Genomic DNA, 72,089 nt, shown 5'->3' on the forward strand with positions numbered 1-72,089 from the left:
TTCTGAAAAGAAACAGCTTCTGACAGGGAGATGAGCAGCTGGCTGGCAGCTTACGGCAACTCTGTTATTTTGCATCCGTGCAGCGTTTTCACATAAAGGGCTGAAATACACTCTGGGAATAGTCATGCGTCGCAAACAAACCCCACAAAGCTGGTTAGCGCTGAAGATGTTATACCTGCGCGTTGACTTCTTTCTAGGTGCTTCCCTTCCTTTAATGTTAACGACAGTGCTTTTCACGCTGCCCATTTGTGGGAGGAAGAAGGGGTGCTGCCCACCAGGTTTCTAGCACTGGAGCGTTGAGAAAAATCTGTAACGGTACCTGAAGTGGGTCCAGGATTCCTCACAACAGATCCACTTGGACTTTTTTTTTTTTTTCTCTTTTACCCAAATAGCTTAGAGTTCCATCTTTGGGGCAAATGAAGCAGAGAAACTGGCAATCAAAGGACTCAGAATTTATTTATTTATTTATTTTATTTTCCTAATCAATATATTCTTTTTTTAATACATGAAATTTATTGTCAAATTGGTTTCCATACAACACCCAGTGCTCATCCCAAAAGGTGCCCTCCTCAATACCCATCACCCACCCTCCCCTCCCTCCCACCCCCCATCAACCCTCAGTTCTCAGTTTTTAAGAGTCTCTTATGCTTTGGCTCTCTTCCACTCTAACCTCTTTTTTTTTTTTTCCTTCCCCTCCCCCATGGGTTTCTGTTAAGTTTCTCAGGATCCACATAAGAGTGAAACCATATGGTATCTGTCTTTCTCTGTATGGCTTATTTCACTTAGCATCACACTCTCCAGTTCTGTCCACGTTGCTACAAAGGGCCATATTTCATTCTTTCTCATTGCCACGTAGTACTCCATTGTGTATATAAACCACAATTTCTTTACAAGGACTCAGAATTTACACCATTAACGGTAATTACTGTTAATGGGGAAAAGGCGGAACAAAAAGAAACTCCTGTTCTAAGTTTTATTCCAGGTCCCGAGATTCTTGTTACTCTGAATTCTTTAAGTTTGCATGGGCTTTGAACCTTTAAAATGAAGATATGGTTTCCTAACATATCAAATTTCCAGACCGCCTCAGAAATTTTCTAGCCATCTGCCTGTTCTACTAACGAGATCCCTGACCATTGCCTTTCTTTCTGCACACTGCTCCATGCATTACTTGTGCTAAGTGACCATCATGGTGAGGTAGTCAGCTCATTTTAAGTTCCTTTAACCCATGGTTAAAATATACAGCTCACCTTTACTACCCACAATACCTCACAAGAAAGGGCATCCCAAAGAATCTGATAGCATGAGATGGAAGGTTATGCCACAAGAACAAAAGAAAGAGAGAAGTGGGAGACACCCAGACACTGCCGATGCAGTGTGATAAGAGTATTTTGAAACTGCTATTTTCATGAGGTTAAATCTTACAATTGTGTGTGTGTATGTGTGTGTGTGTGTGTGTGTGTGTGTGTAGGTAATGAGCAACAAATTCTGGAAGTTACTTTTACCTGTCTATAGAGATAGAATAAGGTTTGTGAAAAGATCCAAAGTAATGATGAAGAGATATGATGTCAACAATACTTCATGTTTTTTTTTTATTAAGTGTAAGTTTTATAACAGTTTTTCACAATGCCTCAAGTCCATACATCAAAAAAAAAAAAAAAACTATATAAGATAGCTGTGCCAAAATATCTTTTGTGTCAAAATGGTCGACTTAAAGAAACTTGTAACCTGATGTAGTGTGGTGACTTGTCCCCCACTCCATCCACTACCCCCCCCCCCCCCGGCTGGGACATTTGGCAGTGTCTGGGGACATTTTATTTGCTCTTGGCAGTAGGTAGAGACCAGGGATGCTGATGAAAGTCCTCCGTGCACAGGAAAACCCCTCCCCACCCGCTGCCACAACAAGGAATATCAGTAAGTAGGAAACCATGAGGTAGAGGGATAAAAGTGAACAAACTAAGACATGGGTTGGTGTTTTTCAGAGCATGTAAGTATAGAAACAGAAAAGAGAGCAACACAGATTTCTATCCAAAAGGCTTCTTCTGTATGCAATTACTCTTTCATGGACAATAAACAATTCATCTTGCCCCAGCAAGTCTCTTACTGAATTCTTGACTCTGATCCTGACCCAGTGAGCCCATTCATGGGAATTTATATTATGGAAATAATCTAAAAGAAAGACATGGTCATAGGCATGTTCTTTGCAGTGTTATTTATAACCTAAAATCTAACCCTACTGTAAGATAAATTGATTCCAAGGTCATAATGTAGCATGCAAGAGAAAATGTAGATTCTGCAATCAGAACGGAAATTCAGGAGAGAGGTCGAAGCAGGTAATATAAATTCGGAGTATTAATGTTGCCCTAAGATTCAACATACCTATATCTCTAAGTGAAATTTAATCTGCTCCAACTTCTTGTCTGGTTGGCAGAAAACTCAATCTCCGTTATTATTGGGGGTTCCCAGCCCCTGCCTTTAATGTGGTTGTAAAAGAAACCTGAGCTTTCTTGGGGCTGGACAATTGGGAAGGACCTGGGTTCTTAATTTGAGGGAGTGTACCTTCTTTTGCTTTTTCGATTATGGGATACTGCTCTTGAGCCCTGGTACTCACAACACGAAACTCTCCAGGATGCCCTCTCAGCCTTCATTCTCTCTGCCCTTGGTGGGCCTGGGAGGGGGTGACACCTGGAATCAGATACGACCTAGAAACCCCAACCTGCTTTGTGGTACGCTAGCTTCCTTCCAGTCAGGCCCTGCCCCGTCTGATTTTCTCTCTGCAAATAGCCCTTCTTTGTGAGCTGCAAACACCAAAGCTTTTTTATTCCCCATTTCTCTCAAGGCCAAAGACAGTATTCAGAGGCATAGTAAAGCACCTGGATTTGGGAGGAAAAAAAAAGAGCAACACAACTATCAGGGTTTTTTTCCTTAATAACTTGATCTTTATATTACATATATTATATTATTTTATACTATTTATTATTTATAGCATATATATTATATATATTATATTTATGGTATATATGATATACTATGTTATAATATAGCATGACAGTAAAAGATATGAAGGCATAGTTAGAAACCATAAGCAAGAAAACCAAGAGAGCCCACAAGAAGTTGAAGATACCTTGCTTCTAATGAATGTTAACGAAAGAGAAGCCAATGAAAAGATAAAAACATTATAATCAGATGAGATAATTTTCCAGGAAGCAGGGGATATTGGTTGTAATCAAATCTCCCAGAAATTTGAGAAAGATAGTGTTACAAAATTTGATCACAGTGAGGTCATCAAAACCGTGAAATCTCGAACAGTGCAATTTCAGGAACATCACCAAAGCTAGGTGAGTGTACAGAGGAAAAAGGGTTAAAGGGTATAAAGATGAGGGCAGTCCGGGGGCACCTGGGTGGCTCAGTTGGTTAAGCATCCAACTTGGGCTCAGGTCATGATCTCACAGTTTGTGAGTTCGAGCCCCGCGTCAGGCTCTGTGCTGACAGCTCAGAGCCTGGAGCCTGCTTCGGATTCTGTGTCTCCCTCTCTCTCTGCCCCTCCCCCATTCGTACTTTGACACTCTTTCTCTCAAAATAAGTAAACATATATTAAAAATAATAATAATAATAAGGACGAGGGCAGTCCGGTCAGTTTGTTTTAGAATCTAGCAACGGAAAGAAGTTAAGAAACAGGACCTGTGTAGGAGAAAATGTGTTGCATAATGAGCTCTATACGTGCAGAAATTTCCAAGCAAAAGTAGGTACTGGACAAGGCGAGCTTGAGGGCAATGAAGGCACAGATGGGAAAACTGAGGGAAAAAGGCGGAACAAAAAGAAATGAGATCAAGAGCACAGAGTGCAGTGGGGGATAAGCTTGAAAGGAGAAGGTAAAAGTGTTGAGACTAAAGAGAGGAGGCTTATGAAGAAATTTTTTTATTAAAAATTTTTTTCATGGTTGTTTATTTATTTTGAGAGCAAGAGACAGAACATGAGCAGGGGAGGGGCAGAGAGAGAGAGGGAGAGAGAGAACCCCAGGCAGGCCCTGCACTGTCAGCACAGAGCCCAATGCAAGGCTTGAACTCACAAAGTGTGAGATCATGACCGGAGCGGAAATCAAGAGTCAGACGCTCAAGCCGACTGAGCAACCCAGGTGCCCTGGCTGATGAAAATATTTTCAAACCATTGGAAAATGAGAAGAATTCCCTCCAATAGCCCCGCTGCTTAGAAAAGCACAAGGAGAGTCGTTGTCTGAGAGGGCTCACAGCCTGGGGACAGGATTCAGACACTGATGATTTGTAGAGGCATTTTCCCCAAATTAAAAGTTTAATATAGTTCATTAAGATAAAAGAACAGTGAAACAAGCTTAGCTTTGTGTTAATTTTTTGTTTATATGCAAATTCATAACTACCACCTAACCTCCTTGTAAATGCCAGGACACGCTAATATAAAATCATTCTTTTTAAAAAATGAATTATGATCACATCCAAAAGTGCAACCCATGTATCAACTTGGACTGACACAATTGTTTTTATTTCTAATAAGGGCCTTCATTTACTTAAAATGTCGCTCCCTAGGTATTCTAGTTCTCTTTTAAACATGTAAGACCATTGCTGTAAAAAAAGGAAATTACCTGAATCAAAAGCCATCCAAAGTCTTAGTTGGAAACTTGATAGGGCTACATAGAATCTTAATCTTGAAAATGCTGTAAAATTTGACTCCATCATAATAACCACAAGAGGCAGATCAATATGACTGAGTTAAGGTCTGTTCTATAAATCACTACTTGGTGAATGAATTAGGAAAAAGATAAGCTGTAACCAAAATGGTGAAGAGTGAGATGGAAACACTCCTGTCTGAAATTATCTTTCAATAAAGTCCAGCGTGGGGCTGCAGAAATGAAGAATGATATGTTGTGTACGACGGGCAATGGTATATTGTGTGCTGGCCAGATGAACTTAGGTATGGGATCTTGGGTTTCGAAGGCAAAATTCTCACTCTTTACGTAAAAGAACAACAAGAACAGAAAACACAAATAACGATCAAAAGCTGAAGTTGTCGATGTGAAGTTAGCTACGTGGCCTTATACACTGAAGATGTCAGGTCTGCGCATGTGTTACTGATTTTTTATCACTAGTCATTCAGTGCAACTAAACGGACCTTTGTTTAGCTGCCACCACTTACAAAGTGGTGCCTTAGAACAGGGGAATTCAAAGATGGGAGACACTGGCCGCTCAACTACAGACACGTAGAGGGGTGCAGGTGCAAGAACAGAAATGTTTCTGGAAATCGTGCATAGCCAGAAGCCGTGGTTCAGAATTACAAAAGTTCAAATAAAATTGTATTGAAACTTGGGAGAGGAAATATTTATACTCCCACTAGCTTTATAAACAAATGTTAGTAAAATTTATTATTTTATTATTTTTATTTTATTACTGTGTATTTATTTTTGAGAGAGAGAGAGCAGAGTGTGAGCACACGTGAGCGGTGTACGGGCAGATAGTGACAGACGGAGGATCTGAACCAGGCTCCACTGTCAGCACAGAGCCCGCGGCAGGGCTCGAACCCACGGACCGTGAGATCATGACCTGAGCTGAACTAAGATGCTCAACCAACTGGGCCACCTAGGCGCCCCAGAATATGTTATTTTTTAAATGCTTTTATCTTTGTATTATTATAATTAGCATAGCACCCACCTGATACAAAGTAGGTATTAAATAATATTTGATTAAATAAAAGTTGAGGGATGTGTGTTAAAATCTTGTAGAAAAAAAGGTAGGATGTGTTGATTTAATGAAACTATTTGTGTACTACTTTCTACTGAAGATACAGCACTTGGAGAATGGTAACATGGTCATAGCCGTTGTCCTCATGAAGCTTTTAGTCTGATGGAATGTGAACGTTGGAGGCTTTCACTACATTTTACTCACTGTAATTCAATGAAAGTTGAAAATGTAAAGATCAATGTTCCACCACGACTTTGAATATTAAGTTGAAGCAAGGAAAGAAAAATATATTCTCAAAATAAGAGGTTAGGTGTAGCAGAAACAGATTTGGGAGTCCATGTGAAGTCTTACAATACCATCATTAAAGGGTCAAGCGTCATGCTGTAGGGCAGATGAAAAGATATCAAAAAGAGAGAATAAAACCCCATTTATGCTTTGTTCAATGAGTTGAAATTTAAGAGTTTTCCATGGATACTAGCCAATTTTCATTTCCTTTTAATCTTTTTTTTTTAATGACTTATAAAAAGTCATTAATGACTTATAAAAAGCGGAAGCAGAGTCATAGGATGCTAAGTAGGTAAGTTGGAAACAGAGAGCAGAAAAGTGAAAGTGTGGAAATGCGGTAACAAGAGAAAACTTAAGATAGTCTTGAGTTAGATCATAAAAAACCCTAGATGCCATGCTAAGGAGTTTACATTGACCTGGGGCACAATGAGAAACAAAGCTTTTTGAATAGGAGAATGTATTGACAAAAATAGAGTATTAAGATTAGTCTGCAAGTCTTTAAAAAATTTTTTTAATGTTTATTTAGCTTTTTTTTTTGAGAGAGAGAGACAGAGACAGACACACACACACACAGAGAAAGAGAGAGAGAGAGGGAGACATGGAGGAGGGGCAGAGAGAGGGGGAGACATAGAATCTGAAGCAGGCTCCAGGCTCTGAGCTGTCAGCACAGAGCCCAAAACTCACAAACTGCGAGATCATGACCTGAGCTGAAGTCCGGTGCTCAACCGACTGAGCCACCCAAGTGCCCCTGCAATTCTTAACAGGATAGATCAGAAGGAACTTTGAGAGAAGAAAGTCAGAATCATTTATTACCATTCCAAAACCACAGGAATGCAAGCTGCACAGGTATATGACTATCTGATTTGTTCACAGTTAAGGGTTCTATGTCATATGCACTAAGTACTTGTTGAAATAATAAATCATCATGTTTCTCTTATTGGGAATGCCTGTTCTTAACAACTTCAAGTTCAAAACAAGATGTCTTTTTTTTTCAATTTTATTTATTTATTTTGAGAGAGAGAGAGAGAGAGAGAGAGAGAGAGGGAGCATGAGTGGGGGAGGGGCAGAAAGAGAAGGAGAGAGAGAGGATCCCAAGCCCCAACATGGGGCTTGATCTCACCAACTGTGAGATCATGACCTGAGCTGAACTCCAGAGTCCAACGCCTAACTGACTTGAGCCACCCACACCACCCGCCCCCCCAAAAACAAGACTTCTTGATTGAAAGTTTTACAATCTAAGTATTAACAATATTTTCCATTTAGAATGTCTTGGGAAATTTTAAGTCTTTTTATAATCTCTGATGTCAGTGAGAAGGAAAAAAAAGCTAATTTACAAAAAAAAATTAAAAAGCTAATTTATACAATTCATCGTTTAGCCCATGGGTGGGGCTAATGAACATTAGGTTATAGGCAACAAGTGTGTTGATAAGGGAAAGAATAGAAGGTTCCAAAGATGAATTGTGGTTCAGCACTATTATTAGGCTCAAAATAGAGTCTTTCAAGATAATTCAGTATTTTGAGTTGCTATTACAATAGTAGGAAAAATTGGGTGCTTTCTTTTTTTGGTTGAGAAAGTAATCCTTTTTTAAACTTGGTTAAGGAATAATTGATAAATATAATTGTATATATTTAAAGTGTACAATGGGATGATTTTATGTGCATATACATTGTGGAATGACTACCAAATTTAAGATAATTAGCACTCCGTTACCTCACACAGTTTACATGTGTGTGTTTGTGTGTGTGTGTGTGTGTGTGTGTGTGGTGAGAAGGCTTAAGATCTACTCTCAGCAACTTTCAAGTATACAGTATCATATTATTAACTATAGTCACCATGCTATACATTACATTTCCAGAACTTCTTCTTATAACTAAAATTTTGTACCCTTTGATTTACATCACCTCATTTCCCCTTCCCCCTAGCCCTTGGCCTCCACCATTCTATTCTGTTTCTATTAAATTGACCTTTTTTTTTTAGATTCCATATAAGTGATATCATACAGTATACTTCTTTCTCTGACTTATTTCACTTAGTATAATGTGCTCCAGTTTCATTCATGTTATTGCACATGGCAAGATTTCCTTCTTTTACACGGCTGAATAATATTCCATTGTAGCTACATATATATTATTATGTGCACATATATATGTATATTATGTGTACACATACATATCCATATATTATATGCATATATATCATTGTATATTACACTTAATTATATGCATATATATTGCATATAACATGTATGGATATATATCATATTTTCTTTATCCATTCATCTGTCAAAAGATGTTTAGGTTATTTCTACTTTCATTATTGTAGAATAGTGCGACAATGAATGTGTGTGTAGAGATCTCTTTGGGATACTGATTTCAATTTCTCTGGATGTATACCCAGGAGTGGGATTGCATACTGTAGTTCAATTTTTAATTTTCTGAGAAACTGATAAACTATTTTCCATCATGGCTGTACCAATTTACATGCTCACCGATGGTGTACAAAAATTCCTTTTTCTCCGTATCCTTGCCAACACTTGCTATTTCTTTGTCTTGATGCTGGTCATTTTAACGGGTGTTATCTCACAATGAGGTGATATCTCATTGTGGTTTTAACATTTCCTTGGTGATTAGTGATGTTGAGCACCTTTTCATATACCTATCTGCCATTTGTATGTCTTTTCCAGAAAAATGTCTATTTCGGTCCTTTGCCCGTTTTTAATTGGATTATTTCTTTTTATGTTATTGAGTTGTATTAGTTCCTTAAATATTTTGGATATTAACCCTTTCTCAGATATATAATTTGCAAATATTTTCCAAACGTTGCCTTTTCAATTTATTGTTTTCTTTGCTGTGCTGAGGCTCTGTAGTCTGTTGTAGTCCCACTTGTTTCTTGTAGGTTTGTTTGCTTGTGTTTTTGCTGTCTAACCCAAGAAATTATTGCCAAGACCAATGCCAAGGAGACTTTTTTTCTGTTTTCTTCTAGGAGTTATAAATGGATTCAGGTATTATATTTGAGTCTTTGATCCATCTCAAGTTAATTTTTGTAAGTGATGTTAGGTAGGGGTCCTGTTTCATTCTTTTGCATGTTACTATCCAGTTTTCCCAGCAGCATTTATAAAGAGGTTATTCTCTCTCTATTGTGTGTTCTTGGCTCCCTTATCAAAAATTAGTTCACTGTATACCTGTGGGTTTATGCATGGATTTATATTCTGTTCCACTGGTCTGTGCACTTATTTTTATGTCTGGCCATACTGCTTCAACTGGTTTCTAACTTTGTAATTAAAGCTCTGTAATGTAGCTTGAGGGCAGAAAATGTGATGTCTGCAACTCTGTTCTTTCTTAGGATTGCTTTGGATACTCATAGTCTTTGGTGGTTCCATACAAATTTTAAGATAGTTTCTTCTATTTCTATGAAAAAGAAACCATTGGAATTTTGATAGATTGCCCTGAATCTCTATATTGCTTTGTCCAGTAGGGGCATTTCACAATTACCTCTTTCAGTTCAAGAATGCAGAATATCTTTCCATTTATATGTATCTTCTTCAAAGTCTTTCATCAGTGTCTTATAGTTTTTAGTGTATATGTCTTTCATCTCCTTGGTTAAATGTATTCCTAAGTAATATATATATACACACACACACACACACACACACACACACACATACATATATTGATACAATTGTAAATGGGATTGTTTGCTTTCTCGATTTATCTTCCAGGGGGTTTGTTGTTAGTTTATAACAATGCAACTGATTTCTGTGTGCTGATTTTGTTTACTATTAAGCTCAACAATCGAGTCTTTCATGATAATTCAGCATACTGAGTTGCTATTAAAGTAGCAGAGAAAATGTGTATTTTCTAAAATTTTTGATAAAGAGAGTCATCTTTTAAAGGTATGTCTGTTTCACATGTTTGAACTTGGTTCCCTCAGGAGACTGATAGCTTCTAGAAGGATCCATGTTGCCTTTCATGACTCTATACAAAATATATAGTCCAACTAAATGTTTCTTATTAATGTATAAAGTACCAATGCACTCCATGTGAAAAAATTCAAAATTGTTTGCCATCTGGTTGCTTTTTATAGGTGGAAAGACTATATTTGTTTCGTTAGTGTGCGTATTTGCACAAATAAGATCCAATTTCAGAAAAGCACAATAAAAGCAGCTAACATTTATTGAATGCTTACCAAGTGCCCGTCTCTGGTCTAAGTCACCTACATTGATGAATATATCTCCTCTTCACATCAGTTTGTGAAGTAAGTACTGTCATATCCCTGTTTCATAGACGAAGGAACCAATACAAGGAGCAATGAAGCAAATTGTCCACAAGGGCACAGTAATAAAAACGGTGAGAAGGGATTTGAACACAGTCTGATTTCAGAGCCATACTCTAAACCAGGAGTTGGCAACTTTTTTTCTGTAAAGGGCCAGAGAGTAAATATTTTAGGCTTTACAGGCCATACGGTCTCTGTCGCAACTACTCAACTCTGCCGTTTAGTGCAAAGCAGCCATAGATAATATGTAAATGGATAAGCATGGCTGTGTTCCAATAAAACTTTATTTATGGACATTGAAATTTGAATTTCATAAATTTTCATGTGTCACAAATAGTATTTTTCTTTTGATTTCTTTCCAACCACATAAAAATGTAAAAATCTTTCTTAGTTGTGGGCCATACAAAAATGGGGAGGGGGTGACTGATTTTGTCCCACAGGCTATAGTTTGCTGACCCCTACTGTAAACCACAGTGGTATTTAGCCACCAGGAAAGAAATGCAGAACCACCTAAGAATCTGCCTAGACTCCGTTATTCATGAAGGGGATTGGGACCTTTGAGTTCTTCTGTTGAATTGAGAATATGAGGAACTGCTAAAGGAAGGACTTAGGATAAACATAAAGATAATTTGTTGGATGAAATAGCAACTAACACCCCCCTGCCCCCCCCCCCCAGATTTCTGAGGATTACTGTAGGATCTTTTTATGCCTATTATCTGTTTGCTGCAGGAAAGACTGTTTCTTGGAAAGATGGACCCTTCTGGGGATTTAGTAAAACAAAGATTGGAGACAAGTGACTCTCTAAACCGTGGGTTGACAAACTGGGTGGACCAAATCTGGCCTGCTGCCTGCTTTTGTACTATCTGTAGATATATCCCAGCGAGCTAACACTTGAGTCATGGAGACCAAGGGTCAGGTGGGAGGCCTAGGGGATTCCTTCCCCATTCCCTTTCCATACCCAACAACTGTCTCCCAGTCATGGCTTGCTACCACTCAGGGTCTGCGCCAGTTGTCACCTACACACTAAGGACCCTGCCATTTGCAACCGGTGTGTACAAAATGGTAGAATCTTAGTCCTGGGAGTGGCCTCTTCTCTGGACAACTGCCCAAATTGAGATGGCTGCACCGGATCTGGATTTCACTGGAACAGACAGTGAAAATGACCATGGCAGTCACTTACAGCATTACCTGCTAGACTCCTCTCCCTTGGTTTTGTCCATCACCATCCTGAGAAAGTCTTCTTTAGATAGCAACAGGCCACAGAGCATCCCAAGTACCTGCAACACACATCCCAGGCAAACTGGGCAGAACAGGTCAAGGGTTTATTCTCTTATAATATAAGTACCTGCATTATACTCTTGATTTTGCCTACTGGCCCAGAAAACCTACTGTACTTAATATCTAGCCCCCCTCAAATTGCTGACCCCTGACCTAGATCATAGGAGGGATGACAGAAACAAAGAGGAAAAGGGAGAGTAAGGGGAAGTTGTTTTGAATTAAAAGACATAAGATTTGGCAACAATTTAGTCCATTCAGTATTTCAGTTCATAGAAGGAAAACAACTGAAGCTTAAGTAAAATATGTGACTAGAAAGCAATGGGACTGACAATTTTTCTCAACAATCATGTGTGACAACATGTGATTGTCTTTCAAAATGGCACCCTCAGGAAGCTCTTCATGAAATTTAACAATGTTGCCATTGCAGTAAAACATTTTGGCACTCTTCTTTTAGAGTTGCTCTCTGAATTTACAAATTGCAAAAGATTATCTCAGAGAGGGAATGTCATGTCAAATTTTAGAATTGAATGGGATTGGAGATCAGCCTCATTGTTTTATAGTCACACATCTCTTTTAACCAAAAAGTAAGTTCCCCATTAATCATACTTCCTGTTTGTAATACTTGCTTATGTTTGACTCTTTTCTGTATTAACTCATTATTCTAGGATGAGAGGCATGTTTCTCTTAAGGACAGTGAACATAATAAACCACATGTTATAAAGTCATTTTTTAAAGAAGAAATACAAAATGTTCTGAGTAAAAAAAATATTTCTAGCAATGGTCAATAATTTGTTTAGCTGAATAAATTTTGGCAAAGTTTCTTTTAAAAATCATGTTTTCCTATGACCAAGAAAAATGTCTTAAATTCCTTAATATTAGAAAGTTTCAGAGCTTAATACCTTTTAATTGCAAACTAATTAAGTCTAATTCATCTTCTCCCTGAGTATTCTGCATTGCCAAATAAAATACATATTTTAAGAAAAACAGATAAGTATTTGTCTGCCTTATAAGTCGGATTGAATTTTAATAAAGATGCACAAAGGGGAAATGTCATTATGATCACCCAAATTATTTTGTAATAATTTTTCTTAGTAAAGGATAAAGACATTACTTTTTTTCCCCCACCACCAGGATGGTAGCTAGATTTTATTTTTTTATTATTTTTTTTTTATTTCACAGAGATGTGCCACAGAGAGCAACCAAATATAACAACTCTCTTTCACAACCATGTGGAAGCAACTTGCTTCCTGCCATTTCTCCCTCTTGTGATATTCCGAAGTGAAAATGAAATACAGATACTATCAAACTGTGGCTATGACAGATGAAAAAAAAAGGATACTTCTGTTTTACTGAAGTGCATTTGTTTTCCTCCTCCATTCTACAGGAAGCATCACAAACCCACAGAGTCCCTGAGAGATGGATTTTACTGAGAGGCAGAATGCTAACTTTGCTCAAAGATGTGTAAATGCCACGTGCCCAGATGGTCCTTTTGCCTATTCATAGGAAGAGGCTCAGAAACACACATGCATCTTTCTGTGGTCAGTCATAACAGATTTGTTCTAAATAAGCCACACTGTTTTGCAAGATGGCAGGGAACTGTCAGGCTGTATTTTAAGCACAAATGTTTCTGCCAGACAGACACAGCATATACCATGTGCTTCAGGAACACACACACATGCGGCATTGATCTGAGGACAGAATAAGGACCTTGTGTTGTCATTTCACAGCTCAGATCAGTAAGCCCAAGTTGTATTTCCTGAATTGACCTTCAATTAACTCAAGGATGTCATGGCAATCATCAAATATATAAATAGAGAAAGATAAGTGGATAGACCCCTAGATAGACGGACAGATAGTACTTCCTACCCTTTACATAATAATGTCCTTTTACCAAGTCTAATTCTCCATATTGCCCCTGAAGGGGTCATTGCTGTTTTTTTGGCAGGGGGCGTGGAATCTAATAGTCTGTTCCCTAATTTATGTACATTACATTTCCTTTTTTCTATTAAGAATTGCTTCTCATTGACGTTTTAATAAAAGCAGAACTTAATAAGCAACTATTTACACTGGATATTTTGTGTGTTATCAGGTAGATTATGGTTCTTAGAAATGTACAATCTAAAGTAGATATTCTAAGAGAGAAAACTTTAGTAACAGGAATTTATTGGAAGAAACAGAAGTAATCATTTGTGATAAAGACTTCCAAGGATTAACAGTAATTTCAAGTAACAGGGAACAGGAGTACTTATCTAACTGAATTAGTGACCGCATTGGGAGAGAGTCTTGGGATGTCTAATTCCAGGTATTGTAGGACTGACTGGTGACTCCCATTGGATTTGTCCTACTGGGCATCCTGAAGCAGATGAGCAAGCTGGAGTCACAAGAAGACATGACTAGATGTCAGGAATGAGTACAAGTGGGCATTGCACTGAGGAGGAGGGAAAAGCTTGTTGCTCAGAGCAGTTAATAATTACTTAACTAACTAATTAATTCACTAGTTAATTATATTCAACCTCATTCCAAACAGAATTAGCGGGAGCTGACAAAGTTACATATCCTGAACTTGATAGTGAACAAGAGAAGATGAATTAGGGTACGACAGAGTAGAATGAAGTCAGAAGTATAGATTGTACTCAACGCTGCTCTAAAAAATTTGCCAGCTCTGTCTTGCAAATTTTTACTTCATGCTTTCTAGCAGCCAAACAAGGGAAATGCGGTCAATTGCAAGTTCCAGAGTTTCTAACAGGTAAAAAGATACTGCTTTCTTAGGTTAATCCCAGCTATTTCTGATACGAAGTCTTGAGAAATTTCTGTAATAAGCGATATGTGACAACATGCTTGTGGTAAAAATAGTAAGTTTTGTTAGATTTTCTCAAAAATAGACATTCTCAAATTTAGTGCAGATATAACCTTAGAGTACAGTTCAGCAAAAGCAATTCTATTCCAAACTTTAGAGGCCCGTTATCTAGAGAGAAACTTTAGTGTTTAGAGGAATGGATGAACATACACATTTTAGACCATTCTCATAAATTTTATTTCAATGGCCAAGTTTTAATTATTTTCTAACAAAAGCCTAAAGTGTGGATATTTTATTTGGAGACTAAAGGCAGATTTATATGTGTTAAACATCAGGCAAAATCAGGGGAAGGGTTCAACACCTTTCATGGACTTAGGTGATACCAAATAGAACATTCCACACACACACTTGAATAAAATATCATTTACTGTCTTGGCCAGGATTGTCACTAGCGAACAACATCACAAGGACAAATGGCCATTTGGAACTTCAGTTTCAAAAATACTTTGAACGTGTTTTGACTGTTTCAAAGCAAGTGTTCAGTATGACCAATGAAACCATTTCTATTATGTCCCTGCAATCAACAATGTAGGATGAAAAATCAGGAATCAAAATTTGGAGATGTTGGGTATACAGGGCAGAAATTAAAATATGACATCTTAATAAATTATTTTAAAACCAATCAGGAAATTCAACAGTATATTTGCAGCCTGTAATGCTAATATCAAGCCAGGCCTAAGGCATTTCCTGGGGGATTAATGACCAGAGGGAATTAATGGCCCTTGGCTTCACCTCAGGCCATCCACTTTCCCAGCCAGTCATTAATCCTAAGAAATGTCCTGAGCCTCAATCATTACAGCTTAATTGAGATGTCATGAAAAGGGTTAAAGAAGTTTTGACTACTTTACTACGTGAACACCAGCAGTGAAATGCATTTAGAATCCCTGTTTAAAAGACACGTAATTGCCTCAGATTCTTTATATTATCATAACTCTTCAAAATTGATTGGTTTTAGGTTTATGGAAAAATATGCAAATTTACAGGGGATATGACACACATTTCTCATCGTGGGAATAAAAGTAGTTCACACAGAATTCATTTGATTGAGTTTGATTACTGAACAAAATCTAATTATTTTAGATACACGATCAGACTTTTCTGGAGATGCATATTGCAGAAAAGGAGTATTTGGCATGTGTGATTGTTTGTCAGTTCAAACGTGTCATATTAAACAATGGTTACTCATGGGAACCATCATTTCTAGGAAGCATTGCTATCAGGAACTACATTCAAAGAAGCACAGCTATCAGGCACCACTTATTCAAAGTAAACAAAGTGAAAAAAGGGACTCCGTTCCTTACTGGGTATAAGCATATAATTAGCCTAAGTGGAGTAGGGGGAAAGACCAGCAACTTCTGTCTCAGCATTTTCAAGCTCTTATTTCCTAAGCAAGGTCTCAAATCAACTTACAAGGATGTTTCACTTGCCTAAGATCTGATGACAAAACAAGGAAAGGTAGAGAATGGACAAATAGTGAGAGTGGCCAGTCAGAATAAAACAATGAATAGAAACAATCCCAATGGGGAGGAAGGTGAGTGGCTCCATCCATTGAGAGCCCAACTCTTGATTTCAGCTCAGGTCATGATCCCAGGGTCATGGTCTCAAGCCCCATCATGTCGTGTTCTGTGCTGAGCTTGGAGCCTGCTTAAGATTTTCTCTCTGTCTCTCTCTGTCTCTCTCTCTCTCCCTCTGCCCCTCTCCCCTGCTCTCTCTCTCTCTCTCTTTCTCTAAAAGAAAACAAAAAAAGAAAGAATCCCAATAGGGAACCACTTTTTAAGCCAAATCGGCTTCCCTATATAGGAAGGGGGAAACAATCACTAGAACCAGATCTTCAATATACATTTGATTGTACTCCTTATAGCTGTGATCCTGGCTGCCTGACAACCAGAGGGGGGACGCCTTTCTAACTCTGATCATTAGTGACCAAAAGTTACCCAGCGAGCAGTGTCAAAGCTCAGTAATTTGCACACTTTTTACATCTTCTATTTTTGATTCTCTTGTCAGGACCACAGCATGAAGGTTTTGCAAGGAAGAGATGCATTCGTTCTGCTACATCCTTGAACGCTAATTGTCTGAAAGTGGTGATGGTGATGCGTGTATGTTTCTGTGTGTGAGGGAGCGATCAAAGAACGACGAGTGAACAACGCTTTTCTAATCACTCTCCACAAGTCACCTACTGTAGTGGCTGTAAGTCAGTTATCTGCCTGCTCAGTCTCGGAATATCTGTCCTTCAGGAACACCACTTTGGAAATTCTCAGAATATCCAACTATGTAGTTGGATATGAGAAGGTTTTTTATTTATTTATTGTTATTATTTTTTTAATTTTTATTGCCTTAAACTGCTAACTTGGGCCTAAACCTGAGGACAAAGAGATAGTCTATGTCCCTTGTTCTGAAGAAAGCTGGCGATAGTGGAGGACAGCCCCACTCCCTCAAGAGTTTATTATTTAGTGGCTATTGGCTAATTTTGATCTCTCTATCCAACTGTTAATACTCAAATTCCATACCAGGCTGTTAGAAAATAAAAGGCCAGGGTAGAAGAAGAATCAGGGAGTCATCAAGGAATCATCAGGAATGCTGTGATCCCCACAACTCCAAGCCTGGGGAAGACCACCCTAGGAATCACCACCCTAGAGACTGGAGGTCCCTGCTAGGATGACATCTCATTCCTTTGTCGGACATCTGCTTGGTCAGTGGACTTGTCCATCTACTCTGAGCCTACCTGAGCAAAAGCGAAGAGGACTGGGGAGAAGTGGCATTGCAGACAGAAAAGTGACTGAGGTGTGGCAGAGTAGGAGTTTCTTTCTGGGTAAAAGGGATCCTCTGAAGGAGACAGGCTTCAGCTGTCTTGGTAGCCCTCAGGCCACGAGGCGGTTTCCCCAAGATGGTGGGGTGATCTGCTGACGGCAGATGGCACACACATCCACACACTTGCCTGGAACCAGCTGGCCACGTGAGAAATGAGAGCTTTGTCTCAGGCATAAGATGAGAATTCTAAATTGGACTTTGAATACATCCAAGGGAAAGAAAACAAAGGGATCTGTCCAGAATACCAAACTAGTGTGAAGGGAAAACCAACAATATTTCCTACTCGTATCTCTGAGGTTAATAGATTGGTTACTCAGATAATAGATCCAGGCACGCTTCATGATGGCCTCTCCTTGTGTCCTGGACACCTGTCACTCTGTGAGTAACTCACCAAGTCATCCTTCTTGTATTAACAGAATGGTGAGATTGCGAAATCAGAACACCAGACAATTTATTAAAAGATTTGTCTGGAATCCTTTATCTAAAAGATTCAATTGGCGATCTGTATTTAATCCTTAGCACATTTACTAATATACAGAAAATCCAGGAGTAGAATTAATTTTAGCTATAAGAAATGAAATTATCTAAGACATTAATTATTAGTTAATATTATTAGCTATTAATTATTAAAGTCATTAATCTTGACATTTTAGTTACTCAAGTTAAAGCACTAGAGTCAATTTATTTTATTTATTTATTTTTTTAATGTTTATTTATTTTTGAGAGAGAGAGAGAGAGAGAGTGAGCAGGGGAGGGGCAGAGAGAGAGGGAGGCACAGAATCAGATGCAGGCTCCAGGTTCTGAGCTGTTAGCACAGAGCCCGACCCCGAGGACCGTGAGGTCATGACCTGAGCCAAAGTCGGAGGCTTAACTGACTAAGCTACCCAGGTGCCCCTAGAGTCATTTTAAAATATTTTTTCTTCTGTCATTCTTCGTGTCCAATATATCAATAAATCCTGTTACTGTATAGTCCAACCACTTTTTTCTTGACTTTCTCCACTGTTATCATTCTGTTCTAAACCACTGGTATTTCTCTCTTGGATTACTGCAAGAGACATTTAAAGGGTCTCCCTGCTTTTACTTTCGCCCTTCTGCAGCGTATTTCCATCCAGCAGCCAGAGTGGTCAAGAAAACCCAAGTTGGATCGTGACACTTCTCTTGTTAGAATTCTCCAGTGTCTTAGCAGCATGACCTTAAGTAAGTTGTAAAACTTTGATCAAAATGTATTTTCTTGTAAAATTGGGAATTATAACACCTATCTTGCAGGGCTGTTGAATAAATTATGTATGATGATGCTTATAAAACATATATATATATATATATATATATATATATATATATACATATGCCTTAAAAAAAGACTTCTCTAGTATCTTTATATCAGATTCAAAGTAATGCCCCAAATCTTTACAATGGTGTTCAAGAACCTACGGGATTTGTGTACTTGGCCTTCCCATCTCCCTGACATGACTCCTAGGACTCCCTCCTTACTGTGCCCTCCCACTCAAATTCTATGTATTCTGAAAATAATAAGATTTAATATTTATTTGACACCTACCGTGTGCTAGACATGTTCTCAGTACTTTCCTGATGCCATTCAGCTAGTAGATGGCAGAGGTGAGATTTTGGCTCAGGCCAGCTGAGCCCAGAGCTCCAACATGTTAAATCTCAACGTTTCACAGCAGTTAAAACAGGATTCTAGAGTTAAGTAGAACAAGGTTCAGATCCTGGTTGCCCCTCTTAGAAAATTCGTTAACTTCCTTGTAGTTCAATTTCCTTATCGGAGAAATGAGGATAATGACTCCCTTACTAGGTTATTGCAAGGGTTAAATAAGAATACAAAAATAGGGGTGCCTCGGTGGCGCAGTCGGTTAAGCGTCCGACTTCAGCCAGGTCACGATCTCGCGGTCCGTGAGTTCGAGCCCCGCGTCAGGCTCTGGGCTGATGGCTCGGAGCCTGTTTCCGATTCTGTGTCTCCCTCTCTCTCTGCCCCTCCCCCGTTCATGCTCTGTCTCTATCTGTCCCCCCCCCCCCAAAAAAAAGTTGAAAAAAAAGAATACAAAAATATATTCTAGTGCAAACTCAGAAGGAGTATGTGCTCAAAGAATTGTAAATTATTATCATACTTATTTAAATGTATATTTCCAAAGAAAATTAATTTTCCCGTCCTCCAGGCTCATACAGTTCTTCAAATTCAGACATTTGAGAACCCACAGTAAAGTAGCTTATGCTCATATTAAAGATTTGTAGACATTTAATGCATCTACCACGTAGTCGAACTGAAGGTCAAGAAAGAGGAGTAATTATTTTATTTTGAATTCTTCTAAGGATGTTCAAGACTACAAACGCGTCATTTTGGATACTTTTCCCTAAAATAATAGTTTATATTAAAGCTGACAACTATAAGCTAAACTTTCATCTTGATGAGATTCAGGGTGAGAGGTAATAATCTGGAATGGCAAAATTTATAACGGAAGCTGCACCCTAAACTCAAATAGAGTATTCTAAACTCAAAGCTGTGGGATTTTGAGAGAGGAAAAAGTGGTTAAGGGGCTACACAGGAGGCCAGCAGGGGTCTCCGCATCTGAATGTCGCTATTACAGCTGCTAAACATGGGGTCCTGTTAGAGTCATTGGGAACTAGTTTACCTTCATAAAGCATGATCTTTTGGGGCGCCTGGGTGGCTCAGTCAGTTGAATGCCTGACTTCGGCTCAGGTCACGATCTCCCGGTCCTTGAGTTCAAGCCCCCCGGGCGTCCGGCTGTGTGCTGACAGCTCAGAGCCTAGAGGCTGCTTGGGATTCTGTGTCTCCCCCTCTCTCTACCCCTCCCCTGCTTGCGCTCTGTTTCTCTCTTTCTCTCAAAAATAAATAAAAAATTAAAAAAAATGAATCCAAAAAAAAAAAAAAAAAGCATGATCTTTAAATGATCCAACTAGTTGTTTTTTTGTTTTTTGGGTTTTTTTTTGGTAGAGCCTCTTTAATATTCAGTATTACTGAATTTGAAGTATTACTTCAATACTAGCCTTTTCCCTCAGTTCGTATTTGTTGTACTAGCTTGCCAAAAGACCCAATTTCAGATTTGTAGGTGGTCCTTTGCCCACCTTGAAATCTCGATAGACCCTGAACACATTGTGAGTGCTCAGTAAATACTTGCGGATTAATTGGTTGGCTCACTGATTAGTGGTATAATATTCTTTGTAAATGTTAGTGTTTCTGTCTCTGATGCCTGACAATCCCCCCCCCCCCGCCCCCACACACATCTGTACCACTGTTTTAAGCACTCACATATATTAGCATACAATAGCTTATTGCATTTACATGAAAACCTTCAGAAGTCGACAGTAATATTATTTCAGTTCTGTCCCTCATTATTTAAAAGATTATTTCATTTTTCAAATGAAGACAGGAAGACAGAGGAAAAGTAGGTGGCGTGTCTACGTCCCACAGCCAATACGTGTCTAAGTTGCGATTTGAATCCTGAGCGTCTGGCGCCAAGGACCACATCCTAACCACTATATCGTGATGGCAAAGCAGCACGGATATAAGTGTGTTGTTGCCATGGCCAAACATCAGGACTGATATTTACCTTGACAAGTGTGTGGTTGAAGCATCTATTAATATCACTAATGCCCACTGTCATAAATGTATAGTTCACGGTTGGTGATGCCTTTTAATTCTTTGCTTTGGGTTGACACCGCCCCTCTGTCTTTGCCCCACGTGACCCCCTCCGCTGGACCATTTTCTATTCCTTCCCATCCCCAGCAATTCCCCAAAGTCTCCTTAGCATTAAAGCTACCTGTTCATTTTATCACATGACTTGCTGAAATCTGACTATTATAACTTTTCGTTTCCTTCACTGTTCTTTTTGAGAGCATCCTTACATAGGATTATGTCTTTATACGGTTATCAAATTATATTTACTAAACAGCAGTATTACTTATAGCTATTATTGAAATCTTTAAGGATTTGAAGGGATTATCCAACTCTCCGAAGGGCCTGAAATCCCATTTGCTTAAAATGTAGCAATGGGATATAATATTTCTTCCGTACCATTCTTTGAGAGCTCTGTAACCCATGCCAGTGATCCTTAAAATATCCCTGCTTAGTATGACTAGCAATATTCACTTTTGCTTCTGTACAACAGAGATAATGAGGCAAAGAAAGTAAAATTTCCTTTCTTATACAGGTTGCCCTCACTATTCAAATGTAGAGTGTTCTTAGAAGACCTTTCCTTAAGCCTAACGGGTGTAACAGGCAGAAGCGATTACTGTTGATTTCTATGGAAAATTTTTTGAGCATACCCAGACCCAAAAAATAACCTCTCTTAGGTTTTTCTGATACCTTAGGACACACCTTGCTAACAGATGCACAGAACCAATGGAGATAAAGCACAGATGCTCCCACAGTTCAAAGCTACAGCAGCTTGAAGCTGAGATTCTGAGTTTAGTAGTCCCTGGGAAGGAGATGGTCAGGGCCACTGTCACTGCTCAGGGTGTGTGCAGTGCCTCTATATTGGCTCACTACAACACAAATGCTGAATGCTATTTTTGCTTTTCACCTTAGGGTTTTTTTTTTCATATTTTTAAATTTATTTTTCAGAGAGAGAGAGTGACAGAGTGTGAGCAAGGGAGGGGCAGAGAGAGAGACACACACACAGAATCTGAAGCAGGCTCCAGACCCTGAGCTGTCAGCACAGAGCCAGACGCCAGGGCGGCTTGAACTCACGGACCGTGAAACCATGACCTGAGCCGAAGTCAGAAGTCCAAACGACTGAGCCACCCACGCGCCCCTCACCTTTAGTTTTTTAAAGCAAAAATCCTCTTTGGATTTGTTTTTGGTTAGCAAAAACAGGTATTAATGTAGTTCTTTCATAAAAGCAAAGTAGCGTAATGTAGACCTCCAAACAGCCGAGGATACCCGTAGCTACTTGTGTTAAGTTCAAACTACTCATTTTATTACGAAGCAGTCAGAAACTATATCATCACCAGAGCTAGAAAATATTGATTAATATTTTAGAAAGTTACATAAAGAATAGTATCCCCTTGTAAGATACCTGCTTCATAACTATCTTTGGGCAGAAGAATTGAAGATGCCTAGACACAATTGTCATGTAAACAGGACCATCATGAGTACTGTGACTTACCAGTTCCACCCCTTTTTCCCTCAGACAGAAGCTTTTTGATTACACCCTCCATTTCTTTAGAATAATAATGCCTGATTGTCTGGTTTTAGGCTTGTTGATGGAAGCTTTTTAACCTTATACTGGTACACAATTAAATGTCATTTAAATGTCTTTACTAATGCATACCCCTCTGATCTCTTTAAGGGTGTCTATTACATTTACTCTTAACAAGGGCTAAAAAGGGTTAGATCAATAGAACTTCCCTAGGAAACTACTCCATTTAACACAGCATCTCTCAAATGACAAAATAGCTGGGTGAAAAGTGAAAAACCCCTACTCTCAGTCAACTATTTTATTTAGGTGATTTCAAATAACTCGTTGCATTAGTTGATTAACTATTTTCTTCCTCAAATTAAGTAGAAGTATAAATAGAGTGAGGTATTAATTAGTTCCGTTCAAGTTAGGTTTAGAATTGTGGAATTAGGGGGGCACCTGGGTGGTTCAGTCAGTTAAGCAACTGACCTCGGCTCAGGTCATGATCTCACGGTTCGTGGGTTCGAGCCCTGCAATCGGGCTCTGTGCTGACAGCTTAGAGCCTGGAGCCTGCTTCAGATTCTGTGTCTGCCCCTCCTCTGCTCGTTCTCTGTCTCTCTCTGTCTCTCAAAAATAAATAAATGTTAAAAAAAACTTACAAAATTGTTGGATTAGGAACATACATGTATTCTTTTTTTTTTTTTTTTTTTTTAATTCAAGTTAGCCAACATACAGTGTAGTCTTGGCTTCAGGAATAGAACCCCAGGGATTCGTCTCTTACTCATCCCAAAAAGTGCCCTTCGTAATGCCCATCACCCATTTAGCCCACCCCTCAACCCATCTCCCCTCCAGCAACCCTCAGTTTGTTTACTGTATTTAAGAGTCTCTTATGGTTTGACTCCCTCTGTTTTTATCTTATTTTTCCTCCTATGTTCACTCTTGAGTGTCTCAAATTCCACATATGAGTGAAATCATATGATATTTATCTTTCTCTGACTGACTTATTTCACTTAGCATATAATACCCTCTAGTTCCATCTATGTACTTGCAAATGGCAATATTTCATTCTTTTTCATCACCACATAGTATTCCCTTGTGTGTGTGTGTGTGTGTGTGTGTGTGTGTGTGTGTATCTCACATCTTCTTTATCCACTCATCAGTTGACGGACATTTAGGCTCTTTCCATAAGTATTCTAATTTGAACAAGTCATCTAGTCATTTATTTGGTCTCAAGTGCACAAAGATGAATAGTGGGGCTCTGTTTGCTTAGTTGGAAGAGTTTGTTTTAGTTTTTGATTTGTAGTTTTACTCCTCTCCGTTCTTCAGAATTGGCCAGATTGCTCTTGGCATTTACCTTCTTAATTCCTTATTTTCTTCCATTCTTACGATTTGGAATATTTTCATTTGCTTATATTTTTCAGTATATTCCTGGAAAGCTTTAATAGAGAATCAGGTTTTGTTGTGGTGGTTGTTGTTAATGTTAATGGCATTACTGTGCAAACTTGACTTTTTTCCCCTTTTTTTCTATTTTACTGAGTTGCAGATCGGTAGAAGAAGCAGATGTTTGGTGTTAGTGATTTTTTTAAAAAGCAGTTCTCACTTGAAGGACTGTTTTATTTTAAAATATAAAATGGAATAGGATATTTAACCCTTTCTCTAACATTTCTCAATTGTATAGTCTTTTTGCTTCTGGAAATTTACATATCCAAATGCATTGCTTTAGATAATATTGTTCCTTCTTATTGAACCACGAGCAAATTGGGTGGATCAGAATGCTTAATTCCTATAGATAAGCATATTGGTATCTTTCTCTGTTCCTATTTGTCAAAGAAAGTCCTCCTAAACCATTCTTTAATTCTGCAATCCTACAAGTTCATCGAATATGTTTAAGTGCATAAGCACTTTGTAGTTTATTTTGGTTTATTAGTACTTAATGAAAGTAATTAAAAGAAAATTAGATAAATAACATAATTCAAATAAAATATGTGACTAATTTTTTTTCTCTACATTCTTGCCAGCAAGTTGTTTCCCAACTTACTCATTTAAGCCATTCTGACAGGTGTGAGATGATATCTCATTGTAATTTTGATTTGTATTTCCCTGATAATGAGTGATTCTGAGCATCTTCTCATGTGCCTGTTAGCCATCTGGATGTCTTTTTTGCAAAGTGCCTATTATGTCTTTTGCCCATTTCTTCACTGGATTATTTGTTTTTGGGCGTTGAGTTCGGGAAGTTCTTTATAACTTTTGGTTACTAACCCTTTATCTGATATGTCATTTGCAAATATCTTCTCCCATTCTGTCAGTCGCCTTTTAGCTTTGTTGATTGTTTCCTTCACCGGCAGAAGCTTTTTATCTTGATGAGGTTCCAATAGTTCATTTTTGCGTATTCCCCTTGCCTTCGGAGACATGTCAAGCAAGAAGTTGCTGTGGCCGAAGTCAAAGAGGTTGTTGCCTGTTTTTCTTGTAGGATTTTGATGGTTTCCTGTTTCACATTTAGGTCTTTTATTCATTTTGAATTTAGTTTTGTGTGTGGTGTAAGATAGCGGTCCGATTTCATTCTTCTGCATGTCGCACTGTTGGAGGGAATGCAGACTGGTGCAGCGACTCTTGAAAACAGTACAGAGGTTCCTCAAAAAATTAAAAATAGAACTATCCTATGACCCAGCAATTGCACTACTAGGTATTTATTCAAAAGATACAAACAAATATGCTGATTTGAAGGGGCACATGCACCCCAATGTTTATAGCAGTGCTATCAACAATAGTCAAATTATTGAAAGAGCCCAAATGTACATTGACTGAGGAATGGATAGAGAAGAATATATATTATATATAATATATAGAGAGAGAAGGAATATACATTATATATATATATATATATATATAAAATGGAATTATATATATAATTCCATGGAATATAATGGAATTATAATTCCATTATATATATATATATATATAATTCCAAAATTATATATATATAAATTCCATTATATATATAATGGAATTTATATATATATAATGGAATATTACTCAGTGAAATATATATTACTCAGCGTAATATATAATGTATATATATTACTCAGTGTAATATAGTAATATATATTATATATATATAATATATATAATGGAATATTACTGAGTGATCAAAAAGAATGAAATCTTGACATTTCCAACAATGTGGATAGAGCTAGGGCTTGTTATGCTAAGTAAGTCACAGAAAGACAATTATCATATGATTTCACTCATATGTGGAATTTAAGAAACAAAACAGATGAACACAGGGGAAGGGAAGGAAAAAATAAGATAAAAACAAAAAGGGAGGCAAACCATAAAAGACTCTTAAATATAGTAAACAAACAGAGTTGCTGGAGGGGAGGCAGGTTGGGGGATGGGTTAAATGGATCATGGGCATTAAGGAGGACACTTGTTGGGCTGAGCACAGGGTGTCATATGTAAGAGATGAATCCCCGGGGTTCTACTCCTGAAGCCAAGACTACAGTGTATGTTAACTAACTTGAATTAAAAAAATATGTATGTCTGATTCTTAACTATTAGTTTTTGCCAAAATTTAAAGTTGTTTTCAAATTGAGGCAGTGGTCTCAACCAAATTATTTGCCAGATCATTTAACAATGAAATAACTGGAAGGAGAAAATATATTTACATATATTTACACATATACATATTTTTAAAGGCACATATTAAATCTTGTGTTTCTTCAGTAGCAAGGTGGTACACAATGGCATATTCATGAGTCCTCATAATGACAAAATCATGGAATTTATATCCTTCCTCCATCCAAGGACCAAAACTTGCCGGCCTGAAACGTACTAGTTTAACTTAAACACCATATACCACATATATACCTTAATTCAGACTCTAAGTACACAAATCTCCCAAGGCATGGCAGAATATAACAACCAGTAGAAAAGAGTCACAGAGGTAAATAAACTTGAGTTCTAGATAGCATTTTTAGAGCAAGACAAAAATTTAAACCATGGTTTTCTTTAGATGTTAAAATTAAATCACTGAGAATAAGACATTCCTATGGCAAAGGATTCGTGTTGGAGGTGATCACTAATTTTTTTCAACATGAACACTGTATAAATATGCTGCTTATACAGCTGATTGGAATATTTAAAACTATCAAGATGCCATCTCTTTATGTAACAAGGGGAGGACTATCCCAATCTCCAAAACTTTAAGGGAAATTTGAGAGTTTGTATGTCCTTTCCCCTTATACATTGTTTTATTTAAAATAAAGCAAACATCAGAATGACAATTCAAGCCAGCCAAAATATTAACCCTTTGTCCTAAATTAGTTATATCAAAACTAACAAAATACCTTCCACTTAAAAACAAATAAGATTTCATATCTGCCCACAGCACTTCTGATCCAGAAGCCATGGAAATTAACCTCTGCAGAAAATTGCTTTTTTCTCCTCAACATATTTTTTTTTTCATATAAAGGTGAGGCACGTGAAACAAATGTGAAATCACAGGTGGCCTAGAACATGGACATTCTGTGCTACGATGGTTCATTAAAGAATAATTCCGCATCAACATTTCAACATCTACCAATGGGATTACCAAAATTTCATGGGCGACATTATGATCTTTCTTTTTTTGTTATTTAAGTTTCAGGAAAATCTATGGAAAAGATGCAATTTCAACTGTTGATATTAACAAATATTTATAAATCTTTCAAAATTCTTGATGCTAGAATTTTATAAAGAAAACAATTTGTGAGTCCAATCCTATCTATTTGTTGTGTTTATTTGAGTCTGAGCATGGTGCTGTTCTAAGGGCTTTACAGAGGTTAGGGGTGCCTGGATGTCTTGTTTGAGTGTCGGACTTCAGTTCAGGTCATGATCTCATGGTTTGTGAGTTGGAGCCCTGCATTGGGCTTTCTGCTGTCAGCACAGAGCTCGCTTCAGATCCTCTGTTCCTAGAGAGATCCTCTGTGCCCTCCTCTGCTTGCGCTCGCTCGCTCTCCTTCTTTCTCTCTCTCTCTCAAAAATAATAAACATTTTGAAAAAAAAAGAAGTTAGACTGAAAATATAAGAACCCCTTCTAGAGGAACCTCTTGTTTCTCAGGAGCTTAGAGAGTTTTCCTGTCCAAAAAAAAGAAAAAAAAATGGCTCAACCAAGTGGAGCACTTTTACTGTCTTCTCTTATATGCAGTTTTTTTTCTGACAATAAAACTAGTAACTACTGTTATCATTGTGGAAGATGTTTTCTTTCATTTCATTCTTTTTCACTTCTTTGTTTTCTTCCTTCTTCTCCTTCCCAGACTCCCATTTCACTCTTTTTCTTTTCCTTCACCTCTCTACATATAATGTTCTCTTATTCTCAGTTAACTTCCTGAAACATTTCCAAGATTGTGGTTTCATGTTTCGTTTTGATTTTTTCTTTTTTTTTCTTTTTTTGTGTATTTTTAAATGTTGCCTAATTGTCCATCAAGTAACTAGTTTACCTTGTTCCAGGTACCGGAACCATCTTTTCAGTAGCAGTGGGACTTTGTGATCTTGGGGTAGCATATCAGTGACAGAGATGACTCTGGATTAAGAATCTTCAGGGATTTTTGTGATCACATGATGATTGCTGAACCATGGGAACTAGGCTGTGGACAGCCCCTAGCTCATTGTCAACTAAAGTGGATACCATGGCTATCTCTCAGAGATGAATACAGTGACTTTGGGGGCATAGCATGTATTTGTTTTGAAAGAGGTTGAGAGTATCTTTGAATGTATAAAGAATTTTGTTGATTCAAAGAATAACATCTGTTAATACATCTGTTAACAGATAATAATATCTGTTACTATATTGAAGCCAAATTTTGCATAGGAGGGTGTGTACGGATGTTGGGCAGCCCAGTCTGGACCACAGTGATCATTACATTACCATCTTTTAGCTTTAAACCCATACTACTGTGCTGTGTGTTTTGACACTGAGGTTGAGCTCATTTATACTTCGCCCGTTGGTCCCTATGAAGTTTTGCCAAAGGCACTTGAGAAAAATCCCCAGAGCTGGATGGGTTAAAAGGCACTCGCTCCTTCCTGTTTGCATCCAGATCCAGTCAGGTGATAGCTCTTTATCCTGACAGTGACAATTGATTCCACAAGTAGCAGTTGATTGCAGTTTGCAATTTTTCCGTGCTATTTAAAATCAGCCTCATTACATTCCTCCCAGCAAACTCGGAATCAGTCAGACTGTGCTTCATCATCAGAAGTCTGAGTCCTGGCTCCGTAGACTCTCCTCCAAGCCTCTGAGCTTTAAGGATCCCTTTTTGTTCCCCAGCCTAGGTTAAGCCACACAAAGTGTCACAGTTTTGCCTTTTTAATTTTCTAATTTAGCAATTCTGTTTAATTTTCTTCTGTTAAGATAGCTGATCCAGTTTCTGTCTCCTCAAAAACCCCTGACCTATTCAGTGGTAGTTGAAGATAAAGAAATGCCTGGCTTCAGGATATCTGCAGTAAAGAAGAGAAATTCTAAGGGACAGAGAGGACTCAGAGAGTAAGAATTGAGCCAATAGAGCAACAGTTGAGAAAGAGAATCAAGGAGTCGTCAATGGAACCATGGCAGAACATTCAGCTAGGTTAAGAATAAAATTATTTTCTGGACATCCACATCCCGATGACTCTGTTTATAACAAAGTCGGGTGGAACTCTTCAGTGTAGAGATGAACTTTAGTCATTTGTGTTTGGTGGTCCTTATTTTCTGAAAAGTCCTGGATAGGGAACACCAGACGGTCAGTGATAATGAAGGCAGAGGCAGAAAGAAAAGCAACATTCGCATGAGGTCAGCCCATCCGGTGAGTACCTGATAGTTGAAACTATGTCCAAGTTTGTTCATTATGTTATTTTGTTCTAAATTCATTGTAGAGTTGACTTATGTTTCAGTGTGTGGCCGTATGAAGGGAATTTTTAAAAAATGGGCCAAGATTCCCATTCCATACAAGTGGTTAGTATTCTCTCATGAGAAGGATGAATATCTGTTTGACTCTGTGCATCCCAGAATACCCAAGAGAGCAAAAAGAGCTAGGATTTTAATTAATAATCTCAACTCAAGTTTCGACTTTGAAGTTGGTGGTTCAGACTCCTATTACACAGTGAAGCATACTTTGGCAGAACTAAAAAACACTGAGCCTCTTGTACAACAACATTCCCAGCTGTAAACTGTGGGTAACTGTGTCACCTTTTTGACAAATCATAACTGAGCGCCTCAGTGAAAGAATTCATTAATCTAAAGTACAGAGTAGATTAATTGCTCTGATCAGAACTGCTAATGATGTGTTTTGCTGTATCACAAAAAAAAAACATAAAAAGGATATGATCTTTTTAAAATTGGTTTGCTTTTTTTTTTTTTTTAAAAAGGCTATAATTTCAGTTTCTGTTGCAGGCAACGTGATTAACATTATGGTATATTTTGGGGGGCACCCCGGTGGCTCAGTCGGTTACGTGTCTGACTCTTGATTTCAGCTCAGGTCATGATCTCACAGTTCAATGAGATCAAGCCCTGCATTGGGCTCTGCGTGGAGTGTGGAGCCTGCTTGGGATTCTCTCTTTCCCTCTCTCTCTCTGCCCCTCTCCCACCTGCTCACGGGCTCTCTCTCTCAAAACAAATAAACTAAAAAAATAAAATTATGATATATATTTTTATAACCAATATGCTTTATGGATGATGTTTCTTTTGAAACGGTTTTGTTTTGGAGACTCAGGTAACCTTGGACTTCAGTTGGATTCAAGTCCCTATCTCAATGATCAAAAACCTAAACAATCTATCATTTCTAATTCTATAACTTACAAAACTGACATCTTGTGCCCAAATTTTCATGCATATTATTTCCGTTAATGCTCACAACAGTGTGTAAGAGAATTATTGATTATATTTTTATTTGCCCAAAGATAGACATTGGATTATAACTCAGTTTGACTCGAAAACCCATGCACGTTCTACTATGCAAGCTGCCTCCCTCTGATGTATCACAGCTTCTCTTTGTGTTTGGGAGAATATAGGGAACTGGAAATGTGAAACTGCTACGGTACAAATGATACAATACAGGCCCCAGAGGAGCTTGGAGACTTTATAAGGCTTCTGAGATAGCAGAAGAATCAACCCCACCCCAGATCTGCTGATTCCTGATATCATACGGCTAGACCTAAACTTAGTCCGATATGTTCCTAACCATGATTTGAATGTCACTGCCAGTAACAAAGACTTCCTGAGTCCCTTGACTGTGTCCAGTTTTACCCCAGCCTAGAGTACAAAAAACACCAAATTTTATTCTTTTTTTTTAAGTTCATTTATTTATTTTGGGTGGGGGAGGGACAGAGAGAAAGAGACAGAGAGACTCTGAAGTAGCCTCTGTGTTGACAGAGCTGACCACTCCCGACGCAGGGCTTGATCTTACAAACTGAAAGAGTCTAACCTGAGCTGAAATCAAGAGTTTGTCACTAAACCAACTGAGCCACCCAGGAACCCCAAAGCATCAAATCTGAACATGGGATTGAACAACACAATAGACACAGTTGTATTGATGGATATATATACGGTAAAGGAAAGCTTTGTCAGTTTGCGTTGAGGTTCAGATGCAGTTAGAAATCATTTCTTTTATCATGATTTCTCCTAGAAGGTCTAGAAAAATTCACTGCATATGTAACAAGAGGACTAAAAGCACCCCTTCCTTCAGATGAGCCTAGGAGAAAAAAAAGGCTCTAATAAAGAGACCCATCAGATTGTATAAATAATCATTTCAACTTCACCTTGTCTTTGGACTCATCCCTGGAGCTGAGTTTGTGGATATTTGGGATGGAGATATTGAATTTCTCTGGCATTCAAATTTGGGAGGGGTATTTTTTTACCTGCTTGTTTTGGCTGTCATGGTTATTAGAGAAAAGAAAGTAGAGAAGAGAAAGTGGAGGTTGAGAGTGGCTGAGTATCATATCAGAAAAGTCAAAGGCTTTTAAAAAAACAGGGTACCTGGGGGCACCGGGGTGGCTCAGTCAGTTAAGCATCCAACTTTGGCTTAGGTCATGATCTTGTGGTTGTGAGTTCGAGCCCCACATCGGGCTCTGTACTGACAGTTCAGAGCCTGAACCCTGCTTCAGATTCTGTGTCTCCATCTCTCGGCCATTCCCCTGCTCATGCTCTGTGTCTCTCTGTCTCTCAGTAGTAAATAAACATAAAAAAATAAAATAAAAAACATACGGTATCTACTTTTTAATTTCATTTGTTTGCATTTCTATATGTAAACTCTCTTCATCTCCCCAAATATTTTGGAAAATCTGATCTACACACAAAGGCATGGAAACTTAGGAGAAAGAAATATGTGGCAGCCTGGAAGAAGATATGTCTTCCTTTTTCTTTTTTAAAGTACTTGTGAGTGGAGCACCTGGGTGTCTCGGTTAAGCTCTTGATTTTGGCTCAGGTCCTGATCTCACAGTGGTGAGACTGAGCCCCACGTCGGGCTATGTGCTGAGAATGGAGCCTGCCCTGGACTCTCTCTCTCTCTCTCTCTGGCCCTCCCCCTCTTGGACTGTCTCTCAAAAATAAATAAACATTAAAAAAATAAATTATTTGTAAGAAATAAGTAAACAAGTAAAAAACAGCCATATTTGGACACCCAAATAGAAGATGGGTGAGGAGAATATAAGAATATGTAGAGTTTAGAGAGATCTTAAGCAATATGATGCATTTCCACAGGAGAGGAATGAGAGTTTTGTTAGTCCTACGTAGATTTTGTTTTTAAAAAGTGTGACTCCAGTTGGGGCGCCTGGGTGGCTCAGTCAGTTAAGCGGCCAACTTCGGCTCAGGTCATGATCTCGCGGTCTGTGAGTTCGAGGCCCGCATCGGGCTCTGTGCTGACAGCTCAGAGCCTGGAGCCTGTTTTGGATTCTGTGTCTCCCTCTCTCTGACCCTCCCCTGTTCATGCTCTGTCTCTCTCTGTCTCAAAAACAAATAAACGTTAAAAAAAATTTAAAAAAAAGTGTGACTCCAGTTGACATCTGGGTTATATATATAGATACTCAATGAATATTTTTGACTAGTAATAATGTATTACATTTATTGAACATGTATTATACTCTAGGCACTGATCTTAGTATCCTGTACATAATTAACTCATTAAATTCACACCATAACCCTTTAAAATAGGTACTCATTACCATAACTTCACAGATGAGGATATCGGAACTTCCATATTAAGTAATTTAACTAAGGTTGTGTAATTTAAATAGTTTATAGCTTATAAGTGGCAGAGCGAGGATTTTAACACCAGTTGTGTGGCTTAAATAAAGAGATGACTCAGAGAAATATACAAAAGTACATTCCAAACATGTCAACAAGTTTAAATAAATGATATTACTTCATGTTCCTAAAATATTCTTCCTGAAAAGAAAATTGTAGCTACGCGCCATGTACTTTTCAGTCCTGTGAACATAGACAGCTTTTAGAAAATATTGACTTAATCTAATGGACTATTCCCAAGTGCCTTATTGGGGGATTAAGAGTAAATTCATATGTCCATTACGGGCATGAGCAGACTCAAAGGAGCTGTACCTCCTAAGCTTGTGTAATAGTGGCCTAGGGATTCGTGTGAGGTCCCTAAGGAGAAGATCGACTTTGAAGAACCAGAGTTGGAACAATAGGGGCTGATGCCCTTTCCAGTGTGAGATTCTCCATCCATTCTGGGAGGTCTGTGTTTAATTGTATTTAAAGGAATATTATTATTGTAATTGCTGTCTTGAACACAAAAGTGACAGAGTCGTATCTTTTACATCCTTGAGGACGAAAATTCAGAGGATAGAAAAAGGAATCAGTACGCATACCCATTGTAGAGTCTACACTTCTTTGCGGGTGGCTGAGACCCCAAGTGCCCATTTTGCTGCTGTGGCAGTTGTCTTTTCTAAGTCATCCATGGACAATGTGTGATTTGTGATCATTGGCATAATCCATTAGTGTGAATTTAACACTGCAGACATGTATTTGGTTTCACATAAGGTCAACTGGGTAACTTTGATGAACCAAATAAATGAACACTTTACTGAACAACATACAACTGGGAACATCAAACTGATTCTATTTCTACATTCCTCCCACTCCCAACACTGCTAAATTCTCACTGACACACAAACTGCCTTTCGTTGTACCGTGACTTGATAAAACCTTAGTATATCTTTCATTCACTTACTACTTTCTTTCAAGTCATTTTTGAAAACCTGTTTACTGTTAGTATACAGTTATAATTACAGAGTTTTTCCATAGCTTGAATGATAGTTTGTCTCTGTCCCTTGATTAGTACAAGTTCTCTCCTTTGAAGCAGCCAGGATAGCCTGGATTATTTCCTTCTTCACACGGTAATCCTTTGAATTGGTTGAATGCTTAAAGCCATATATTGTGCCACCTGCTGTAGTTTTTCTTTTCTGTGGGCGAAAATACACACCTCTTTCAGTCATTTTTTCTTTGACACAATTTACTAGAACATAAACCATCTTATTTAATTTATCGGTATTTCTTTGATGTTGTTCTTCTACTGTAAAGTCCAGGAAAGTACACATACCTTCAGGCATGACCACCTGACTGATGTCATGTGTAATAGGATTATTACCTCCCTTGATATGGGAGATATAGCTAAAAAGTTCATGATTTTTTCCCTTCTTTGCTTTAAACAAACTAATCACATTATTGATGATTGTTGAGATTTTTGTTCACAAAAATTCTGGATCTTGTATATATGAGCTTTCTTTACAAAGTCAACTCTCATTCTTTGTGAACATTTTTAAAAAGGTAGACAATGGGGCGCCTGGGTGGCTCAGTCAGTTGAGTGTCTGACTTCAGCTCAGGTCATGATCTCACGGTTAGTGGGTTTGAGCCCCGTGTCGGGCTCTGTGCTGGCAGTTCAGAACCTGGAGCCTGTTTCAGATTCTGTGTCTCCCTCTCTCTCTGCCCCTCCCTGGCTCACATGCTGTCTCTCTCTCTGTCTCAAAAATAAACATTAAAAATTTTTTTTAAAGTAATGTAGACAATGGATTTAATATTAATTCTTCTTAAATCCTATTGGGATTGTTAAATCCGTTGGATTCTTAAAGCCATTGTTCAGGATTGAGTCAGCATCAGAGGATTATAAAAAACAACTGGGGTAAGATAATTTCCATGTTGCCAGTCCAGCCCAGTGAGAAGGATGAGATGTCTTTAACATTTCCCCAAAATTGTGGGTATCCATCAAAGACAGCTTAAAGGGTACCCCTTGGGATTTAGAACCCTTCTCCACTCTATTTGCCTCTACAAAGACTAAAACTAAGTAATCATGGAGTCCTCAGGGGATTAAGAATTTGGAGGCTGAGTACTATCAAATTAGACTAAAGGACAAAACACATATTGTCTCGACAGATTCAGAAAATGCATTTGACACAATCCAACACTCTTACATGGTGTAAACACATTTGATAGACTAGAAATAGAGGGAAACTTCCTCAATTCCATAAAGGGCATCTATGGAAAATCAATAGCTAATATTATACTTAATGCTGAAAGACTGAAGCTTTCTCCCTAAGATCAGGAATAAGATAAGGATGTTCTATCTCTCCACTTCTAGTCCTTATTGTGCTAGAAGTTCTAGCCAGTGCAATTAAGCCAGAAAAATAAATCCAAGACACCCAAATTGGAAAGGAAGTAAAACTATCTCTATTTGTGGACACTGAAGTTGTATATAGAAAATCCTAAAGAATCCCCAAGAAAGCTATTATAGTTAAGCAACCTGGCAGGATATAAAATCAATATACAAAAATCAGTTGTATTTCCACACACTGGCAATGAACAATCTGAAAATGAAATGATTCCATTCATAAAAGCACCAAAAATAAATTCTCAGGAATAAATTTAACAAGAACAAAGATAGTGCAAGACTGGGATGCACCAAAAGCTGCAAAAGAAATTAAAAGGAACTTAAAAAGTTACACAGATACCTACGTTCATGGACTGAAAGCCCTAAGAGAGTAATATTTCCTAAATAGATCTACAAATACAATTCATCCCTTATTGAAGTCTCAGCTGCCTTTTTTTCTTTGAAGAAATTGACAAGCAGATTCCACAAATGATATGGGAATGCAAGACACTCATAATAGTCAAAACAATTTTTTTAAAAATTTATTATTGAGAGAGAGAGAGAGGGAGAGAGAATGAGTGAGAGAGGGGTAGAGAGAGAAGAGGACAGAGGATCTGAAGCAGGCTCTGCCCTGAAAGCATGAGCCCAATGTGGAGCTCGAACTCACCAACCATGAGATCATGACCTAAGATGCCCAACCGACTGAGCCACCCAGGTGCCCCAGTCAAAACAATCTTAAAAAAGAACAGAGTTGGAAGATTCACGTTTTCCAATTTTAAAACTTACCACAATCCAGCAGAAATTAAGATTGTATGATATGGGCCTAAGGATAGATGTACACACCAGTCAAACAAATTTGAGAGTACAGAAACAAACCCATGTATCTAAAGTTAATTGATTTTTGACAAAGGCAATCCAATGGTACTGGGAAAACTCAGTTGCTACATAAAAAAGAATGAAGCTAGGGGCGCCTGAGTGGCTCAGTCGGTTGAGCGGCCGACTTTGGCTCAGGTCATGATCCTCGTGGTCTGTGAGTCCGAGCCCTGCGTCGGGCTCTGTGCTGACAGCTCAGAGCCTGGAACCTGTTTTGGAGTCTGTGTCTCCCTCTCTCTGACCCTCCCCCATTCATGCTCTGTCTCTCTCTGTCTCAAAAATAAATAAACGTTAAAAAAAAATTAAAAAAAAAAAAGAATGAAGTTAGACCACACACCAAAAATTAGATTAACTCAAAATGAATTAAAGACCTAAATTTAAGAGAACATGTATTTAAGAACCTATAAAATTCTTAGAAGAAAACGTAGATGCAAACCTTCATGACATTGAAATAGGCATTAGTTTCTTAACTATCACAGTAAAGCACAAGCAATGAAAGAAAAACTAGGTTAATTTGGATTTCATCAAAATCAAATCCTTTTGTGTTTCAAAAGACTATCAAGAAAGTAAAGCAGATAACTCACGAAATGGGAGAAAATATTTCACAATCACATATATTATAATGACCTTGTTTGCAGAATATATAAAGAATGATTACCACTATTGGTTTGATATTTGTATATATTGCAAAATGATGAAGATTTACACATTTTAGTGTTCATACTTTATAAGTGTGAGAAAACAAGCTAGAATAAAGAAGAGTAAATTTAACCCACATGGCATAAAAGAAAAAGAATAATAAAAATTATAGCAAAAACAACAAAGTAGAAAACAGAAAAAGAGTATAGAAAATTAACCAAACCCAAAGCTGAGGAACCCAATTTCTGAGGAAATTGCTAAAGTTGATTATACTTAAATAAAACTGATTAAGAGAAAACCACCAAGGTCAGGAATGAAAGCAGGGAATATAATTAGAGATCCTACAGACATTAAAATAATAAAGGTGATGTTTTGAATACCCTTATGTCAATAAATTAAATAGTATAGGTGAAATGGGAAATTTCATAAAACACACTAATTTTCAAAATTGACACATTAAACATAGAAAATCAGAATAGCCAGAGGCACCTGAATGGCTCAGTCGGTTAAGTGTCCGACTTCAGCTCAGGTCATGATCTCATGATTTGTGGGTTTGAGCCTGCATTGAGCTCTGTGCTGACACTCAGAGTCTGGAGCCTGCTTTGGATTCTGCGTCTCCCTTCTTTGCCCCTCCCCAGCTTGTGCTCTGTCTCTCTCTCAAAAAGGAATAAATGTAAAAAAAATTTAAAGAAAAATAGTAAAAAAAAAAAGAAAATCAGAATAGTCGTATATCATTGAAAAATTTGAATCAAAAAAATTTAAAACTCCTCTGTAAAGAAACTCCAGGGAAAGATGATTTTACAGATAGATTCTATCTAAATTTTAAAGAAGGAATTATAATGATCTTTCACAAAATCTTTCAGAAAATAGAGAAAAAGTGAATGCTTCCTTTATTTTATGAAACCAGCATAACCCTAATACCAAAACCTGATTAAGACAATGCCAGATAATTAATTACCAATATTCCTCACAGACATAGACACAAAATTCCTCAACAAAATATTAGCAAACTCAATTCAGCAATATATAAAAAGAAAAGAATATAAATTTGTCTCATAAATTAAAAATTGGTGTGGTATTTCATAATCATTCAAAACAATTAAATCATCTCATTAGATGCATAAAAAGCATTTAGCAGTGTCATAATAATAAAATAAAAATTCTTAGGAAAGGAGAAATAGAAAGCAATTTCCTTAACCCAAGAAAGAGCATCTATGAGAACCTACTAATAAAACATCATATTTAATGTTGAAAGAGTGAATGCTTTACTACTAAGATCAGGAACAGAGCAAGAATATAGCTTTTACACTTTCTATTCAATACCTATGGGAGGTCCAGTACAATAACGTTAAAAAAAGAAAAAAAAAAAAGAAGCTTAAACCTTGGAAAGGCAAAATATGTCTTTATTTGCAAGATGACACAATTGTCTATATAGGAAATCTTATATAATCTACAAAGAGCTATTATAATTAACCAATGAATTTATCAAGATCACAAATTACAACATCAATAAACAAAATTCAGTTGTATGTGTCTAACCGCAAACAATTGAAAAATGAAATTTAAAGAAATAGCATCAAATCCACAGAATACTTCAGAATAAATTTAACTAAAAATGTGTAAAATTTCTACACTGAAAACTAGAAAGTGTTGCTGAGAAAATTTTAAAATAAGCAAAAAATGAAAATATACTTTACATGCCTAGTAGGAAGATTCAGTGTTGTTAAGATGTCCATTCTTCCCCAAGTAGTGTATAGATTCAGCATGATCTAAATCATAATCTCAGTGAGCACTTCCTAGAAAACAAGAATTGACTATAAGTTTCATATGGAAATGTAAAATTTACAACAATATTGAAGACAATAGAGAACACTAGTTTAAAAAAAGAACAAATTTGGAGAACTTTTAAAACCTCCTTGGGAGGCTTTAATGACTGAAATTAATAAAATAGAACAGAAAACAGAAAAACAGTAGAGAAAAGTACCAAAGTGATGATAATCATGATAGTGTGGCAGTGATGTAAAGGTAGATATATGATAACTAGAAACTCTAAAAATTCACCCACACATCTATGGTCTAGTTGTTTTCAACAAGGTGCCAACATAATTCAACAGGTGAAATTGCAGAGTTTTCAACAAGTGATGTGGGAACAGATGCATATCCTGACTTACACTTCACATCATAAATGTGCATAAATATTAACTCAGAGGGATAACAGATCAAAAGACAACATCAGGAAGATGAAAAGGCAAGCCTCAGATTGAGAGACAATTTTTCAATATATATATCTGACAACATACTTATATCTAGACTATAGATATAACTTACTATGTAACATAACACAACTAACATAATATAAATAACATAGCTCAATAATTAAAAAAATAACCATAAGAACTCACCTACTACCTCTCCCACGTTACCGAAATGGGTAAATGAATTAAATGGAACAATTTTAAAGAAGATTTCCAAATGGCCAATAAGCACATTAAATAATTTTTAACATTATTAGTCATGAGGGGAATTCAGAGTAGACCACAATGAGGTTCCACTTCATGCTTAATAGAATGGCTGAATTAAAAAAAAAATAGTCAATAGTTAGTATCAACTAGGCTAACGAACAGCGAGGCCTCTCACATATTGCTAGTGGAAGAATAGAATAGTATAAATACTTAAGGAAACATTTTGACAGTTTCTTATAAAGCTAAATACACACTTTCACATGACGTAACAGTTCCAATCCTAGGTAATTAATTTTAAAAATAATAATCACAGAAAGACTTGTACACAAATATTCACAGCAGTTTCTTCATAATGGCTAAAACCTGGTAATAATCCAAATGTCCTTTGGTGAATGGGTAAGAAAAATGTATATTCATATAATGCAGTATTACTCAGCAATAAAAATGAATACTAGGGGCGTCTGGGTGGCTCAGTTGGTTAAGCGTCTGACCACAACTCAGGTCATGATCTTGCGGTCCGTGAGTTTGAGCCCTGTGTCAGGCTCTATGCTGACAGCTCAGAGCCTGGAGCCTGCTTCCGATTCTGTGTCTCCCTCTCTCTCTGACCCTCCCCCGTTCATGCTCTGTCTCTCTCTGTCTCAAAAATAAATAAACGTTAGGAAAAAAAAAATTAAAAATGAATACTACACTGATACATATAATGACTTGAGCAAAACAGCAAGATACAAAAATGTGCACACTATGGTTCCATTTATATTGAATATAAGTATTTATTTATATTCAAGAAGAAGCAAAACCAATCAATCTATAGTTATAGAAATAAGAGTAGTGGTTGCCTGGGATAGTGACCTGGAGCAGATTGTAAGGTTACTTATAAGGGAACTTTTTGGAGTGATAGAAATGTTCTACATTATGATGGGGATATGAGTTACTCTAGTTGTAGGATATAAACATCTGGCAAAGCTCAATGAACTGTATACTTAAGTTCAGTATATTTAATAACATATGCATTATTTTCAACAAAGTCGGTTAAAAAAATGAAGCTGTGAAAAACACAGCCATCTTTAATTGTACATTTAATTGTCTGACATTATTTCCAAAAAGAGTTGATAAAATCACAGAAGCTATGGAAGTGAAGACCATCTTTTTCATTTTTTTAAAAGAGAGAGAGAGCATGCACATGAAAGGGGTGGGGCAGAGAGAGATAGAAAGAATCTTTAGCAGGCTCCACACTTCAATGCAGAGCCAGATACAGGGCTTGGTCTCAAAACCCTGAGATCATGACCTGAGCTGAAATCAAGAGTTGGACGCACTTTGTCGGCTGAGCTACCCAGGTGCTCCAAGATCATCTTTAATTATTTCTGAAGTATCATCAAGATAAACAAGATTGATCCTGAAATACATTCAGAAATTGGAGAATCTTTGCCCATATACCTAACGCTACTGCTGCTGCAAGTAATTCATTAGTGTTCTCATTCACCAAACATTTTAGAGAATGTCTACTTCATATGGAATACTATGCTGAGTGCTGAGCTTAGTCCACAAAGAGTTCATATCCCAGTTGGGAAGACATATGTGTACAGCTAAATTTCAATATAAAATGTTACAAAAGTTAATGTGAGGATATGGTGGGATGGCCGAGTGCTGTTGGAGCCCATGAGGACAAGGCAACTAACTCTCAGTGAAGAGGACAGAAAAAGTTTCCCACAGCAATATGCCACCAAGATCTTAAAGATGAGTGGGAGTTTCCTAGGTAAGAAGAAATGAAAAAGGTCAGGGGCCCTGTTAGGGAATAGAGCATGTGCAAGATATCTGGTCTGCAAGCCATGATATGTTGCAGAAACAGAAAAGTGCCGGGTGGCTGGGGCATGGGGTATGTAGAAGGTGGTAGGAAATGGGGAAGGAGGAAGGAGAAGCCACCAATTAAGGATCCTGTAAGTCACTCTCGTAAGCAAATCAAATACATAAATACACCTCCCGCTTTGTATAATCAGCACCGTTGTGAATTAATCTTCCATTATTTACTTGATTATAATGTGTTTGTTTCCTTGACTCCACTTGTACATCCTAACAACTTTGTGTGATGTCCTCTCCGGGAAAGTATTTTAGTTTTAGATCTAAGGATGAAATAATATAAGTTTGCAAGTTATTTTAAGATATTTAGAAGAGTGAATTCTATAAACTAAAAATATTACCATGAACCTCTTTCCCCTGTACTTTGCTAAAATATTCGTTATGTGGAAAGCTGTGTGCAAGCATAGCAACAGGTGATCTATAGTATCATTATTATCGTGATACTGTTCTGTACTTTTGTACCCCAGTTATCTTCTTGTCAAGAATCTCTAATGCCTTTACAAATGAGTAAATACCATTGCCTCCAATTTTTCATATATATGTAATTGAGATAGTGTGAAATGGGGAACAGGGTTGATGCTAGACAGAATGGCTTTGGAATAATTCAGAGGAGACCACACAAACTGAACAGAATTCATTTGAGCCTGTTCTAACCTTTGGATCATATCCCTCCCAGAGGAGATAAAGAAATCCACCTGCCAGTGCACACTGAAAATACTGACTACACTCTCCAATAACTGTTGAGTTAGAAATTATTTCCTGTATGCAGTCTACACAGCCAGAGTGTTTAAGTCAGATGCTATGAACAGAGGCCAGACGTTTCAACACTTTGAAAAGCCTTTTTTTTTAATATTACAAATTCTAAAAGACTCTAACATTTTCCTTTTATCAGTTACCACATTCCATTATTTAATTCAGAACTATTGCCTGCTCTCTTTCAATGCCTTTATATTCCATATAAAACCTTACAATAAACTGATGGGTGATTTAAAATACTACTTAAATAAGGGTTTTTTAGAAGACCTTATTAGGAGCTGAGTTGGGTATTTGAGGGAAGGTTTCCCCACCTGAAGCCAAAGACATCTATTTAACTGCTGTGGTCTCTAGGCCATGCATATTGACTGATTTACTGTCACAGATAATCCAGCACTTGGCCAGAAGCCATCTCAGTTTAAGGGCATGCGGTTTGGCAGGCAGCATGGTTTGCAATAATGTAATAAAACAGAAAGAAATCCATACCTGGTTGTGAAAAGAAAGAATCTATCTATTTTGCCAGAGGCAGGTGAAATGGGTCTGTGTGATTTAGTGGTGGATCAGAGCAGAGTCGTATAAAATAGCCCACCATGACTTGTATTTCTGAAAATGACCAGCATGCTTCAGAGTTCCTGAATTTTGTGCACTTACTGAAAGGAGTGGGGGACGGTTACTAGTTTTATTTGTCTTCTCAGACCGTTGGCTTATGGTGGTGTCATTACCATTTATGGCTGTTCTGATCAAGGTTCTTTTGGTTGCAATGAGCAGAGTGCCATGTAAACTCACTCAAATCACGTAAAATCAGAGGCCAGGAGAGGTAGAAGTAGGCTTCAGAAAATATGGAACTGAGACAGAGAGGCCGCTTTTCCCAGGGAGTTGGTTCCATTCTTCTCTTTAGCGCACTGGCTTCCTCTGCCTGCACATACCCCCCAAAAATGCTACATCGCCCACTTTGTCCTGTGTATTCACAGCCTTTATGTTACCAGTCCATTGCTAACTAACTGAGTCTTCTGGTGTCTCATATCCAAATCCCAAGGAAAAGAACCTTCTTGGACCAGCTTCTCTATGTTTTGGTCAAGATCTTTGCACTGGGTGCTGTCTTAGATCTCTTCTCAGTCTATGAATTGGTACCTCAAGGGGTTGTTTGAGTAGAGACCCTCATCATATAGTCTGCTGCTCATTCAGCTTGGAGGCAATAGGAGGCATGTCTGCCATAACAATGGCTTTTAATTTTATTAAAGCTGGATATGTCTCTCATTGAGAAACACTGAGTACCTATGAAACGCCATTATGCTAAGTACTATGCTAACTTCCAGAAATGTGACTGTCAGCAAGATGGAAAATCTCTGTTCTTCCCTGATCTGCCCTGGCCCTGTCTAATCTTCCCTATGCCCCTTCAAACAAGTTTATTCAGTGTGTCCTTTATTTGGGCTTTGTTGTATCACCGCTGATTCTTCTGGATACTCTGTATCTTAAAGAACCTCATTATGCATAGAGCCTTTTCATTATTCCAAAAGCTGTGTAAAGATGACTTTTCTGTTACATCTTTTCACTTCTACTTTATATCAAAGCCACCCAAATTTCCCTTCAGTCCCTCACTTTACTTTTCTGGCATTTATCACCTCTTTCCCCATCTCAGCTCAGGGCATGGCCATGAGCTAATTAGAAGACTATTTTGTTGCAAGACCTGAGGCCATACCCTCCTATATAAATGTACATGTGGCTTAAATTAATTTTTATAACCTACGCTTGAAGAGGGAGGCCTTATTATTTACAAATCTGTTTTTACAGTGCAGAGGCTGTGAAAAGACATTCCACATCACTCAAGAAACGGGCTAAATAAAAACGATGGTCGGGTGATCCACGGAGCTGGTAACAATCCAGGCACACTATTGTTTCTTCCTGTAGGTGCTTTTGCAAACCAAGGGAATGGCCCACTAGAGAAAAGTTGTCACTTTCACTGATTCATCAACACTTTTTCCAGCAATCATGGTACCCGTGCCATCTGTGTTTAGCACTTTATAAAAAAAAAAAAAAAGAAGAAGAAGAAGAAAGCAAGAAAGCAAGAAAGGAAGGAAGAAAAAAAAAAAAGCTCTTTGCGACTGCCATACAAATCAGGGGCACTAACAAGGTCACACAGGAGGGAATTTCGGGACTCGGAGAAGATGTTCTCCTGCATGGCAGTGAACAATAACAGCATTCTATACAAGTTCCCCTGCATCCCCGGGCGGCTCTGCCCCAGCCTGAAGCTGCTTCGGGTCCACTGGGAAATGTGTATTATGCCTAGGTTAATTTGCTGATTAATCTCTAGTCAGTGGTTTGTGCTTTCCCCAGATGGCCAATTAAAATTTACAACTGGCAGAACAGTGTCCTGTTGGCAGGCTGCTGAGGGGCCAGAGCTAGAGGCGGTGACAGAAGGCATGGGCCCAGTTTTGCCTTCTTTTCCCCTCCCCTTTCCTTTCTTTCTCTCCCTTGCTCTTTTTAAAGCTGCTGGATTTATTCAGAGGAAAGCGTAAGCCGGGCTTACGCGGGAAGCGTGCGATGTGTGGTGTAGTTTACAACTGTGCTGCTATTTACTCTCCAGCACTCTCAGGGCCGCTCCCGTATTCCAGGCATCAACGGTTTTACCCACAGCAAATATAGCTGACAAAATCAGCCAGGGGGCACAACTGATTTAACAGCTTCTGAAATGTAATAGCCTTTTTTTTTTTCCTCCTGATTTGCAGTCCCCATGGATTGATGGTCTAATATCATTCACTTCCTCACAAATATATAAAACATTTACAGTTGTTTGTGTAAATCAAAGGCAAAGTGCTATGTGTGAAGCTGATAATAAGTAATGCTGTGATATATATAAAAGATAACATACTTTTACAGCAAGAGCCCCCAATATTAACTGTTACTTTTTTACTTCGCATTCTATACAAATGGCATTGTAGACACATCTGAATAAAACATACAGCAAGGAATTTAATTAAGGAAATGCAATTTGATATCATTCTTTATTTTATACCGAAATGTTTGCCATATGTTTCAAACATGCGTGAGTCATCTGGATTGAAAATTCTGAAGGAAATTGTTAATCAAGGACTATTGATCCTTAAATAAGCTAAACGTGGTAATGATGTATGATATTATGACAGTTTGCTATTTTCACTAACTATTGATAACCATTGCCAAAAAATAAATAAAATAAAATATGTCCCTCTAGGTGGGAAAACAAATTTTAAGGCGAATATTACATTATTGATTATAAAAATAATCTAGGGAGCCAGGTATAAGGCTCAATTATGTCAGATAAAGGGAAGGGAGGAGGCATCGTGTAAAATTACCTTTGTAAAATACACAGAATTTTGGATTTTGTTTTTTTGAATAGGATGTGTCACAGAACTTATACCCTGGACATCAATGATTCTCTATCAGACTCTAAGATTAGACTTTAAGGCCACGGGTGGTATTTTATGAGTTATTTTCATGACTCTACATACTGTGGATGCAGACAATAATTGTTAAATTTACTTTTAGAAAATAAAATTTGAAAATAATCAGAGACACAGTAAATTCCTTGTGAGAAGTGACTGTATTTGTTAAGCTTTGTCCTCAGCACCAAGTATAGTACCCCGCACAGAGTGAGCACTCAAGAAAGGTTCGAATACTACACTAATTTTCCCAACAAATAGGAAACATTCAATTTCCTCCCTGCGGGGCTTTCCATGTCAAGCTCTATTCAAATGTAAGATCTCGGAATACTTTTTGGAAAGAGGTTTCTCACGTGTTCTGGCCTTGAATTGTTCACGTCTAAGAGATCATAGGACAGGCATCACGCAGCCTTCGCCTTTTTTCATCTCCCACAGTGTATCTGCTCAACAAATGGATGCTGAATTGAATTCGAGGGGCTTCTTGAATTGCTGCTGTACTTTATAGCGACGACTCCACTCCACTGATAAACCTTCCATATGAGGAAGCCAGACCTCGACTATGTAGGATTTCACTTCAACATATAAGGTGAATGTAGGCTAAAAGAATTGCAAAGGGGATATCTACAGACAAGACAAAATTGCAGAAGTAGTATTTCTTGGTTTTCTATGACGTTTTTTTTAATCTAATCGCATAGACTATACATTTTCTTGGAGGTAAATATTTTACCCATAAAACAAACCACTTTTATGTAATATATGTGTTGCTCCGAGGTAGCTGGCAATAATTGAATTGTGTTCTTTCTCAGCCGATTAAGGAGTTTGCGTCTAGCTAGTATGTGACGTCCTGACTCACTGCACAGATAAAAGTCAGCTGAGAGGCTTCGTAAGTGCCCCAGCCTGCAAATACTAAACAGTGAATCATCATGTCTTGATGGAAGGACTGCAAATAACTCCACACATATTCGTTAAGTACATACTAGATTTAAGGTACTGCGTTAGATGCTATTGGCCTTTAGATACAGTTTCGCATATCAAGAGGCTTTTGGCTTATGAGCCAAAATAATAGTAAAATAAGGCAAAATATGATCACTGCCAGGGGCGCCTGGGTGGCGCAGTCGGTTAAGCGTCCGACTTCAGCCGGGTCGCGATCTCGCGGTCCGTGAGTTCGAGCCCCGCGTCGGGCTCTGGGCTGATGGCTCAGAGCCTGGAGCCTGTTTCCGATTCTGTGTCTCCCTCTCTCTCTGCCCCTCCCCCGTTCATGCTCTGTCTCTCTCTGTCCCAAAAATAAATAAACGTTGAAAAAAAAATTAAAAAAAAAATATGATCACTGCCAAATACAGACTAAAAGGACCTTTGTAGAACACTTACTAGAAAGTGACTGATTTTGTCTGGACAGATTGGGAAAGAATTCTTAGGGGAAGTGAGGATCAAGGAATAAGGATTTTGACAGGGTTGGGAGAAAGAGAAGGGGGGCTTTCCAGGAAGAAGAAATTGCAGGAGCAAAGGTGTAAAGGTAGAAAAATATTAATTTAGCTCAGGAAGTAGAAATTGATGGAAAAGATGATAAGGATGTTTGGGTGTGTGGGTATGTGTACAAAATGAGGCTTCAAAGGTCAATCGGTAGATTTGAGGTGTAGAAATTTGAAGCAAGTTTATGATCAATGCAGAAGCTTCAAATTTGTTGGGCAAGGAAGGGATCCTAGTTGTATCTGCATTCAGAAATAGATAAGAAGTGGGAGTCTGGCAGTAGGGAAGGAAGTTGGGACTATGGCAAGGACATAAACAAGAGTTATGGAGGCCTGGGCTACCATGGTGGTAAGAACGAAGAAGAGGGGGAGTGACAGAGCTTTTTCTGATGCAGAATAGATAAACCAGGTTGGCAATCAGGATGTTGAAGATGAAGAAGTGGGTGAAGTCAGAGATGGTTTCAAGTTCCTAGGCTAGAAGCTAGAATGGGTGGCCGTGTTCTTACAGGGAAAGAGAAGACAACTGGGAAATTATGTTTATAGAGGAAAGAGGCACTGAGTTTTGGATTCATTGAGTGGGAAGGATTAATAAGATATCATTTTTTTAAATGTTTATTTAGTTTTGAGAGAGAGAGACAGAGTGTGAGCCGGGGAGGGGTAGAGAGAGAGGGAGACACAGAATCTGAAGCAGGCTTCAGGCCCTGAGCTGTCAGCACAGAGCCCGATGCGGGGCATGAACCCATGGATGGTGAGATCATGACCCGAGCTGAAGTTGGATGCTTAACTGACTGAGCCACCCAGGCACCCATTTTTACTCTATCCAACAGATCGTTGGAAATACAAGTCTACAGCTGAAAATAAGTCATAGACTAGCTAGAGCTGTGGATTGGCTGCTCACCTGAAGTATGTTAATTGAGGTCATATAAATGGATAAGATTGTCATTAGTGAACGGACAGACCACACAGGTATTATCATGAAAAATATTGAGTTACTTCTGCACTGGATGGTAAATATAAGTGTCCCCAGCTCCTCAGGACACTCTAGCTGTCCTGCCCACCTGTAACGACCCTTGGGACCACCGCTGCCTAATGGCAATTAAAAAGTTAACATCTACCCCGCATAAGGCTCCAGGTCCCTGCGACAGTGCTGTGGCTCTACCTGTTCTGATTGGTCAGTGCCTTTGCCATCAGTTTCCATCGTTAATTAATTTAGTTGTCGCTCTTACCCACAGAAGGACTACAGAGCAAGAAAAGAAGCAAGCTAAGGATGATATGCTTAGATGTGCTAGATGATGATATGACAGGTAGGAGAAAGTGTTTACAAAGGACATTAAGGTTCCTCTTCTTTGTACTTTCCATATGCCTTAAGCTAGTTGCTATGGTGGGGCATATGATGATATAAATTCAAAAGAGAGTATATAATAAGGTCTTACATGTGTGGTGGCACGGACAATTAAAAAATAAGATGGTATATACAAAGATAAATTTTTAATTCCATTTTCTCATATTTTAAAGGGGACATATTTTGGCAACATGTATCTATGTTAGACAAAAAGGTTGTGAATTAGAATGTAGTGGTATTATCTATGAAGGTACAAAGTTTTATTCTACATAATCCTGAAGAACTGAGTTTATGCAATCCTCTGAACTGAAGGAAATTGCATTCACTGGAATTATAATGTCCATTGTGACACACGATGTTTGTCAACGTTTTCTTTTTCCAGATTGTACCTACATCTGAGAAAACTTAGCTGTAATCTAGAAAAATGCGAAACAGAGCCAGGACATTGAGTCCATACTAGAAACAGTAGTTTTGACTGTTTGGGTCATGAATGTACTACTTACAAACTTCAAATACCCCTGTGACTTTTGTACAAACTGCAAATTCTTGGATCCCAGGCATTTCTCTGATTTTTCTGTTTGTCAGGTAGAGTGGAAAGTAACAGATCATTCTAAGGTAAGATGGTTTGAGTTTTCCAGTTGAAAGGTTATGTAGCAAAATCAGTGTGCTAGCTATAATCTTATCATGGCTCTCCCAGCATGGGAGAAATTTAAGTATTCATGATATTGTAATTACAAATGCTGATCCCATGTTTCAGTGATGACCTTAGAAAAGAGTTAGAAAACTGTGGTTTTTCTTCATCACCAGAACAAAATCCACATTCGAATTATTTGCTATTGAATTTATATTTTATAATTTTAATACATATTTTAATCTGATCAGACAACTGGCCTTAGAAATGCAATTGTTTTCCTGTCACGGTCTACTTTCAGGGAGGATAATTTTTGGCGACATATTTCTAAGTTATTAACCAGCGAATTACATAGACCCTTAAGTAAATAAGGAAAATGTAAATATTGGATCGATGCCCGATAAGCAGTAGGTCAGGGTAGTGCTAAGTATGACAGGGTGTACTCAGCTCATTATCACTGTTTTCATTCTTTTAATTGTACATGCCTGTTAATTGTACACTTCGGTAAGGCCGAGTGGGGTGAGGCCGCAACCACTTTTTGCGTACGTTTATGTATGATTTTTTAATTGGAGGTCAAAGCAACCCTCGTCTGTTTCATAGTGATCCACACCATCTTTTAGCAAGGAAGATGAGATCCTTTTCAAAACCGCCAGGTCAGTAGGATGTAACGTATACCAACCCCTCACTACTTCTGGTAATCAATGATTTAGCTTTCTATCCAGAATAGGCACAGACTTGATAAGACATCTGATGCCCTTGATGAGATTTTTACAGGGCAATACTTTTATTTTATATATTTTATATGCAATGATATATGTGCCTATATTTTCGTAGTTAGATGCATATATTTATTTTTTTATATCTTTCTTTTACCATACTGAGAGAATCAAAGTGAAACGGTAAACTCTTGGACCAAATACGAGTGATAATAAAGCCTTCTATTGTGCTTCATTCCCTTGATCTAGGACATTTAAAAATAAAATGTATAAATATATATCATATATTTACGCTGAGCGGCATCAATCATTATTCAGAAATTTAAGTTAGGTGAAATTTAAGGTGAAGAAAAGGCGACCCAGAGACAGATAAGCCCCCGTTTGCTGACTCAGCGGTGCTGAGGGTAAGCTTTTTAAGTGGAAAGGGCAGGTTGAGATAGGATCATTTTAATTAAATAGCTATATATGCATTTTAGTGTGATTCATTTTATTTGTTACTTATGTATGGTTCTATTTGTTTATTCATTCATTAAAAATATTTATTGGGTGTCTGACACAGAACAGACATAGCAGTGAATAAAACAGACACACGCTCACTCTCTTGGAGTTAACATTTTAGCGGGAAGAGACAAATAAACAAATATAATAAATATGTAGCAAGTATGATGGTGATTCGTGCCATGGAGAAAAAATAAGGCAGGAAAGTAGGTTGTGGAATGTTCTAGAAGGGCAATGCAATTGTAAATAGGTATATCAGGGAAAGCCTCATTGGGTAGGCGACTCATGTGCAAACACTTGAGGGAAATGGAGAGCAGTCCCTATAGGGAGGCAAGAGAATTCCAGATGAGGGGCAAGCTCAAGGAAAAAGAGGAAGCCAGCATGCCTGGAGGAAAGTGAGGAAGGGGGGACGTAATAGAAATGTGGTTTGAGTGATCAGAGGAGACTGCAGCCCATTGCACAGGGCATTGTTGTTGTTCTGTTTGGTTGGATTGTTTGGGATTTTTAAGTTCACATGGGGATGCGATTGGAGGCGGTGGGCAGCGAGTGACAAGGACACGAGGGCAGAAGCAGAGTCCTCCGTTAGGGGGCTATTTACAAAAGCCGAGCCAGAAGGCTATGGTGGTTTGATGGTAGTAGTAAAAGGAGTAAGAAGTGGTTGGGTAATGATCCACTTCGAAAGTAGAGGGGCGCCTGGGTGGCTCGGTCGGTTAAGCGTCCGACTTCAGCTCAGGTCATGATCTCAAGGTCTGTGAGTTCGAGCCCCGCGTCGGGCTCTGGGCTGACAGCTCAGAGCCTGGAGCCTGTTTCAGATTCTGTGTCTCCCTCTCTCTGCCCCTCCCCTGTTCACGCTCTGTCTCTGTCTCAAAAATAAATAAACGTTAAAAAAAAAATTAAAAAAAAAAAGAAAGTAGAGCTGGCAGCAAGTATGTGGGGTAGAAGAGAGAGGGAGGAGCCAAAGCTCACTTCAACGTTTGGATTCCGAGTAACTGTCAGGGTAGAGTCACTGTCTCCTCACATGGGGCGACATTACAAGAGAAGCATAATTGGAGAGAAAGGTAGATGGGATTTGAACAGATTTAGGTTTCAGGTGCCTTGAGATGTTAAATAGGTGATTAGATCTTACTTGGAAGTCAGGAGGGTGAGCTGTAGACTAGGACATATATTTAGAAGTAGTGAGCCCACAAATGCAGTTAAAACCAAAAACTGATGGGTGCTTGGGTGGCCCAGTCGTTAAGCATCTGACTCTTGGTTTCAGCTCACGTCATGATCTCACAGTTGTTCGTGAGTTTGAGTTCCGCATTGGGCTCTGCGTTGACAGCACAGAACCTGCTTGGGATTTCTCTCCCCCTCATTCTCTGCCCCTCCCTGGCGTGCTCTCTCTCTCTCTCTCTCTCTCTCTCTCGCTTTCTCTCTCTCAAAAGATGAATATATAAACATAATACAAAAAAAAATTAAAAAACAACAACCAAGAGACTGAATGAGTTTCACCCTTGAAGTGAGTGTAAATCAAAAAGAGGTAGGTCTAAGGGCTGAGCTTTGGGGGGTTCCCATGCTTAAGAACTGGGTAGAAATGAGGAAAAACCAGCAGAAGAAATTGAGAAGTAATAGCTAGTGAAATGTGAGTGAAACCTAGAAAGTGGGGTGTCCTGAAAATTAAGCAAGGCAAGTGTTTTCAGGATGAAGTAATAAACATTCTTGTGAAATACTGTAGATGTGTCAAGTACGGACTGAGAGTTAACCACCGGACTTAGCACTTACGCACACCCTTGCAGTCATGGGCTGCAATGGAAGGGTCCGTTTCAGCTGATGTCATATCAGAGCAAAGGCAATTCCAAGTTTGTTCAGCAAACTTTCTTTTCCATCCAGGACATAAGGATCAGAATGATTGACTGCTACATACCTGGGCGAAGTTTTCACGTTCACCATAAAGAAGCCGTGTGATGGGAAACACATTGCAAGGGTCTCCGGGAACAGAGTCCACTCGGCTGGGCCTCAAGGGTACCTTCATGGCAAAACAAATTTCAGGGTAGTGATGCTTGTGAGGCTTTGTATTAGATTTTCATATTGCTTTACTGAAGCACAGGATAGTTTCCATGATGACTATACGCAAAGTTTAGTGCCCGAAAGCAACAAATAATTATTTGGTAAGAATTTTAGTTTCTTCTCAGAGAAAGCAGTGTTATTTTGCAGTAGTTTTAAAAAACCATGCAAAATTAGTGCTTTTATGTATCAAATGCATTGCATGTAACACTACACAAGTTTCATACAAGTGGAGCAATCCTTTGCTCGATAAATATTTGTATTGGGGATCTACTGTGTTCCAGGCATTTTGCTAGGACAAAGAGTACATGCTATCAGAGCATTTATAACCAGAGTTCCTATTAAAGTTAGTCTCATCTCATAAGTCAGGGGATATTATCTGTCTAAGCCAGATGGCAGCACCACATTCATAATACGGTCTTGTCCCCGGGACAGATTGGGATAAAGGACTGATTCCTAGAGCCTGGAACTGGGAAAGAGTTTTCACCTCTTCTCTCATATCCCACACACAAAACCTAGGCCTGCCTGTTAACGGGAGGAGAGCGCCAGGCTGCAGAACAGGGCTTGCTTACCTTGCCCACTTGCCTGCACCAAGGGAGGAAGTGGGAGCGTGGCAGGAAGAAGAGAGAGGTCATGGCAAGGATGCAGGCTCTTCAGGCACATTAACACTTACAAGTAGCCCAGTTAATGTCCTGAGCTCTGGACAACCAGATTAACGATTCTTCCTCCCCAAAGAGCTTGCTGGTAAAGGGATGAGGAAACTGGTCAGAGGCCCCTCCTCAAAGACCTCTGGTCTCTCATATGGAAGGGAGCAGTTATTGTGAAATTTTCAGATTCCTCCCAGCCTAAAATTCCGTGACTCCATGGCTATGTTAATGAAACCAGGATTTTGAAAATAATATAAAAATGAAAGAGGTTCTCCTGAATTTTGTAAGGATTGGTGGATAGTTGCTCCTCGAGACGCGATGAGCAGGATCCGTAGGAGCCGCATCATGTGGGAACCTGTTAGAAATACAGACTCTTCAGTCCTTACCCCCAGGTGAATCACAGTCTGCGTTTTAATAAGAGGCACATATCATATGCATATTAAAGGCCATGCAGAGACCAATCATTGAGTAGCAAGCTTCTGGAGATAAAACCCACGAGATGCTTTGAATTTCAACAACAATAGGTTAAACCTAAGGCAATTAAAAGTCGGCAGTAGCTCTCCTAGACAACTTTTGAGGATTCCATTTACTGCACATAATTATGATGTAACTAGTTAATGGAAAATCTGTGTAATGAAATCTAGGATTGTTATTTCCCATTTGATTAGAAAAAAAGGGGGAGGGGGCAGGAAAATACCTTCCTGGCACTGCTATGTATATGTTGAAATTTTACTTAAAATTATAGTATCACGTAGTTACATATCCTTGATTCCCCGTTGTGTTACCTTGAGATTGCCAAAAAGCTTGCCTACCTACTTCAAGTCTCCTCAAGCATCATTTTGAAAAAGACTTTCCGGGGGCACCTGGGTGGCTCAGTCGGTTAAGCGTCCGACTTCCGCTCAGGTCATGAGTTCGAGCCCCATGTCGGGCTCTGTGCTGACAGCTCAGAGCCTGGAGCCTGCTTCACATTCTGTGTCTCCCTCTCTCTCTGCCCCTTCCCTGCTCATGCTGTGTCTCTCTCTGTCTCAAGGATAGATAAACATTAAAAAAAAAGAAAAAGAAAAAGAAAAAGACTTTCTGAATTAACAGAAACCTACACAGTTGTCTAAAGATCGTTAGAAACCAATTGCTTGGAAATCAAGTAACTACGTGTCTTGGCTTAGACTAAAACCTGTAAAAACAAAACAACCCATAGTCGTACATGCCTCTCAACATACTTATTGTCAAATTGTCTTTTCCCATATTCAAAAATGTAATTTTATTTTATTTGGATGAAATTAAATAAAGCTGATATTAAATTTAAATTATATATTTATTTGTGTGCAATTTTAAGAGCACTATTAATCATAATGGGATATGAAAATGATTAAAACACCCTAGTATGAGTGTTATTAAACACATAAAATGTTTCATTCTGGTAATATACAGAGTTTGAAGTTCAAGAAAACACCTAGAAGGAAATGGAACATGTTAATGTAATTCAAGGAGCACTGATATTTAACAGTTATGATGTGTTTAGCTGTAAATACAGAAAACTTAAATCAGTGAAATTTAACAACAAAGAAAAAAATATTGTCTTAAATGACTTAAAAGTCCAGAGATAGTCTGGCTTTAGTAAATGGCTCAAGCCATTTACTCAGGACTTGACTGCTTTCTTTTCATTCTTGTCCATTCTGGGCTGCATCCTGAGCAAGCTCCCTCCCTGTCACCCGAATTGGCTGCCACTAGCTTTAAGATCTTTCTTAATTTACTTCAGCAAAGAAAAATAAAATGCTTTTGTCTCCATGTTGCCAGCAAAATTCTGAAATTCAGTCGAACTGAACCAACCTAGAAGCTATGTTCACTGCTAAACCAGGGACTTGGCCAGAGGAATGGAAAACTGATTTATCTTGTCACGGTCAGGTCTCCATACTGGATCTGAGGACAGAGGGGACTTACTAAGAAGCACCAAAACACCTTATTGGAAGTAAAGTTTCTTGGCCATGGGAAGAGGAAGGCTGCATGCTGGGAGAGCAACCAGCATACTTCCATTGCAGGGACCTGAAGGGAGAGGGAGAAAAATAAGCAGGTGAAATTCTGGGCTGGTGACAGGTACATTTCCATATTTGCATAAATATATCCTAAGGGAAACCATTCTGGAGGTAAGATCTGAGCTGAGAAGTAGAGCACTCAAGAGACTGAAATCTAAAACCAAGTGCAGTGGCTCAGAAAAACAGGAAGCACCCTGACCTCTTTGAAAAAAAAGATTTTGGAACCGAAAAATAAACTGAATTCTACAAACGAACTCCTTACCTATTTTTTAACCTATTATGTCCATTCTCCACATTATGGGTACAATTTTTCTACGGAGACAAAGATACCATCAGAGTTTTCCTTGATTAGAAACAGTTTGTGATGACCTACAGCTTATAGGGTAAAGTCTAAACTTTTTAGTAAAGGAGTTTTGCAAACTCTCCCGCTAATATTTCAAACCTTCCCTTCTTACCTTTTCTCCAATGCCTGATACTCTGGCCTTTGTGAATTCTGCACTTTTCTTCTTCTTCCCAGGCTTACCACGTACTTTCCCTCTTCAGCTCACCTGTGGGTTTTACCTGGAATACCTCTCCTCTGTTTTGCTTACCCTTACCCCATGTTTCCCATCCTATCAGGCCAGAGTCTCCCTTTCTCTCTGTGCCACCATTTTTATACTTACCACATTCATAGTGTCATCACTGGCGTCTCCTTATTTGGCTGGGAACTCACTGAAGACGGTGAAAACCCTTCATTCAGCATTGCGTAATAAGGACGTAAGACATAAATATGTACAATCAATTGAATTTCAAGGTTCTCAAAATAATGGGAAACACTGCCTTGAAGAAAAGACGTTTTTAAACACCAAGAGTTATAAATTCAAATGACTTGTTTGGCATAAATCAGTGTAGACACACATTCATTTGATTAGATTTTAGAAGGAAACACATTTTCAAATTTTACTGTTACATTAAATGTTTATCAACAGATCTCATATATCGGGAAGCTCTTTGGTTGAGGTAAATGCTACAGGAGGAATTATTTCTACGATTACTGCGTTTTTGAAGATGTTGAACATGTAGCTGCTTATTAGTCAAGCAAAAAGTGTTATATTCTAAATCAAATAATTAATTGAGTGATGTATGCACTGCTTTTTTTTCTCAATGTTTTATTTGTTTTTGAGAGAGAGAGAGAGAGACAGAGAGACAGGCAGAGTATGAGTGAGGGAGAGGCAGAGAGAGGGAGACACGGGATCCAAAGCAGGCTCCAGGCCCTGTGCTATCAGCACAGACCCCTATGCGGCGCTCGAACTCACGAACCGTGAGATCATGACTTAAGCCGAAGTTGGATGCTTAACTGAGTGAGCCACCCAGGTGCCCCTGTATGCACTGCTTTTGTAAGCAATATCTAAATATTTTGGGAGCTACTATGTATTTGGATTGAGTACAATATCTAATCTTACTTCTGAGTTGTCAGTTGTCTACCTGTGGTCGTGGTGAGTATACAAGATACAAGTAGCAAAAAGCATACTGAGGTCAAACACCAGAGAATCAGAAGTTGGGTAAGAACAGGAATCGTCAATCTGCCTCCTGGGCCTCAATGTCTCAATTTATGAAATGAAAGCATCGAAATAAACGCCAATACACTTTGTCTATTGACATTTTGAACCAGCTTACTAAAACTTAAAACTTTGGGTCATTTCTCCCCCCATCTGTCATCTTGTATGATTAAAGATGTATTCCGGTATCCTGGTAATGATACCGATACTAAGAGCACTCAATGTATATCAAAGCATTGTAATTTTCCTTAGAGGCTACAACATAAAAGTTGACTATATTTTTAAATAAACACTCTTTAATTTTTCACGTATTTTAGGTTTGTGGAACCAGTGAAACATTACTCTTTATTACTCTTATTCAAATTTAACGAATAAAGTTTTTACTATGGTTTGGATGTAAAACTAAGCGAAGAATACAATTAGACGTCTTAGCGACAAAAATTTTTGTTGCTAAGGGCAATACATGCATTCTTCCTGTTTGCTTGTTTGCTTGTTTGTTTTTAAAGGCCTCATTCCCTGAGACCGTGGTAACGTGAATTAACATTAAGAACAAAGGCTTAGAATGTGAGATCTACAGAAAAGGAAATAATAATAGTCATAAGAATGTTGTGAAGATTAAGCAAGGTATATTCGTTACATAACACAATGCCTAAAGCACAACCTTCAATAAATGCTTTCTACGAATTACTACCTTACAATTATCACACACACAGATAAGATAATTCTGAGTTGCTTTAGTTTGTTATGGGTAACAATTTATCAATTTGTCCTTCAATATTTGTAAGTGGTTTACTGAAACCCATATAGACCACGACGTGAAGAATTAAAGCTGTACAGAATTCAGTGGCATGGCCATGCCTCCATAAAATAAGAATATTGTGCTCTGACAAAACTTATCTTTCAACGGTAGGGACATGCTTTGAGAACTGGGAAAAGGACGAGGAGAGTCTAGCTTGTGTGAGGAAGATGCAAAAATCCACTAAGAAGATCTTATGTAATGACATATTGCGTCACAGGTCTCCAAACAAAAACTTTCACAAGTTGTATCACGGGATCCTCGTAAAAAACACTGCATAGTGATCAGAATCAGATTAAAATTTATCTTTAAATGTGGAAGAAACTGATGCTGAGAGAGGATATGGTTTATCTAATATCACATGGCCAGGATACCGGGGAGATGGGATGATGACCTAATCTCTGTCCCTTCGGTGGGTCCTCCGTCCCCTAGCGTCTCCTCTCCTGAGAAGAAGAACTCCGTAAATGTGTTTGGCTCTCTGATGCAAATATTTTATTTACTTCTTTTTTTTTTACAGGAGAAATTTAAAAATTACAGGTTATCAAACTCAGTAAACAAAATCTCTGAACTATTCTGGAACGTAAATGTTCCCGAAAATTAATTCCCCAGCTCAGTGTCTTGAGTTGGTTACAGTTGAGTTGGCCACAATCCAATCTTGAAATGTTATTCTTCTGAAGAGAGGCTGGGATAATCAGGCAATGAAGGTGAGCATCAGCACAATCTACTTAGGGCGCTTTGTGGTGCTTAGAGATAAGAGTCACTACAACTCCCAAAGTATCATAAGCTTTGACTTCTGTAAATGCGAAGGGACCCTGCATAAGGCATTTCTAAGAGATTAACTTGACTTTCTAAGTGAGAAATGGAACCTCAGATGCAATAAAATTATGGAAGTGTTGATGTTTGTTCTTAATCCAAATCAATAATTTAATCCCCATATAGGTTTAAGAATCAATGTTTTATTTTATTTTTAATATAAAAATCAATCTTTGGGACGACCACAACCTTTACATGAATATTTTTATCTCCTGAAATACTGTCAAGAAGGTATCTTTATAATCTTGAAAAGAGGATGTGAATTCTAGGTGAATGGCAAAGTGACACAAAAAACACAAGGCTGCCAGTTTACTTCAGACATGCAAATGGAAAATTGGTTATAAAGTAGAAGCAAGCTAAATAAGGACACCATACTTTGCAAGCGTTTGCAAAGGTGCTACCATTTTCTAAGGTCTATATTCACAGTAGAGAACAAAAAGAGAATTAGGCACATTGTATGTGGAAAATAGCTAATACAGAAACATAAAGTGGACAGAAAGAATATATGATATTTCAAAAAATGGGTTAGTGCAGTAAAAACCTCACAGACGAGAAAGATGAAAATAAGATGCATGGTAAAAGGGTTAAGCACTGAGTCTCTGTCTAAAGTTAGAATCCTGGCTCTACATCTTACAGCTTGAGCAAATTACTTAATCTTCCTGAACTTCATCTTCTTCATCTAAAAATGAGGCAGTAATTGAGCCCTCTCATGGGATTTTATGAGGCTTAAAAAAAGAGAATGCATAGAAAGTGTTTTGCATAGTTCCTGGTACATAGCAAATGCTCAGTGAAAATTATCTCTTATTATTTAAACACAAGCTCACATAGAATTGCAAAGGTTTTGAACATCAGAACCAGAGTAAGATTATATTCCCCAAATAGATGGGTTGCAATTAATATTAAGCACCTAACTGGCACACTTATGTAAAGTCTTTGCTTTTAAGTAAAAAAAAAAAAAACACTGAACAAAACAAGCTCAACAATAACACCAAAGACGATGGTTCACTGAGTGAGCAGAATCACCTTTCAGACAATCCTGCCAATTCATTAAAACCCAATAATGTAGTTTTAAATTAGAAGGGCTTTTCCTAAAGCACTTAAAAGGGAAAATTTAATTCCAAAAGTGGAGATTCAAACTTTACTGTAGAAAATGGATCACTTAAAAGATGTGTTATTCAATGAAATTTCACATCTATTTGCTGAAGATCTACAAAGTACCTATAATTTATTCATCAGACATTATTAAATTCATGATAGGTTGAATTAAATCCATGCAAAACACACCCCAAAATAGCATTCATTAGAAATAGCATAGATGTAGTGCCTATCACAGGTTAAGCATCATTTCATTAACTTTGTTTCTCTAGAACAGAGAGGAAAAGTTAGAGTTTGGTTACTTCCAGAAATCAGACCTGCCCAGAAAATAAACAACACATCTCTGTTACTACCCTCAGCCTGGCACATGGCTTGACCATACATGCACTGCTGAAAATTGATGAAGGGAAACAGTGGCTCTAAACACATCCACAGAGCAAGCAGCCAGGACTTCTGTCCTTCCTTGAGTCAACTGCTCATGCTCAGAAAGCGCGAGCCACAGAATTGATTTCTATGCGGTCGAATGAAAACTCTTTCACTGTCACCCAGGCTTGTCACTGTGACACAGCACCTCTCCTGATTAAAGAGGGAGGACCCTGAACTGGAGTATCTTCCTTTGTTAAACATATATGCATACGTAGTATTAAAACAGAGGGAAACATAAAGTAGGTCATTCCAGACATTAAAAAAAACAAAAAAACAAAAAACCTCTGCGATTTATTGTTATTTGATATTCGGCCAGCCAGTGATTTGAGTAGTCTTTCCGAGAAGAGAGATCTTTAGGAAACAATAATCAAACTCCAATAGTTCCCTCAGTTAACCTAGAAGTTAACATAACTATGCCCACGGCCCATTTAACTTAATGGCTTGCCTGTCCTGGAATTGTAGATAGGGCTTGCAGTAATCATCTTACGCCAGAGTACCGTGGACCAGTTATTTATCAAGTGTTTGGAAATGAGTCAATCCCAAACTCTCAGCTCCCCAAATGAAAAGGCAAAATGTTCTAGAAGAAGCCGGGACTCCTGAATTGCAGAGTCCTAAGGGGGAAACCTGATTAGATCATCGGCTGTGACACACAGAATGGTAATGAAGTTGGGGACTTGACATCTTGGAAAGGGTGAGAGGTGCTTTTCAGATTTAAACAAAGCAAAACTAAAGCCCGTGATTGCAGCTTGCCTTGCGGTTTCACACCAAAAGTCCCCGATTTTCGAGGCAACGCTACACAGCAAAAGGCACAGCACTCTGTGTGCTGTGAAAATATTACCTTCCTAGACGCGGGGTGGACGTTATAAGCCAGTTTCTTTTTGTCTAAAATGTAATAGAAAAGCTATACTTCCAACAATAAAAAAGGAATTACACTTTGGTGAGGGAATAGTAAAGGTTTCCAGCACTTTCACAGGCCAACCAAATGTCTTCCTCTGCCATGTAAATGCAGTAAAAGGATATCCGCATTAAATTACAGGATTTATAGTCGGCAGAAAAACGAAACCGTGTAAAGATCATTTTGCATTAAAATTTGGCTTTCTCTGCTAGTATACGTTTAAAAATATATAGGTGCCTTTTACTAATGAAGTACATCAAAGCATATTATGTTCTGCATTTTGTGAGAACTAGGCAATTTATAAATGCTATTCACATTTAATTAGTAGTCATTTCTTCTCCATAAGCATATTTACTCGGATCTCTTGTTCCTACGGCAACCCAGTGAGTACTACAGCTACAAGAACAGCCTAGACTAACCTAAAAAAGGATGGAGATTAATGAGCAAGATCAATATTAAGACTATAATGCACACGACCAGGCAATAAGATTGGTGAGAGGACCATTACAAAGAAGCCTCAAATAAAAATCTCTTATTTCAAGGAGCCTATTTATAGCAGCACAGATTTTATTTGTTCAAGAGTGCCTATAGCATACAACCAATATGAGAGATGACTCATTTAGTGCGAAGTTCTGCTTAATTGGCTACCCACTCAGGTACGGTGTAACACATACGCATGCATATACACAAGCATGTATATAATTATAATCTGCTTAACGCACTTATCAACGGACGATATAAACAATATTACAAGCAGTTGTGCTTATGGATGTTTCCCTTAAATACTGCATTTGTTTAAAAATAGGGAGTCTTTAAAATTAGTCTGCATGGAAGGTGAGGTCATGAAACGTTTAGCGGAAAATGATTCTTAAATCTCAACGTTCATGTTATTTTAAAACTAATTCTCTGATCAGCTTTTTTATTCGAGCTCCATTACTCTTATTAAAGGGTTGACTTGAAAATCAATAACAGGAGCACTGCTAACGGTACCAGAGCAAAAATGAACAGTTAAAAGAAATTCTGCATATTCTCCTACATTCTGCTTCTAAGTGACAGTCCTTAATTTAAAGATTTAGGCAGAGGAGGTAGGTATAAGGAACTTCAGCCTAAATCTGTTTCCTTACAAAAAGTTTTATCATTGTACAGACTTCCTGCAAGAAACAAGTTAGAAATAATAAAAAATTATTTAAATTTTAGGAAAAAAAATAAGACCTAACTAAAAAAAAAAAACAAACAAACAGAACAAAAACAAATAAACAAGAAAAACACCAGACTCTTGGAGTCGCACTAACTTTGCTTTGCACGATGTCGATGGGTGGCTAAAAATTACCGCACATTATTTGTCCGCACGTCTCGTTATGTCTCAAAAGGGTATGTGGGAGAAACACTGAATATGAGGAGGGGGTAAATTAGAAACCATATAATCCTTGTTATCAAATCTCGCTGAGTACAAGTGACAGGTCCTTTTCAGAGCTGAGCAGTTCGTCCTTGCTACAATCACACAGAGGCAAGAGCGTCGCCATCAAGCCTCTGAATTATCCTGCTTAGTGGCAAAAAGTAAAAATGATTCCTTCTGACCTTTCTACGTTGCTTCATTAGCTCTGACTTGCAAGCAACAAGTAAAAATGAGAAGCCTTCTGCAGCCCCCTCTGATAGAACTGATTACAAGTAGCTGCCCAGCATCTGTTCAGGAGACTGGCTACCGCTCACGTGCGAAAAAGGAGGCTGAATTCAGTGTGTGGCAAGAGAGGCTTGCTACGTTCGCATTTAGTCATTTTCATTGCCGTTCAGCCAGGGCATTTCACTTTTGTTTCCTTTCTGATCTAGAGGGATAGTTGCAAAGGGAAAACAAACAGTCTGTATACCTTGTCCTGAATCATTGGTCAGTAAGGAAATTATTTTGTGTAGCTGTGTAAGTAAGAAAAGGAAACGGAATTTTAGAATGATTAATCTCTGTAAACATTAATGGTCAACCAAGTCTGTGGTCTCAAATTCAGTTCTATGCTATATCAATCCTTTTTAAAGAATACCCAGTAGCTCCCACCTGTAATTTTCCTTTGTGAAAATGTGCCTTTACCAGCAACTATGTCAATGCAGTGAATTAATTACACTCAACAATGACACCAGGCAGTTGTCTCCCAGATAATCTATGAATTTGAGTTCAGCATTTCTATAGGTACTTTTGTGCCTCTATGGCGAGTATTTTAATACCAAAGAACACAGCAACTTAAATGCCATTCCCTGGGTTTTATGAAAAAGCAATATAGGAAAGTAAATTGGGCAAATATCAACAACAAAGAGCCCCTACTTTGAGTCAAACAATAAATGCAAATAGAAGAACTACACCCGAGAAGAAAGGTAGGGGGGTGAACACTGTGGTCTGAGTATTTCTTCCTCAAAACGCTCACCAGCTAGTTTTAGGCAAGAATATTCTATCTTAAAAAAAAAAATAATCGCCCATCAGTGAATCTTGTTCGCGCAGCTTCCCAGGTAGAATTAAAACGTAGTCCCAGAGGCACCAGGACATGAAAACTGAACCCTCTCGCCGCAGATAATCAGCACAGAAGAGCAGCTAACTTCTTAAATAACCACAATTAAATTTCACACACTCTCTTCTCCCTTCCTGGTTTTCAAACGTAGGGTTATTTATCAGAGAAGAAAAATTGGAGGCTGCGTCTTTAGAAGGCAGCCAGGCACTCCTAACCTAATTAGCGTTAGCCACCCCTGAAAATAAATCCCCTGAATCCTGCAGCTCAGGAGTCACTCCCCCCCACCCCATACTCCTCCATACACACCAGCACCTGGTCAGAGCTACCCTATTGATAGCACCCTTGCGCCCCCGACCTCCAGCAAATAGTACTGAGGGGTATTTGCCGCCACCCTTCAGGAAATCAGGTAAAACAACACCACCACGAGGGCAGGGTATCTGTGTGTGTGTGTGTGTGTGTGTGTGTGTGTGTGTGTGTTGGGGGCGGGGGCGATGCGAGCGATTTGCTTTGTCTGTATTTAAACTTCATGCCCACACCACCACAAAATACGGCCCCGGAAGCTGCTGAGCCCTGAAGCCTCCGTGCTCAAACAGAAGGCTCAAAGAAGAATGGAGATTTGCAGATCTGATAATGAGCCAGTTAATGACATAAATGATACCTCAAGAACCTCACTAAACCATCCAGGTCCTACAATTTAATCTGTAATAAATACTCCTGCATCATTGCGAGATGGCTGCTCATAATGGCAAATGAAATATGCTGGTATGATAGGTACAATAAATCTGGATTTTCCTATGGTTCCCTCAGGCTAGAACAATATGTAACCACAGTGCGCACTGTCAGGATGAGCAGATCTCAAAGCCATCATAAAATCTAAATGGGGACTAATTAGGAGGCCCTTCCCTTCCAGAGTTACTATTTCTATTGACATTTTCCATGCATGAGCCCCTCCATAACATCATAAGTCACCAAGATAAGAACTCCCTAGATTATAGGGAAAAAGCTTTAATGGAGAAGTTGAACTCAAAGGCGATGCATAAATTTTCCTTTTGATACTATGGGAAGTCTGTGTTCAGTACTTTCTTTACAAACTTTCAAGCCATGAGCAGGGTACTTTTTAATCCCTCTGTGCCCTTCCCTGTGGCCTGGCCGGTCCCAGCCTCTCTGCACTGGGAGCGTGAGTGTCAGGTGGTGCCCAGGGAGGATATTAAAACAGAGCGGGCCACTTGTAAATCTCATGGCACCGGGTCGAGAGAGCCGGGACGTACACTTGGCAAGTTGGCGTCTGATTCAGGGCCTTTTGGCTTGCAGGTTGGGATTTTCCTAAAGGTCACTGAAGATGAGGCTCTCCCAAGGCCCTTTCAATCAGGAATGGATCAGATTTCTTCAAACTGGCCCTTTCAATGCAGGGAAGGGAGTTAACTCTTTTCATAAGCCAGGATGCCACAGGTCCTTGGGAAAAGGTGGGGTGGGCTGCCTTTGTGCTGCGGGGGTGAGGACTTGGGGGGTCGGGAATGAGATCTCCAGGCACCCTGAGGTGGGAAGGTGAAGAAGAGAGACGGGGGCATTCGTGACAGATGAACCTTCTCTTTAGTTGTCGATCAAAGATATGACAAGTTATGTAAGTTTTCTGAGAAGCAAAATCCTCAATTAAAATGGGAACAAAAATAACTGATCCTATATGGATGTTGGAAAAGTGGAAATATGCACGTGGATAATTTTTTTAAAAGCTATGGGTATTATTACTTAGGAAATTTGCTATTTCACTTAAAAGGGATAAAATTAGGAAAATACCATGAAGAGGGAATGTGCAACCCGGCATTCTCTTTCTCTTTGTTTTATACAAGACGAAAAGCCAAATATGGGGGGGTAAGTTGTCATATGATCCCATAAAGCGGGAGTCCTGTATTAAACTATTCTTAATTTAATTACTTGCAGGTGTTATCTGTCTTTCCTATTTGTCAAAGCGGTTTTTGGGTTACTGAATAAAAAGCTGAATAATGAGTACAGGGCCAAGTCCCCCCTCAGGTTAGCCCTCCAATTTCAGGAATGCTTATGTGTCCTCCGACATTTTGTATCCAGAGTGCGGGTCTGCAACCAAGGTCACCTGCACGTGTGCATTCAAAGTGAAAACATACAAATCTCTATCATGGGATGTACAGTTGCCTGTATTACCTACTGATTTCACTGATGGTGGAATGAATGCATGTCTGGTGTTGACTATCTTCTACTCAGTGCAACAGATCGAACCCTGTCTGATAGACATCTGATGAATGGTTTTAACTGAAGAGACTTCCAGTCTGAGTTTAAGGTTAAACTGATGGTATCTTAGAAGAGAAATTACACAGTTTTGTGTGTATATCTATTTATTTTACATTTTTGTATAAACTTCTGCTTTGCATTCTTGCCTCCCGGTGGCGGAGGTGGAGGGAGGCGCTGAACTTGTATTTGATTACTTTAATGGTTTGTTTTGGGGTACTGGGCTTATATAATCTTTGGTGAATTCATTTCATTTGCTTGTCTTAGCTACCAAAATGCAGCTGGTGGCAGCTAATATTGAAAATTGTGACAGTATCCTCATTGTGTTTTATATTTTTATACATAATGGTACAGGTGCCTGTAAACATAAGGACACCAATATAATGAAGATAAAATATATTTCGAAGCCCATACAGCATTCAAACTTTGTAGTTTCTTGTGAAGCTAAAACATACACATTGAATTTAGAATACTTAAGGAATACAAGTTAGATTATGTTAGAACCTAACTTATAATTTTCCTTGGAAGACTATTTATCATCAGTTTACTGAAACACTCACCTTCTTTTTTCTCACATCCTATTACTAAAACAATTGTTGTAAAAACAGTATATACCCTGAATTCTACACTGAAGCGACCACTTAAAAAGAAAAATGTAATGAGAAAAGTAATTGCATCATTGGACTTGTTTTTCCACTACACTCTTAGTTAAAGTAGTAAGAGAAAAACATTAACACTAATAATTTTCAAACTTCAAGTATGTTTCCTGGTCCTCAGTCAGGCTGTTTAGGGTTCAGGACCAGCTGTAGGGTCAGAAATGTTCTCTTACGAGAATTACACAGGAAAAAGGAGGCCGAAGATCTTGTGAACTGAGGTGTCCTGTTATAGCCCAGAATTTTGAATTGAAAATCATCCCAGAATTGAAAATGAACTCCCAGCTTCCCACACCCCTGTCTTCCCAGGGCTTCTGAAATACTGATTAGCTTATTCTGATTGACGAGTTGATCTTAGATTTAGGTTTTTAGAGTTACAGGGTATTCACTTAATAAACATATATTTTATGTTTCTTCCTGTGTGAAACACTATTTGGGATGATACATTGTCCAAAACAGGCAAAAACTCTGTCTTCATGGAGCTCATGCTCTACTGCAGGAAGGACAATAAATAAGTCTACAGGTAAATTTATAATATGTTGGGTGGTGATTAAGCTATGAGGACAAATGTAGAAGTGTTAGAGGAATAGGAAGTTGGGGTGCAGAAGACAGCACTGAAATTTTATATGGGGCAGTGAAGCAGTGCTAACCGAGAAAAGGAATTGGACAAACACCTGAAAAAGGTGAGAGAGCCGGCCCTACGGCTATTTGGAAGCAAAGCATTTCAAATAGAGGAAACAATGAGTGCAAATGTCCTGAGGTGGAGCCATGTTTGATGTCTTTAAAGAAAAGCCAGCTTAGTATAGCTGGAGAGAAGGGGGCAAAGACAACAGCAGCACCTTTTGATAAGGTCAAAAAGGTGGCACCTGGCCAGCTGGTGTAGGGCCCCATGAGCCTTTGTAAGGATGTTGACCTTTATCTTGAGCGAGATGGGAAGCTCTGAGCAGAGGAGTGGCAGGTTTGGATTTACACTTTTGGACTATCACTCTGACCTCTGCATTGAAATCAGCCTGGGGTAGATGGGAAGGGGAGGGTGGGCAGGCCGAGGAGAAGCAGCGAGCCCAGCAAGGATGCTACTGTAGTAATCCCGGGAGAAAGGAGCAAGGTAGGGGCAGGGCAAGGGCGTACAACTTGAAGTGCTCACATTTTGCGTGTATTTTGAAGGCACCGTGTATAGAATCTGCCAAAGAGTCGGATGTGCATGTGAGTGAAAGAAAAGGAAGGAAAGGAAAGAAAGAAAAGGAAGGATTAAATACCTTTTAAAACTTCTAGTTTGTAACAAACAGTGATCACATTTATTTTGTTATGATATGTTATCCTTTCATTCAACAGACTCAAGAGATGCTGATTGAATATCTACCATGTGCCAGGTTCAGTGCTGGGACTATAATGGTGAAAAGGCAGGCAAACTGCCTTATCTCCCGGAGCTTACATTTAATTGGGGGGGGGGGGATGGTGAAAGAGGAGGAGGAGGAGGGGGAAGAAGAAGAAGAAGAGGAGATTAAAAAGTAACTAAAAAATAGAGAAGATTGTAGTATTTTCTGTGGTATTATTAGCAATGTTGACATGCTTAAGAGAAACACACACAGTCATCAATAACCTTTATGATCGCTATTTTGGCAATGACCTGTAAAAAGAATATTGCTTCCAAAATTCTGGCTCACACCTAAGTTAACTTTTTTTTTTTTTTTTTTTTTTTACTGAATGTGTGGCATTAAATATTGATAAAATCAGGACTCCAGACCCACAGAGAGATGGAAAAATAAAAAACAGTCAAAAACTAATGTGAAATATCTACTGGACATGCAAAAACAGTACCCAAAATCTAAGAAGAGGTAGAAAAAAAAAGCATGCTTGTATTGCAGTAATACAAAAAGACCATTAAGTTTTCATTTTAGTCTTCATTTGAAGATAAGGAAAAATGATTTACTGCTAATTATAAAGATGGAAACTCTCAAAAATGAAAGTTTTGCTTTTTTTTTGTTTTTTAATTAAAAGTGTGTGTTGCCCAACTGGGTAATTCAGACGACAAAATTCATTTTGGAGGTTTGGATTATTTGCTTAGCCTAAATTCGTTAGATGATTGCTTCACAACTTCTTTGGATGATCTTATTTATTCTCATAATTGTGGCTACCATACACATAACACTGAAGTCTCTATATTTAGTCCTGAGAATCCACTGAGCTTCTGGCTCATGTACCTACGTGTTGGCTGAACATACTCACCAGGATGACACAGAGGTACTTCAAAGTCTATGTGTCATCGCACTGCCCCTTCTCTATCCTTCCAAACTGATTTAGATTTTACATTTGAATCTTCTCTCGTCCAGTCGTCACGATGGAACTACCAATTGCCAAACTGGACACATGAGAGCCACATGCTTCTCCTCTCCCTTCTTTGTCATTTATGCACGAATGGTACTAAACTTTTACTGATGCATTTGAATCAGCATAGACTGGGTTATGCTGCGGTAATGGATGATAGCATCCATAGCATCCAATCTCAGTGGCTTCACTGGGATTTTCTCATTCCCCCAAAGTCTGCATTAGCCTCCTTGTGAAGATACAGCATTCCACACACCTTTGCTCTTATAAGATCGCTGTCTATACGTGTACTTCCACGAGCATTATGGCAGAGTGCTGAACAACGGTGGGTCACACAGAGGATTTTCCCTAGCTTGGTCCAGAAGTGACATATATTCTTCCAATCTGCAACCTATTGGCCTGAACTAATCACACGGCACCACCCCACGACAAGGGGCCCAAGAACTGCAGTTTTGCATATGACTCAAAGGGCTGGTGAACATGTTTGCCCTACCTTCTGAACCTGTCTTAATAGTTTTCCCTCTGCTTACAGTACCTCAGTATCTCCCATTATCTGCCGGATGCAATCAGTTACCCACAGTTTTCTACCTACTGCTCTTGTGCACCCAACCCTCCACCTAGTGACGTGGCTCATGCAGATGTGAATTTGCCTGACATGCTCATCCCTCTTCTGTTCCTACCTAACATGCAGTGATCCTCAGGCTGGAGTCGGGCCTCATTTTCTCCAGAAGGCATCGTTGATCCTCAGGGCGAGCCACCCACCGTCTTTCATGCCCCCAGAGTTCTTGGCACTTGACACATTATTGCATCAAATTATTTTTTATATAGCTGTCGAACTCCATACCCTGGATGATTAAGTTCCCCAAAGGCAGCTACCCGTGTTCTCACCTTTATATGCCTAGCACTCACTCTAGTGCCTGACAGGCCGTAGACTTTTATATATGTTTGTTGAATTAAGCTATTATTTATCGGGGCACCTGGGTGGCTTAGTCAATTAAGCATCTGACTTCAGCTCAAGTCATGATCTAGGGGTTCATGAGTTTGAGCCCTGCATCAGGCTCTGTGCTGACAGCTCAGAGCCTGGAGCCTGCTTTGGATTCTGTGTCTCCCTCTCTGTCTCTGCCCCTCCCCCGCTTGCACTCTGTCTCTCTCTCTCTCTCAAAAATAAATAAACATTAAAAAAATTTAAAAAAACTATGATTTATATCTTACTACTTAACTTGGAATCTGAGTATCATATCTAATATTTGGAAATGCCACAAAAAACAATAACAGACATAATAGAATTTGTGTGGCTTAGCTAAGAGAAAGGGGCTTAGTTTTCCCACTAATTGAACCACACCAGGTGAATGTTAGCTACTTTTGTTCTTTTTTTGCAGTAGTATCTGGACTGAAATCTAGCTTTGGGGGAGGTATAGTGCCAGAATCCCAGTTCATTCTATTTCATTAATCTTCCCTTTGAAAACATGTAGGTGGTATCTTTTCATAGTAGTGTGTTTTAGAAAAGAATTTCTGAGCTACAGATTGCTGGCTCAGAAACTATTGCATCATGCTTTTAGTCTAGATTTGGAAATCTAGAAACAGTATATGAAAAAGCAAGTGAACTCATAGTAAAACCTACCCAAGTATATGCCAATGTTACATTCTTATGCAAAACAGGTTATCAAAATTAAAAATCAACCAAATAAAGACTGGTGGACCCCATAGGTTAAAGTCATCTTCTATGTGTTCATAAAATATTGGTATATTTGACTGATTCAAGTATTTGTTTTTTGGTTTTTTGATCCAAGTATTTGCAAAACAAATATCCACTAACTGGGAAATTGTGTATGTGATAGAGATATTCAAATTTATTAATAATTTGTAAAATAAATATAGATGGATAAATTTATTTTGAGGGTGCCTCACTTCCCTAATTGATATAAGGAGGTGGTTGGAATAGATGATATATGTGACTTAATTATATCTTAGGAATCTGTGAATAGGGTTACATAGGCATAAGGGAACAATATAATGGATTGGACAAATTGCAGATTTGGGAAAATTAATAAAGAATTTCACAAAATTTAGAAAATATATTCACCAAAGATTAGAAGACCTAGGTTCAAAATAATAATAATGATAGCTAATTTGATAGCTAATTATTGAAATGCAATAATATGACTATGTTGTAGTCATCAGTCTCAGTATTTTAAATGCATTATTTTGTTGAACCTGTGCAACAACACCTCAAGTGGGTACTGGTTATATCCCCATTTCAGAGATGAGACACCGAGTCTCAGAGAAATTAAGTAATTTATCCAGGGTCACAAAGCTAGCAAGCGAAGTACCTAATTTGAAAGTTGGCAGTCTGTGGGGTGCCTGGGTGGCGCAGTCGGTTAAGCGTCCGACTTCAGCCAGGTCACGATCTCGCGGTCCGTGAGTTCGAGCCCCGCGTCGGGCTCTGGGCTGATGGCTCAGAGCCTGGAGCCTGTTTCCCATTCTGTGTCTCCCTCTCTCTCTGCCCCTCCCCCGTTCATGCTCTGTCTCTCTCTGTCCCAAAAATAAACGTTGAAAAAAAAAACTAAAAAAAAAAAAGAAAGTTGGCAGTCTGCCACCAGCACCCATGCTCTTAACAAACATAATATTCTGTCTTCTGAGTGTAGGGCTTCTTTTCCTTCTGAATGCCAAACAATGCTTACTGATTTTTCTCTCAAGTCATCTCATGCTATTGAATTATAAATATAATTATTTATTTATAATATATAATAATATAATATATTATATTATAAATATATATTAATATATATTAAATATATTAATATATATTTATTATATTAATTAAATATAATAATTAAATATATTAATATATACATATATTAATATATAATAAATATAGTAAATATATATAAAATATATATTATATAAATATAATTATTTAGTTATAATATATAATAATATAATATATATTATATATTATAAATATAATTATATTTATAATTCAATAGCATGAGAACCACTTTCAATTTTGTGATAAAATGCCTAGTTGATATCCTATACTCAAAGAAATAAAAGGCACTGACCACATCAAAAGTGTGTAGGAATTAGCACTGAACTCTAAATTACTTTTGCTCGAGGGTCTTTTTTTCTGGGGATGAAGTTTTTGTTCTCCATTTGGGTCAAATGTATGTTATTTCAGTTTTAAGTTATTATTATTAGTTTTTTCTTTAGATGGCCTATAGTATCTTATCCTAATGACAGCCATCAGGCCCTCTGAATATGGCCCTTCTGGTGATTAACCTTTGGGGTGTCTAAGGTCGTCCTGATAGAAGGTTTAATACTTTAAAATGCAAATCTGGTCATCTGGGATGTCCCAGTAGATAATCATCACTTCTCAAAATTAATGACTCCCATGGAATGTTTTTCTTTTTTACAAAGCACTACATTTCTCCTCTCCCCAGCATTATGGTTAGGATTGGTAGTATGTCTTTTGAAAAAAAAAATATATATATACATATATATATACATATAATGCATATATATTGCATATGCATATTGACTTCCAGCAAAGATAGTATAAATACAAGCTTTGAAAATCTGCAACTTATAACAATCCTCCAAAGTCATTTCCTGAGAAGAAAGATGGGAGTTGGTTTCCTAGCAAGAAGGTTAGGTAATGCTTCTTTAGCAAACAGTGACAAATTTTTAATGGCTTAATACAACAGTGATTTATTTTTCAAATGCACCATAATCTAACTTAGCTTTTTGTCTATAACTGGTAGTAGAGTGGGGAGACTCTGCTCAGTGACTGAGACAGACATGTTTCATCCTAATATATGCTTCAACAAATACCATGTAAAGGAAAAGAACATGTGAATGGTGCACAGGCTCTCAAAACTTCTACTTGAAGATAACATACATCACTTCCTTGTTCAATTCATGTCAAAGAGGTCACTTGGAGAAACTTCCAAAGAAGCAGTTTAAAAATAAGTACAATTTTACCACAGTACTGAATGAAAGGGAACTGGAAATATTTGGTGAACAGCTGCCATGACTACCACAGCCCTGGTGGAGTTTAATCTACAGTTTCTGGTCCAGTCAAAAAAAAATCTTAATACACAAGTGCCAAGACAAATGTACAGACCCACCCCCAGCCCAAAACAAAATATGATCTAAGCAAAAATTCTGTGAAACAAAGGAGAAAAAAAAATGGCAAAGAAAGAAGCAGGAAAAAGTAGAAAGTAAAAAGATACCAGAAATAAAAGCAAACACATTAGCTTGCAAAACAATTTTTAAATTTTTTTTAAGCTAAGAGAAAAGATTATCATCAGGCTGGATTTAACTATATATATATATATATATATATATATATATATATATATATATAAAATTTGTATATATGTATATATATACAAAATTTGTAACTATATATATATATAAAATTTGTAAATATGATATATATAATATATATATAATTTGTA

The sequence above is a fragment of the Prionailurus bengalensis genome, chromosome C1 (genome assembly GCF_016509475.1).
Source record: "Prionailurus bengalensis isolate Pbe53 chromosome C1, Fcat_Pben_1.1_paternal_pri, whole genome shotgun sequence".
NCBI classification, from domain to species: Eukaryota; Metazoa; Chordata; class Mammalia; order Carnivora; family Felidae; genus Prionailurus; species Prionailurus bengalensis.